The sequence below is a fragment of the Amblyomma americanum genome, chromosome 10, assembly GCF_052857255.1.
Source record: "Amblyomma americanum isolate KBUSLIRL-KWMA chromosome 10, ASM5285725v1, whole genome shotgun sequence".
Taxonomy (NCBI): domain Eukaryota; kingdom Metazoa; phylum Arthropoda; class Arachnida; order Ixodida; family Ixodidae; genus Amblyomma; species Amblyomma americanum.
Window position 1 is genome coordinate 81,665,013 of NC_135506.1, and position 72,089 is coordinate 81,737,101.

A 72,089-nucleotide genomic window follows, 5' to 3' on the forward strand; every position below is an offset into this window, starting at 1 on the left:
TGATGCACTTCTAAAGCTTTCTTTCGTATTAACTTAGAGATGTCGGATTAGAATCTGGGAAAGCTCGCAAAGCATGAAGGCACCTGCACCATGTTACAAAACGACGCCCGGGCTTTGTTAATATTTGGTGGCGTTATTTCTGGAATAACTTCCGAGCTTTAAAAAAGTGATTTTCGTGGTATCCAGGTAAAATACAAACTATAAATCTCGAACTCAAAATCTGGCGTTTTCTTTCGACGCCAGAGACCTACGTAAACGCCTTTAGGTCAAAGGCCTCATGATAAAGGCCTTCTTGGTAAATGCCTTTTGTATAATGTCTATAGGTAGACGGCGTTTAGGCAAAAGGCTTGTGGTAAAGGCATTCAGGTGACGGGCGTAATACCTTTTAAGTGATTCCTGTCGTCCTGATGCATTTTGTGATGCTGGCCCAACTAGGTGGGTAGAATAGCACAACAAAATGACCGGCGTTGCAATGACGCATATACGTCACGACAATTTCCCTTACACGAGATATTCACCTATGTCACAGCACCACCCGTTTTATGTAGTTAGCATAGTTCTTTCGATTGGAATTACGGAACTAGAGGTCACGAAGCTGGGCCTGGTGGTCCCCTAGAGCGCGGAGTTCTTGGCCGCATTGATTGGTCAAGGTTTGAGTATCGTGATATCGTTCGCATTGCCTGTAATCAAAGAATGAGACAAAAACTAGCCGACGACATTTTTTAAGATCTCCCAAAGCGCACGTTATGCGCTCGCATGGCCATATCACCAAGTCCTATAGAGCTTGCTGTGGCAACGGCACCAATCGTGCCGCACTCGGTAATACGGCCATCAAGCGAGGCTGGTGACGTGCCGTCAGAACCACCCCTCTAAATTTTCTGTGTTTTTCAGTGTCTGAAACGACGCCAAACCTCTCATGTGCAAGGGCTTGAGATAATGGTAGACGTGGAACGTAGGGCGTTGCGTTACTTCAGCCAACGACGAAAAGCGGACAAAAAATGGAATGACGATTACGAGAGCCAGTAATACGAACTTTGAGCGCCGCTCTCCACACGCCACCTGCTCCACCTGGCAGATGAAGTGTTACGCTGTTAGCTACCCGCCGAGTTCTTCCCATGGCAGCCACCTTCTGGTTGTCCATATCTCCGCACTAAACGTGGCAGGTTGCGTTTAGCTCTGCTACTACCTGCTAACACGCCCCCTGTCACACGCCTGTGCTCGCCACCTTTCAGGTGGAATGTTACACCGACTACGTCAACGACGAGGACTCCTCAAATAGGCTTCTAAGACCTACGCTCTAAGAACAAATGGAATCAGTGTCAGGTCCGGATTCGCTTCGTCAAAGGCTGAGGATTCATTGTGGGAGGATTGACGTGATTGTCTGAGTAACTTCTGCTCGGTCAGTATGACAGCAGATTTTCTGGGAAAGCGGGATCCGGGATGAGGGGTGACGTTTAACGCACTCTGCAGTCATGGTGTCGCAAGGGCGGATGAAATGAATCTACTGAGATCTACTAGACCAACAGATTGTATGGGCAGAAAACAAGCTGACTAGAAATACCAACGCTCCCAATCCCTACTGAAGAAAGAAGCAAATTCTGACCGATAGACCAAAGGAGGTGACTTAGCGTTCGGTAGACACTGTAACAATACCTCCCAGTAGTTTCTGTCGAGATGATCTATGGCTTAGTGAGGCAGTGTCTTTCGGGGAATTGGGGAGGGGGGGGGAGCACTGCGAAGCCGTAGCGTGCACCCTCGGAAATTAAGTGCGGCGTCTCCAGGGTAGAGACTAGCTTTCTAGTTCCATGACATTACGAGGCCAGACGTTGTAGCTCTGTTGTTCAATTGAGTCACCTCTTCGGAATATTATAGCATTCGACTTGCACGGCGTCGTGAGGCAAAAGGTTGAAGGCTCTATGTCGGTATGACGAGACGTCGCTGCCTGGGTGCTGTTAACCTTCCAGCCTGGACCTTGAGGGAAGCCTAGCTCGAGTGCTGCGGCACCTTCTCCGGATGGTCTACGTCCAGGTCGTCCATATGAATCTAGTGACCACATATGACTGACACTGCAGGGCGCCGTGAATGCTTTAACATAACCTTCGTTCATTCGCTGGGTGCACCCGCTTCGGGTAAAACTCCATGCGCGAAAAGGTGCAAAAATCTCTTAGTTCGTACCACGGATGCCTTGATAAAGACAACCTGTTTGAAATAGAGTTCCGGTTTCTCGGCGCTGAGAAGAAGCGGTCAGGACGGCACCTCCACTTAACGCAGCTCCCTCTCCGAGAGCCAACTGTGTCACGTGATCAGAAGCAATAAAAGTGGCACGGGACGTTCCCTGATCCCGCCATCGACTTCGCACAATATTCTCTAGTTCCGTTTCTATTTATGAGGTGGTAACCGTGGGTAGTTTTCATCTGAGGCGCGCTCCGCCAAAAGTTGGCGCCGAAAACTCCTTCTATAACCTTCTTTCCTTCGATAAACTTCCTGGCGTCAATCGTATGCCATGCAGGTTAAGTGGATTAAAGTGCGAATTAATGACGGAAAAATAAGAGCACCTAGGTGCTGCCTCAAAATATTATTAATACAGGACGCATTGTCACGTGATACTCAGTCGCGTGCTTGCCATTCCAGTTAACACGCTCGATAGGGTTAACCGATGGGAAGCCCTGCGGAGACCTGTCGACCTCCTGCGCTCAAAACGGCAGGAGTGCGAAGAAAGTGGCAAGAGGCGCCCCGGCCAGGCCTGCGCGCGTCCAACCTGGGCTGCTGACACACCGGGCAAGCTGCATCGAAGCAACCCCACCGAACACGATAGCCGCTAGGCCACAGGTCTGGCACTGGTGACAGGGTTTCAGGGGGCCTTTATGCTGAACATATTCGGCGAACTTGCTGTACCGCAACACTGGGGGGCACACGATAGTGGCAACTCCTACTGACTCCACCGCGTGGAAGAAAACGAAAAACATGAGAGCGCTTTTGAGGTCCAGCTTAAAAATATAAGTTGATAGCGCTAATGGATTGATGCCTATGTATGCGGAATTGGTCATTCCATAGATTCATAGTCCCCTGGGAGTTCTCGCACCACCCCTGGCGCAGTGGTACAGTCGATAAGCGATGCGCCACTTCCCTGCGATGGCAGGTGTTGTCACCGATGTGGGCTTGTGAGACCCAGGTTGCTCTTCCCGAGTAACTTCTCGCGACCAATCATTTAATTCAGCTGCCACCTGCCACGCTAGGTAGTTCACTCACAATCCGGCGTGCAGGTTGTGATGGCCCCACAATGTCACGTGACCTAGGACATAGTTTGCCTACCTAGGTTTCCTACGCGCTAGGTTGCTCCGGCCGGGAGGCCTCAAACGGCCGCCGACGCCAACGCCCGACAATTTTTTCCCGACATGGGGGCAATAACATTCTCGCATTAAAAGAGGAGGTCAAGTGAATAAATACAAGCACTGGATCCAATCGACACCGAAAAGGAAAAAAAGGGCCCTTCAAACAGCGTCGAGCCCCACTGAAAAGCAAGGCGATTAGAAGAAGGGGACCTGGCCACTGGGCGGTCTTCTCTGTGCCAGGAGTCCATTGGCGCTAGCGGCCAGCCTCGCCAACTCAATCAGCAGAAACATGTCCAGCAGGTTTGCTCAGAAGCGTCTCCCATTGCTCGGATAACTGATTTCTAATTTTCGGTTGCATGTGGCTGGCCAGACAGCCCCATGCAGAGTGGTAGAGGGTAGCCAGTTCCCCTCACCGCGCACATGTCGATGAGTATTTTGCTGGTCATATCTTGTTATATATGTAATGACAGATATTTGTTTGTGGTTTCGATCAAAAAGGTGACATGGTCTGTTCGTGTTCTGTTTAAAAACTTCCACCGATCCGACGCAAGGAGAAAGAAGTACAGATAAAAGCTGGAGGGGACACACATGCTCCACCATAATGTTATCACGCGATAGCAGCACTAACGGATTATTGCACACGTATGCAGAATTCGTCATTCACAATTGGCCAGCGAGTGAAGACGCGCAATCCGCACGGCAAGAATTGAACACGCTCTACGCCTGGCGTGCGACGCTTGCCCTCTGACTCTCAGCGCAACATGCTGCTGCGTCGGCCCGGCGGAACGCAGAGCCCTCCGCGGAGCCCGGGTTGTTTCACGCACGGCAGTTACGCAGGACCTAGGCGTAATACACAAAAAAGTGCACAACGTCAAGCTGAAATCCTCCTTTGTGCTTCTTGGGAAGCTCCAGACCGACCCCCTAGAAGACCGCTTTGGGTGTTACCGACGACTGACTGGTTCACAATATATCATTTGACCGTAAGGCAAATCTACGAATGTGAGAACAAGTTGCGGCTACAAAGCACACTTCCACAAATGAGCGCAGTATCTGCAATTGACAATGACAAAAATCAAAATTGGCAAGAGCTGCAAACGCAAACAGCCGTGCCAAGCGGATAATTGAACACTGTTGTGACCGAACAGGCGCTGTCAAAACTGACGGATGGCGCCCCAGTCATTGTATATGTGGCTGGTTACTCGGTGCACATCGCCCTGAAGAGGTTGAAATTCGACAAATGCAAAGAGCTCTTGACAAGTGACAACACTGTTGCAGTTTTGCCAGAAAATCACAAGTACAGTGTTGTCAAAGAAATTGACAGGAGAGGGCAGGTTTACCCAGCAATGCCAGATGTGACTGCTGTGGCTCACTATTACGTTGTGGTGGAAGAGCTGTGCAAGCATGTGGAATTTTAAAGGTCCAGAACAAGCGCCACGTGGCTACGGAACTCACACTCCAATTGCTCAGCGATGACGAGTCTTCAAACTTCGACGTCTGTGAAAAGGGACACACGAGTGAGATATGGCTAAAATATGTGTTGTGCTGCAGTAAAAATATTCTTCGCAGAAATTTGTGCCGACGAATAAATGACAAGGTGTCTGACCCGGGCAACAAGACAAACAAGCGGAGAAATAAATAAATGACATGAATGGGAGAAATAAACGAATAAAACACGTATAAGCATTTAGGAAAGGCCTGGCTCTCTGTTGTGTTTTGCTGTCCGATTTTAGAGAAAATACTGCACGCGTAGCCGAAAAAAAAAACGACGAAAAGTAAGCCAGCTGAGCGCACTATTATACGCACTGTACTGAAGTGCACCTTTACTTGCGCCGTCCACAAGCCGAAGACAATCGACCGCGACCCATCACCCGCCTGAACATCACCGGTGTGACCCTCGAGGTGTGAATCGGACCGCTTGTCAAGCATGTGCTGCATTATAAAAACCACGAAGCGCACATGCGGCCGACGCTTCTCCGCCATCACCATCATTATAAACATGCACTGCGCTAGGAAGCAACCAATAAGCTTCTAACGAGCGGATGAATAAGGTTTTTTTCGATGGGACACACAAGCTCCGCCTGAAGGGCATCACGCGATAGCGTTAATGAATTATTGACTCGACTGCCACCTGCATGTCATTTTGGCCATCATCCGTCATGGCCGACGCTACTACAGTCCAGCGTATTGGCACTATGTGCGGCCTGCCGGGATCAATTTTGGCCTTCAAGGCCAAGGCGACGTGGTGCATGTCCGAAATCCAGTTGGCGCCAGGAAAGCGATATGGTTGTGCCCACCGCGCGGTGAAGGCGAGGTTACCCCATGCTCGCAGTCAGGCGGGACCAGAGCAGAGGAAGCGCCGCAGCTGTTACCGGGACTTCCTCCAAGAAGGGCTTCAGCGAAGGACAGGGGCTGCCCAGCAGGCGCGAAATCTAGGTGCTGCTCGGCCCGGGAAAGCGGGATGCGGAGCTCAGCAACATCGCTCCGTGAGGACGCCCTAGTCCCGCAGTACCTCAGCCAGGACATGATCTTCGACGGCGAACGCACAAATTCGCGCTCTCCTTAAAGTGCGCGGTGGCCGGGTTAGCGAGAGACACCCGCTTTGTCAGCAGTACCTTGGCCTCGCCTTCATTTACCGTGGCCGCGGCGTGCAACGGAGGCAGCGTGTCGAGCCCAGGCCCAACCACGGGGAGCCAAAAACCCGGCAGCGGTTGGGTGGGGCCCGAAAAGGGATCAATGTTTTCGAGCTGTGCCGCTATCCCAGAGGGCAGAGCTTCGGTGGAGGAAATCCCTGCGTCGCCGCTGGGGAAAGTTTTACTACTCCCTTCCATAGCTTGCTCGGCGTGTTTTTCATATGGCCCTGAGCCAAGGAGCCGATGTGGTGACAGTATTCCAGAGTACATTCACCAAAACTTTGAGCAACCGTTCGTCGTTTAGCATTCTGGACAGTGTCATGCCATTTCTATTTGCAGATAGCTTACATGTTCTAGTGAAGTTGGAGGCTAGCTTGCGACTGGGGCTCGGACCAATGACAAATGCACCTTCTTTTGCATGGTTTCTGAAACCTGAGACGAGTTCGTACCAATGGTACCTTCAGGTGCATGCTTTAAGACGTGGTTGATGTGTCCATCGAGATGTCGAGGTCTGAGAGCTACAGCGTCCTTCCCTTTCGTCAAAAAATTTTCCTATCCTCAAAACACACATTTCCGCATTTCTCCACGTAAAGTGTCCTCAGAATTTTTTTAGCTCCATGCGGAATTGCGTTTAGTGTGGGTGACCGCCTGTGCTCTAGAAATAAACGCGAGTTTGGGTAATGCACGCGGAGGTGAGTTTCGAATCAAAGAAACTCGTAGGGATAAATGCTATGTAAGCGCTTCTTACTATTGCGCTATCGCTTGCTCGACCATAGAGCGTTTCATGTTTTATCCTGCCTCGGAAAGGGAGAAAGCAATGTGAATTGTGCGGTTTAACATCGCGAAGCGACCCAGAGGCTATTATGATGGCTCCAGCAGTGGAGGCATCCTGATTAATTTATATAACGCGCAGTTCTTCAACGTCCCCTGACGTCGTACAACACACGGGTGACTGTTGCGTTTCGCCTGCATCCAAACTCCGCTTACAGCTTTGAGGCGATATTTGCTGGCAGTGTAGTACGCTGCATATAATGGTGTATGGCCGCTTCTTATCACTTTTAAGGAACGAATTCTGCAGTGGTTGGCACCCGCCGCGTTGGCTGTGGTTGCCGGAGTACCCGGGTTCGAACCCAATCGAGGTGGCCGCGTTTCGATACAGGCCAAACGCAAAAAGTGTTCGTGTGCTGTGCGAGGTGAGTGCACGTTAAAGTGCCCCACATGGTCGAAGTTATTCCGGAGACAGTCACTGACCCCTATCGTGGTGACTCAGTGGTTAGGGCGCTCGGCTACCGATCCCGAGCACCCGGGTTCGAACCTGACCACGGCGGCCACATTTCCATTTAGGCGAAACGGAAAAGGTGGCCGAGTGCGGCGCGATGTCTGTGCATATTAATGATCCCCAGGGGGTCAAAATTATTCCGGAGCCCTCCGCTACGGCACCTTTCCCTATTCTCTCAGTCCCTCCTTTAATGTTTCCCTTACGGCGCGGTTCAGGTGTCCGCTGTTTCGTGAGTCAGATACTGCGCCATCTCCTTTCCTCAAAAACCAATTTTCGATTTTTCAAGAAGGGAATGGCGCCTTTTGTGCTCTACGATGCCAGTGCGCGCTAGATCCCCAGATGGTCGAAATTACTAAATCGAAAGCTTTATTGGCCGCAAACTCGCGATTTCGCCGTGGCGGTAGTCCATCGAGGCACGTGACGTCACAACGCGCGCCTCGCCGCGGAAGGTTACTGTGCTTCGCGCGCTCGCCGCGCCATCTGGCATGGCGTCACACCGCGCCGCTTGCCGCGGACGCCGTTTGGTAGGACGTGACACGGCGTTCCTCGTCGTTGCGCTTGCCTCCGCTCGCTTCGACAGCTGCGTCGCATGCGTGATAAGATGTCACAGGATTCAAAAGGAGAGCTGGCGTGCGCCGCAACCACAGTTGAGGTGACAGTACGGACGGCGACAATTCTCATAAGCTGGAGGAGGCCTGGAATCGACAGCGGAACGAGATGAAGAGGAAATTAATCGCCCAGGAAACAGACAAACAGCGCGCCGAACGACTGGCTAAACGCCGCCGTGAATATCCCGCCGCGAGACAGGCACGTTTAACGTACGGTATCTCGACCGTTAGCAGCAGCGAGAGCAGCCGGAGGAGAGACCTGAGTCCTGCTTCACTGAAGACGGCCCGTGATGAACGATGGAATGCGACCAAGAGACTTCAGCGGCGGGCCCAAGAAACCGAAGAATAACGGGCCGTTAGCCTAGAGAATAGGCGTAAGAGTGACGCGACCCCTTCAATCCTTGGATAGCCTCGGTGCTGAAATCAAACACGGACCTACAGGTCATACTGGACGTTTATGCCTGTGCTTCATACGTTGTGGAATATTTGAACAAGGCCAACCGGGTAGTTTCAAGTTTGCTTTCGCTACATATATCCTGGCATAGCCGAGCTAAGCCACTGCCATTTTTGCAGCGACCTCCGCTACGGCACCTATTTCTTCCTCTCATCTCTCGGTACCTCCTTTATTCCTTCCTCGTGGCACGGTTCAGGTAGCCGCCGAGATGTGGGACACATACTGCGCCATTTCCTTTCCCCAAAAACTAATTTCAGTTTCAAGGAAATGGCACAGTAACTGTCTTATCTCGGTTGACATCCGAACCACGCCGTAAGGGAAGGGATAGAGGAGGGAGTAAAAGAAGAAAGGTAGAAAGAAGGGCCGTGGTGGAGGTCTCCGGAATAGTTTTGGTCGCCTGAGGATCTTCAACGTGCACTGACATCTGACATCGCCTTCATTGAAACGCGGCCGCCGGTGTCGGGTTCCAACCCGGGCACTTCGCATCAATAGCCGAGCGCCCTAACCACTGAGCCACCGCGTCTAGTACCGCCAAGTACCTCAAAGCGAGACTGACGCGTCCACTCATCCAGGCAGCCAGTTATGCGCTCTTTTCTCGAAATCAATATAGAACGCTAACGCCAATGGGCACATTGAACGCAGGGGGGCTATAGCTTCAGTGCCGCGTTTCTGCCACAACGTTGTCAATCCAACCGCATGCAGCCGCACTTATGGCACTACCGCCGCGTAGTTTAAAGCGCGACCGAGGTGTCTACTGTCCCAGGGGGCCAGGAATGCGCCTTTTCTTAGCTTTCGAAGCTCCCGCTGCATCGGCTTCGGCACAGCTGAGGTATGGTGACGTAACGTGGCTATCCTCCATTCAATGCCATATGAAACACGAAGAACAAGCCACAAGCCACGGAAGTATTGTAGTAAAGCTTTCTATTTAAAAGGAAGTGTTACTCCTCGCATACATTCAAGATATCTTTTGAGGAATGGGAAGACGCACTGTCTCACTTCTCGGTGAACGCGTAAACCTCCCGCTAAAGGACGGGAGGAAGGCGGGATTGAGAGAATGATTTTTTAACGCGCACTGACCGCACAGCGCACGGGCGCCTTTCTGCGTTTCGCCCTTATCGAAACGCGCCCACCGTGGCGGGGTGAACGGGTGGTCTAATGAAACAGGAAGCAACAACGTGTCATCAGAAGTAATCGCGCATTCAGTCAAGCTCATGCCAATGCGTCATGTAAATACGGCTGGCAGCTTAGTATCGCTAAGCACGAAATGGGTGAATTCAACCCGACCGCGGCGGCCGCGTTTCGATGGAGGCGAAACACACAATGCGCCCGTGTGTTATGCAATGTCAGTGCACGTCAAAGATCCCCAGGTGGTCAAAATTATTCTGGAGACCTCCACTCGGCATCTCATTCTTCCTTTATTTCACTGCCTCCTTTATCCCTTCGCTCACGGCGCGGTTCTGGTGTCCACCGAGTTATGTGAGACAGCTACTGCGCCATTTGCTTTCCTCAGAACCATTTTTTAGCTTTATTGAAGGTATTCACCTCCGCCACGTACTTGAAAACGTGACAGGTCTCCTGTGACCCATGGATCTAGTTATGCGCCTTTCATTTCCTTAAAATCAATGGTCTACACGCTGTAAACGCCGCCGTCGCCAATGAGCCCAAATAAATGCCTCTAAGGAAAGATTATGGCGCAGTAATTCTCAACCACATCGGTGGCCACCCGAACCCCGCCGTAAGGGAAGAGAGGAAGGTGGGACTGAAAAAGAAAGAAAAATAGGTGCCGTAGTGGAGGACTTCGGAATAATTTCGATCACCTGAGGATGTCAATTGCACTGACATCAACATCAACAATGCGACTGCTCCTCTCAGGGTCCACAACAAACTCATCGACGCGCACATCACGGCTCGTCCGAATGGCAACCACACAAGCAGACAGAAAGGTCCTCAGGAGCGTCAGTATTGAGAGCCCCTCACCTTCTTACTAAAGCTATCACAAGCACCTGGAGAGCATAGTTCAAGGCTACTCCCCTTCTAATAAACATGCACTCGACGTAACACCAAGGATGAAAGAAAGGAAGGGCAGAGTGAATCTCAGAAACACTAAGGCATGCAAGAAGCCGCCCTTCTACGTCGGTCCGCCGGTCCCGAAGGTGCACTAGCCGTAGTGGCTGAAGAGGTGGCAGCTCTCGCAGCCACGCATCCAGCCTCAAAATACATGCCCACAGAAGCAAAAATAGCACACCGAAATTTCGTTTAGGACAGGATTGTCCCGCTTGCGTCCTTGATACTCTAAACCAGACAAGCCTATGTTGACATCGAAGGGTTCATGTTGATACCTGGTCACAACGTATAGATATGGACGTGTTGACACAATTCCGCTCGAGCTTTTCTTCCACTGGGCCCCACTGTACTGCATCGGAGTTGAACCAGTTCGATCCACTCCCAACATACAACGAGATACTACACCTCAGATTAGAGCGGCAGACATTATCCCTCACCTGCCGAAAACCTTAGTCAACACGAGATTTACCTCTGTAGACTACAGACTGTCATCCCATAGCGCTCAAGTATGAAAATACAGAATTTGTTGAGAGAAGGCAGACCTGTTCCATATGGTATGGGCCCTCCAAAGAAACAATGATTGATATAACAGCCTACACGGGATGGGTGAGGGCGGAACTGTCCATGTCGAAAGAAGGACATCAACGTCAGCTTATCGAACGCGCACGAGCAGCAGCAGAAACCACTGCAATGCCGCGTTTCTGCCCCCACGTTGTCAACGCATGCAGCGCACACCTCTGTCATTACCGCCACGTAGCTCAAAGCATGACTGAGGTGTCCACTCACCCAAGGAGCCAGGTATGCGCCTTTCCTTTCCTTAAAATGATTTGAGTCTACTGAACGCTGGCAGCCTATTGCTCCAGGGCGGCGTTTCTGCCTGTACCTTGCCTTTGCAAAGGAAGTGGGGAAAGCAAACAAACGGGTGCTACTCCGATTATTGACGAATACACTGCCTTGCCCGGCAGTACTAAACACTTCCATCCCGCGTTCACTCGCGAGTGCAAACACTGTGGGGAGCCGGCTGACATTTGCCCATCTGCCACATGGTTTCGGCTTGCCAGCGCAACTCAGCTCTCTCCCCCCCTCGCCCAAGACCTACCAGAGAGGAATGGGAGGCGGCGCTGCTTGGTTGCTCGTACCTTCAGGCCCAAAAGGTTTTGGTCAAGAGGGCTAGGCCGGCGGCTTCGACCAATCTGGTCCCGGAAAAAGGGATCCACCGATTGCGGGGCTTTTAAAAGACCCTCACCTCTTTTATTCAATAAAGGCTTTACACCGCCACTACCACAACGTTGACACACGTCTGGGAATATATATTTATTTATGCTATGCTCTGGACAGACCCACAAACATCGAAATAACTTGATCAGGGTGTACCCATTGGAACAGCCATGCACACAGTACCAGAAAGAATGGCTGAGAAACAGACTTGAATAGCGTTGGTCAAATGTTTAGGGAGTCATCGCTCGCCCTACGATAAGCTTGCTGCCCCGGTTAGCTCAGTTACCGACGGATCCCTTGAAGCGGTGGTCCCGGGCTCGAACCCCGGACCAGGACGAATTTTTTTTAACTGCGAAGTTTCTGAGAATGCTATCTAGCTTTCCTTTGTAGCTGCGCTTGGGTGGATGCCAGTGAGTAATTAGGCCCTTATTACAAAGACTTGAATAGTGCAACGTGTCCTGGCTTTGCGCCGTAGTAATAGCATAACGCTGAACAGTAGCTGCGTTTACCACCCTACGGTCCTAAAGAGCGTAGGCGCCGATGTGGACGCCGTGGGGGGTTAGCAGTAATTATACTAATCATAATCATTAATAACTCATCCGCACAGGGCTAATAATGATTTTTAGTTCCAAAGCACTTCTCTCGGGTTTCAGCAATGTCTGCGTGAAGCCACTGAGTAACTGGGTCACTGGTTTAGTGGACTCCTCAAAGGTGGTGGCGGCTGCCTACAAATCAATATATTGAGCGTGTGCAGCCCGCCTAAGAACCGACATTCTAGGCCAGGCCATCTCGTTAAAATGTTCCTGGAGCTGGCGGGCAAAGCTCCCTGTGTAATTCGGAGGGGAGGGGGCGGCGGCGGGGGTCCTCAATGCCCCGCACTCTGTGTGGGGCAACCCGAAGGCCACAACTAAAGGTCGAAAATTGACCGAAATAATAAAGAAGAGAGACTAATCCGGAACCCAGCAACCATCATCATCATCAGCCCGACTACGTCCACTGCACGGCAAGACTCACGCTAACAACGCACCTTGCGTTTCCAACCAGACTGAGCAATAAGCGTCTGCCGGGGTACCTGCCCAGTCCTTACGCTTGTAAAAAAGCAGCTAACCCGAATATGAGTTATACAGACCAGCAGCTCGGTAGCGACCACTATATATTCGCCACCAGCGTCAGTATCGGCAGATCAAAACAAGAAGAGATCGGATCTGCGCGATTCGCGAACTGGGACAAATGGAGGGAATCTCGCTCCTCTTCGAGCAGTCCCATTGCGGACACAGACGACTGGACTCGGGACATCAGGAACAAACTATGATTTAGAACTAGATTTACAAAAGAGGTCAAAACGACGTAAGAGTGTCCCGCGGTCGACGCAATTCTACATCTGTTGGAAGCACGGCGCTCTCTCACCAAGAGATGCAGAAAAGAGGCACATAGTCGCAAGTTACGGCTCCGCATTGAGCATGTCAACGCCTAAGCTGAGAAGTACGCATGCTCCCTTGACCAACAATACTCCAATTCGCTATGCGAATGTCTGCAGCGCACTCACGGGGTGTTTATAACGTGGTTCATGAGATCTCTCATCGCCTCTAGAAACAGAAAATGCGCAACCCATGATCGGATGAACGAGGTCGTCCGCTGCACCCTGGGTACCAACGAGGAAATACTAGAACTGTTGTAGGACAGGTTCTTATGCGCAAGCCCACACATACCCCATCTCGAGCATGCTGGTATGCCCAACGAGGCCCTTGATGACACGGTCACGATGGAAGTAGTCAGGGCGCAACTTGATTCCATGAGAAAAAAAAAACACCCCACCGAGGCCAGATAAGGTGACCACCCGGCACCTATACTGTCTCCCTGATGACCAGATTCCATCATTAGTCCAATATTTCAACGAGCAGCACTGAGATATTGAGGCAGTTTAGCTCTTAACCTTGTCTCAGTGCCAACAGAAGGCTTAAGATTCCGTTGGTTGAAGGGCTTACCCAACAATTCTGCACAGAAACAGTATTGAACTAGAAATACGCAAGCAATTTTTTTATACATCGTTAAGATATCACTATCAATATTTCCGCAGCCCTCCCGTTGAGAGGCGTGCATTTGTTCTTATTAACATTCCTATTAACGTCAAAAGCGTTAATCACTTACTTTCTATGAGTTAATTGCTTGGAGCGAGGGATGATAAAACGACTTTGCTGCACATCTGAAGAATGCGCCGTTACCTGTAATACTAACACGACAGCGTTAAGGAGCTCGCGTCGCAGAAAAGTCGCTGTCTTCGGCGTCTTAGATTACCGGACATTACAGTACCAGGACGTTACCGTACGTGCTGCTTGAGGGCGGCCGCAATCACTTCTGAAATAGCGTTTGCACCTGCTTTACCTAAGACGACTCAGCCTCCTATTTCGCACAAGACGTCATGAAGGTGCGGGTAGCGTGCAATTCACTGCATATCCAAAATTTCTCACCAATTGCAAAAAGGACGGTTTTGCCCGAGCCGCCACGGTGGCTAAGTGGTATATAATGCACGGCTGCTGACCCGAACGACGCGGTTGCGTTTCGATGAAGGTGAAATGCTAGAAGCTCGTTTACTGTACGATGCCAATGCACGTTAAAGAACACCAGCTGGTCGAACTTATCCGGTGCCCTTCACTACTGCGTCCCTCATAGCCTGAGTCGCTTTGGGAGGTTTTATAAACCAAGTTTTTAAAAACCTAACGTCACAAGAGAGAACGCCTCAGCAAAAACTTGTGCTTCGTGTCAAAACTAACACCATACCACCGATAAGTAACTAAGTTTCTTGCCCTAGGGTCCTCAGAAACACACTCGGCATGTCCACGCACTCGCAGACTCTAGCGAACCTTCATGATAATTCCAGCACTCACCTTTGTTTCGTCGCCACCTAGAATCCTCAAAACTGACGGCATCCTTCCCTACTGAGGGTGCTGTGCTGGAAGACAGGTATGGGCGCCTGGTACTCCGATGACATGCAGGGGAACGCGGAACACTGCAGCGGAGAACACCGACCACCTTCTCAGTATGAAGCTCATCAGCTACTGAACCAAGAACAAAAGTAGGAACGCTCGCCAAGAATCGGCGTCGCTCCCGCACGTGTCTCGCGCGTCCCTAGTGTTCGAATAAAGCTCGCGTGAGTGAGTGGTTGATTAGAAGTGGAAAGGGGAAGGCACGAGCTTGTCTACATGTGGCTCAACCACCACGCACACTGCCGGCATGCCGATAGAAGTATGGTGAGGAGAGGGAGAAAGGAGAGGTAAGGGGAGGACATGCTCGCTAGCCCACCTTCTCTTCCTTTAGAATACACCAATGCGTTGCGCGTGGAGGCGGCGGAGCACGTGCACAAGCAAGCGTTAGCCCTCGCGGTGGTGAACAGTTCCCGCAATCTGCTGGCAGCGGCGTCTATCGAGACCAACTGCTTCGAGACTGCGGAGAAGAGGCGAATAGGTTTATCTACTACCGCTATAAAAAATTGGCAAATGAAAATGGATTGGTTTTGAGGAAAGGATATGACGCAGTAATGGTCTGATATATCTCGGTGGGCACCCGCACTGCGCCTTTAATAGAGGGATAAAGGAGGGAGTGACAGACTGAAGGAGGGAAGAGGTGCCGTATCGGATTTCTCCCGAATAATTTCGACCACCTGTGAACCTTCAACCTGCCCTGACATCAGACAGCACACCAGCGCCTTTTGCGTGGTTCAGGTGTCCAACGATATATGAGACAGATACTGCGCCATTTCCTATCCACAAAAACCCATTAAGATATTTATTTCGCCTCCATCGAAACGCGCCCGCCGCGATCGGGTTCGAACCCGGGTACACTGGCTCAGTAGACGAGCGCCCTAGCCACTGGGCTAATGCGGCGCGTAACTCAAAATTAGACGTTCGCGATTTCAAGAGGGTTAAAGGCGTACAGCTAGGCTGCAAAACTGTAAGTGGGTGGTTCACACGGCGGTTAGACGTTCGCGATTTCACGAGGGTTAAAGGCGTACAGCTAGGCTGCAAAACAGTAAGTGGGTGGTTCACATTCTTTAGGATGTAGAGCGATGTGGCTTTAATACGAAAAGAAATGGACTGCGCTGTTATAGAAGGGATAAAGGAGGTACTAAGAAAAGAAAGGATGAAAGAGGTGCCTGTAGTAGTGGTTGGCTCTGGATTAATTTTGGCCACATGGGAATCTAACGTGCACTGACATTACACAGCACACGGGTGCCTTAGCGCTTCGCCTCCATTGAAGCGCGGCCGCCGCGGTCGGGTTTGAACTCGGGTACTCCAGGTTCGAACCCGGAGTTCTTTCCTTCAGGGAGTTTTTCAGGGAGGGCTCGGATCTCATTTCACAGCGTTACCAACCATTTTAAGCAGGAGAGGCGCGTTTATTTCACTCCAGACAAATCTTTCAACTAAGGCGTAGTCTTCAAGCGCGCTCGTTTCTAAACCTTCTCTGCGAGCGCATATAGGTACATCCTAACCAGCATAACCCACAGTGTAAGCGCTCAGGCATTCGAGACACTTGTGATCACATCCTATGAGACTGCAGGAAAGAATCTAAATTAAATATTGGTTTTTGTGGAAAGGAAGTGCCGCAGTAGCTGTCATGTATCTCGGTGAACACCCGAACCACACAGTAAGGAAGGCGATAAATGGGGGAGTGAAAAGGAAGAGGTGCCGTGTTGGAGGTCTCCGGAATAATATACACCATCTAGGGATCTTTAACGCGCACTGACATCGCACAACACACGGGAGGGTTCTGGGTTTTTTTTAATAAAGTTCCTTCTCTAGAGCAATGGGAGGCCGTGCTGACCAGCTTGGACTCAAGGACGCAAGTCTGGGTCATAGAGTGGGCCGACTAGGTCGCCAACAGCCATGGGGTAACGGCCAAATAGCATCTCTCTCCTGCAACCAGCTCTTTTCGACAGAACATGTATCTCCTGTAGCCGGCTCTTTTCGGGGAAATAATTGTTTTGAATTAAGTATATTACAGCAAAAGCGATTACAGGCTTGTTACGTTATATAAACCTGACAGGGTGCTTTCCTCGCTGCTGGCCTAAAGGCCTAGCCAGTAAAACATTCAATACCGGGAAATGAAAGACGCGGTGAGTTTATCACATCTTAGTGGACACCTCAAATATGCCGTGAGTTAAGGGAGTTAGAGGTTGTCTCTGGAATAGCGTTGCTTTTACTGCGAATGTTCAAAAGTTTATGAACACAATCTTTTCTTGAGCCTTGTTTGCATGAATGTAACAGAAGTCGCCTCGAGTCGCCTTACTCAGGGGGAGTACAAAACGTGGATGAAGAGAGTAAAGGGGGAGTCAGGCCTTTCTTTCAAAAAACCTGCTCTTTCCCTCAAAAGAAGAGCTAGAGTGAACTTCTGTCGCATTCATGTAAACGCGAGTGTATATTAAAAGATTTCACTATAACAATCAATATATCCCCGGACCTATCGTCGACAGGCGTGCATTTTTCCTTATTAACGTTTTTGCTGTCGCCAAACCGTTTCCATTGGTATTTATCGCAGTCGTAACTGCTGGATGCAAGGCATCGAAAACTTCGAAAGAAATATCCTGTTACACATCGTAAAAATGGACCATTACGCTCAGTATTTCCATAACAATAAAAATTTTGTTCCAAGAATGCTGGACATGTGCTTCTATGGTCAAGTCGATACCTTGGTCGGGTTTTGAGGTACTTGGCGGTGGTGCCCACAAGCAGAAAGCCGTGATTTCGCACGATTTTTCGTGCTCATGAATGCTAAATAGCCAGCCATTATTTTTCGCTTCATACGTTCGTTGGTTTCGCCTATCGAACAACTCCGATGGATACCGTTGAATTGCACCTTGTACAGCTGTCGCTTATCATAACCATACATTCAGCTTCATTCAGTAAGGTGCCTCTCTGGACCCTAATGTCGTGTAAAACCAGGGCATTACCATACATGCTGTTTGAAGACGGCAACAACCACTTTTGAAGCGGCGTTTGCACCTGCTCTACCTAGGACGACCTCCCTCTTATTTCGCACATGACGGGATCAAGTTTCGGGTAGCGTTCCATTTACTGTGAATGTTCAAAACTTCCGCTGAGATTGCAAGAGGAACGCATTTGCATGAGACGCCGTGATGGCTCAGTGGTTTTAATGCCAGGCTGCTAAACAAAAGACTTTAGTTCGATCCTGGCCTTAGGCGGTCGCATTGAGATTGAGGCGAAATGCTGGAGGCTCGTGTACAGTGCGATGTCGCCGCATGCTAAGAACTCTAGTCGGTCAAGATTTCCGCAGCCCTCTAATACGGCGTCCCTTAAAGCCTGAGTCACTTCGGGACACCAAACCCCATAAAATCGGGCTTTTAAAAGCTCACGTCACCATAAAGAAGGCCCCCCGGAAAAGTCAAGCGCTTCCTGTGGATCTCTTGCACCTCAGTAACAGCATACAACCGAACAGTAACTACGTTTCATGCCCTAGAGTCCTCAGAAACGTTCACGCACTGTCAAACTCAAGAGAAGTTTCATGCTAATTCCAGCAGCCACCTTTCAGTGGCCGTCACCGAGACTACTCTGGGTGCTGGGCTGGAAGACGTGAATGTGGGTACCTCTGTTGTCCCCCGATGAGATGAAGTCGAACGCCGAACACTGCAGCGCAGAACATCGACTACCTTATTAGTTTGAAGCTCATCGACGACTGAACCACGAACAAAAGAACCAACGCTCGCCAAGGACCGGCGTTGCTCCCGCATGTGCCTCGCGCTTTCCCCGTGTTCGAATCTTCGTCGCGAGTTAGTGGTTGAGTAGAAGTGGAAAGGGGAAGGCACGAGCTTGTCTAGTCTACTGGTGGATCAACCACCACACCCACTGCCGGCGTGCCGATAGAAGTAGGGAGGGGGGCGGGAGAAACGAGAAGACAGGGGAGTAGAGCGACACCGCTTGAGGGGGCCGGTGTGAGCGGGCGCCTTTTGCGATACGCTTACGGCTTCCTGAGCGGGCGCACAATGCGCGTACCTGTAGGGGGTAAACTCGCCAAGCCTCGCCCGGTGGTCATGGGCGTGCCGCAGGGCTCCGTCTTGTCACCATTTCTGTTTAATGTGGCCATGTCGGTTGTGCCGGCCTCCCTCCCGACTAGCGGCCGTCACCATGTGTACACGTCCAGATATGCAGACGACATAGCTATATGGTGCCGGGGACCACCCGGCGAAGCGCTTCGCGTTCGTAGGTGCCTTCAGGAAGCTCTGACCGCAATCGATGCCAGCTTGCGCGGCCTTGGCCTGTCGCTGAGCGCGGACAAATCGGTGGCCATGGCCTGCGTTTCGCGCACGCGCGCGCAACTTGCGCCACTGTCAATAAACTGGACTCCGATTCCTTGGCGTAAATCGGTGCGGTACCTTGGCCGGGACACCGACTGGCGCCTTTTCTTCCACCCCGCGGCGATCAAAGTCCGTCTGCAGATGAAGAGGATCACCGCCGCCGAGCACAAGCTCACCGCTCGAGGCCAGGGCTCCTCCCAGGAAGCTGCGCTGCGTCTATAGAATGCCGCAGCTTTGGGGGCGGTGCTCTATGCGCTGCCCCTCGTCACGGTGCGCAAGCCGTGCTGGAAGAAACTCGAGCTCCAGCACCGCAAGTCCCTGTGCGTGTGTCTAGGCTTGCCCAAAAACTCGCAGTGCGCCGCAATGTTGGCCGAGGCAAGAGCGTGGCCGCTTTAGCTCCAGGCAGCGCGCAGGGCACTGAATCACATCGACCGTCTTCACCGCGCACCGGACGGCACCTCGCTGCTGCAGCATATGCGCTCGCACCGGCGCTCACGAATGGGCTTGGCGCTGCTCGAGTATGAGCAACTGACACAAGGCCCACCCCCTACGGATCCTGCGCGTTCTGACCTGCGGCCTCGGAGGTACAGCGAGAGATCGTCGGCTTCGCGGGAAAGCGGAGCACACCCCTCTGTGCTGTGCAGCTGCTGGCCAGAGCCGTCATGCCCGAGGAGCTCCAGGACCATTTCCTCGTGTACACCGACGGGTCAGTGGCCCGCGACAGCTGCTCCCTTGCTGCGGCGGCTACCATCCCCGCCCTGCGACTGCACAGCCAGCAACACGCAACCTTCCTGGGCTCCTCCACAACGGCGGAGTTGATGGGGATCCAGCTCGGGCTGGACCTGCTGTTCACCTTGGGCCCTCCGCCGCCCAGGAGTGCTCTGCTGTGCGACTCCCGCACCGCACTCATCCGCCTGCAATCTAAAAGCCGCGGTACCCCTCTAGTGCGGGAAATTCGCTCGCGCATCGAGCGCCTCGCGCAGAGAGGATGGGCCGTGTGTACACAGTGGGTGCCCGGTCACTACGGCATCACTGGCAGCGAGAGAAGCTGACGCCTTTGCGACCGCTCCGCATCAACTACCTTCCAGCGATCAGCCCGATGCGCTGGAAGACGTGCGTGCGACCATCCACGACTACCTCCGAAAGCAGCACCCCGACACACGCAACGCAGGAGGTGACCGCATTGAAAGTATCACCGGCTTTCGCGCACTTATCCTCCGAGCGCGCATTGGCTGCGTGCGGCCCGGGGAACGACGGGAGTGTCATGGAATCGCGACGAGTGATGTGTGTGACGGCTGCAGTGCAGTGGAAACACTAGAACACCTGCTCCTTCACTGTGCCGCGTTCGCCGATGCTCGTAGCGATATGCTTGCGGCCTATAGGGCGCTGGGTATACTACGACTCCCTCAAGACGCTATTGTGGCCGCAGGGCAGTGAGCGCACTCGTGAGCGAACCTTGCTGAGCCTCTGTGCATTCCTCGAATTCACAGGCTTGACGACCCGTCTGATCTCCGCCAGGTAGTTACACGCAATGACCGAACGCTCCGCGAGTTTTACCTTGAACTATTAATAACTGGACGCCCCACTCCAGTTGTAGCCAACACAGTGATGTGCGCGTTTGTTTTAATTCCTCCGACATGGACTAATCACGCGCACAACAAGGACGCATTTCTTATTGTGTAAATAGTTTGTTTATATTACTTCTCCCCCTATCCTCTCTTCCTGTCCCCTCTCCTCTTTCATTTCTCTATTCTGCCTGCTATCCTTTATTTACGCTGCCCCAGCTCAGGTGCTTCAGTATCGATGGCAGATGCCGGGCTGCTAAAATCTTTTCCTTCCGTTTTACTAATATTTTAAGAAAAAACCACTACCACTACCACGAAACTGCTCGGCTGCTAACCCGAAAAACGCGGATTCGATTACGGCCGCGTCGATCGAATTTCGATGGAGCCGAAAAGCCAGAGGCCCATGCACTTTACGAGGTCAGTGCACGTTATTGAACTCCAGGCGGTCAAAATTTCCGGAACGCTCTACTACGGCGTTCCTCATAGCCTAAGTCGCTTTGGGACGTTGAACGCTATAAACCCAAGCTACTTCCGGGCGTCACCAGTAGAAATGGTTCACCAATAGACGACCAGTACTTTGTGTCGATCTCTTGCAGCTCAGTAACACCATACCGGCTAACAGCAACTACGTTTCCGGACCAAGGACCTCAGAAACACAATCGGAACTGGACATGCACTCTAAAAATGAAGCGAAGCTTCGTGCTAATTCCAGCACTCACCTTTCCGCGGCTGTCATCGAGACTACCCTGGGTGCTGTGCTGGAAGACATGAATGTGGGTACCCCCGTTGTCCATCGATGAGATGAAGTCGGATGCAGAACACTGCAGCGAACAACATCGACCACCATAATAGTTTGAAGCCCATCGACAACTGAACCATGAACAAATCCAATGCTCGCCAAGAACCGGCGTCTATCTCGCACATGCCTCGCGCTTGCCCCATGTTCGAATAGTGGTCGCGAGCCCACCTCCTCTTCCTTTATAATACACGAATGCGGTGCACGTGCAGGTGGAAGAGCACGAGCACAGACCAGCATTTGCACACACACGGGCGCCTTAGCGTCTCGCGTCCATCGAAACGCAGCTGCTGCAGCGGCTGGGTTTCGATGGAGGCGAAACGCTAAGTTGCCCGTGTGCTCTGCGATGTCAGCGCACATTAAAGATCCCCAGGTGGTGAAAATTCCGGAGCCCTCCACTACACCACCTCTTTTTTCCTTTCTTTTGCTCGCTTCCTTTATTCCTTCACATACAACGCGGATCAGGTGTCAGCCTAATAATGAGAGAGATATTGCGTACTTTCTTTCCCCAAAAACCAGCCGCGGTGGCCGAGTGGTAAGGGCGCTCGGCTACTGATCCGGAGTTCCCGGTTTCGAATCCGACCGCTGCGGCTGCGTTTTATGGAGGAAAAACGCTAAGGCGCCCGTGCCCTATGCGATGTCAGTGCACGTTAGATCCCCAGGTAGTCGAAATTATTCCGGAGCCCTCCACTACGGCCCCTCTTTTTATTGCGAAAGCAATACTGCTCGAGGTTTCCGCTCTTGGCCGTCGTCCCGGAGAATACACCATTGACCTTTGGCGTGACATATGTGTGACGTAATACCAGCTGTGGAAAAGCGGGGCCCCAACTCGGCTCGTCGCGACCGTCCCAGCGAATCCTCCATGCTGCAGCTGCGCACCGCTGCCGCGAGGGGCGCTCGGCTGTACGTGACGTCATGCCAGCTGTGGAAAAGTGGCCCCCCCAACTCGGCTCGTCGCCGTCGTCCCAGCGACTCCTCCACGGTATGTCGGATGATGCGTATAAGGTGAAGCTGCAACAATGTGCTGCAGCTAAGAAGCCGCTGCGTGCGGAAGAAACGGATGAAGAGCGGGAACAATGTTTAGCTAAACGGCGTGCATTTGTAGTCGTTATGGGGAGCGCGAGAGAGACGCAACAGCGACAGAACGAAGCCAGGAAGAGACACCGCGCTCAAGAGACGCCAGAAGAACGCGCCGCAAGACTCGAGAAGCGTCGTAACGAAGATGCGGCTAGAAGTGCCACATCCCGTAGTGACTCTTCAACTGCGGAAGAGACCGCTCTGAATTTTCGAGAGCGTCGGAATGAGACGCAGCGTACACGACGTGCCAAGGAAACGAAGCTTTCGCAATTCAACTAGGTTTAACCAGAGCTAAACCACAGCCAGTTTTTTTTCTTTCTTCTTTCACTCACTGCTTTATCTCTTCCCTTACGGTGCGGTTCAGTTGTCCAACGATATATGAGACATATATTGTGCCATTTCCTTTCCCCCAAAACCAAATAATATTAGTATTATTATTTTCTGTCGCGGGGACGAGAGGGTCCAGCAACACGCCAGCAGTCGCCTTTCTCGAGACCAGAGAGAGAGGAAACTTTATTGCCACAAAAGAAGGGTTCCTGGACTCTCAGCAGAAGGGCCAGGTGCCATTGAAAATTCGTTTTGCGGGAAAGGAAATGGCGCAGTATCTGTCTCGCATATCGGCGGGCACCTGAACTGCGCCGTAAGGGAAGAGATTAAAGGAGGGAGTGAAAGAAGAAAGGAAGAAAGAGGTGCTGTATCGGAGGGCTCAGAAATAATCGCTACCACCTGGGGATCTTTAATGTGCACTGACATCGCACTGCACATCGGCGCCTAGGCGTTTCGCCACCATCGAAACGTGGCGGCCGCGGTCGGCTTCGAATCCGGGAACTAGAGAGCAGTATCCGAGCGCCTTAACCACTGAGCCACCGCGGTGGGGCAAAGGTGTCCCGTTAGCTGACAACTGGCGGCGACGTCTTCGTCCAACACCCTCTCAATGCTAAGGCCTCTCCACCGGCCGCGTGACGTCACGCCAAGGGACCGTGCAGGCCCCGCGCTCCGCGATTTCAGCGCGCCGCGCCCGTCTGCACTATTCGGGTACTGCCGTACGTAGCTGCCTTATAAGTGATTCCTTCATTTTCATTTTTGTCGTTGCTGCAGAAAAGAAATTCGCTAGTTTGTGCGCGCCTTAGGCTATCATTTTATCTGCTTTATATATTTTTTTTATTGCAGAACACCTTATTGTCAAGAAAGTTCGAGCTGCTAATACAGTTTTTTATAATAAACAATTTAGCATACGGCCGCCAATTTCGCATTATTGGTCATTATAATAAAAAATTGATTAGTTAATTTCAATTAATCATCTAATTATTAGGTTCTATCACGTACATGATGTCTGCCGTGCGGTAAAATCCATCCGCACAGACCGCACATGCGTATATCTAGTTGTTAAAGTAGAAGTTCGTGAACATTGAAAAAAAAAACACCGTCTACTGCGCATTGTGTTAGTTTTATTCTGTATTGTGTTTTGCTTAAAGCTTTCACACACAGCAATAATGACACCCACAATAATGTTGCGCTGTTGAGTATTTGTACAGCTAATCTGACCCTTACAATAAAAAACGACGAGACACCAGCAATGAAGTGTGCGCAAAGCATTTTTATTGCTTGGGAATAAAACTTACTTCTTCTTAAGCGTTGCTGCTTTCCGGGCTGCGGCCTTCTGCTGCGCATTGTCTTGTATGGCATCATTTCTTAGTTTGCAAAAGTTGTTTAGAACAACGTTGGTTGCAACGCGTACTACCAAGCGCAGGAGAGTTTGTGCAGTGTGGCCATTTTCACATGTCTCAATGTCGTGTTCGTCCAGGAGGGAAATCGTCTGTGAAATCACGACACCACGTTGATTTCTACAGGAGAGAAAATCTTCCGCGGTTGCTCCAAAAGACAACTTCTCTGCAACTAGTTTAGTCATCAGTACCATGTGAACTGTGCATGGCTGGGGAAACTTCAGCCCTCCTCTCGACAGGTTAGCTATCATGGCAGTATTTTCCGCTTCGATCTCTCGATTTTCAATCACCAATGTGCTGAAGCAAGCAGAACATGAAAGCTTCTTTAAAGCAGCATGAGCAGCGTATCCTGCAATGTAGACAATAGCATCCATGTCAGAGTGGGCGTGTGTAATATCGTCGTCGCTGACAGCCACAGAAAAGTTGCATGGGACAAGATCCTCACTTACGTCTTCAAACTCTGTTTCCTCGCGTGGAAATGTCAAAAGTTTTTGAAGACGAAGCTTCTTCTCACATTCGTAGAGCTGACGCACGGAAATGTGGTACTGTGATCCTGCCAGCTGGCGGTAACGGCCGAACCGGTCTTCTAGCGCATCCGTCTGAAATTTGCCCAGCAGTACGTACTTGAAGTGAAGTTCTTCTAAGCAGTAGCGCGAGAGTTCTACCAGAGAATAGCATGTCAGTCGCAAAGCACTGTGAGTCTCTTTCGTCAGCGAGCCACTGGTGATGTTTATTCTTGCCCAAGCGTCCAACCAGTCCACAACGCCGCTCAGGAAAGCTAACTGTGTGTCATCAACAGACCTTACAGGGTCTTGCATGCTGTCCCTTAGCCTCTGGCCTTTGCAAGGGGTCTTAACATTGACTATTTGCCACCATGTGAGGATAACGTCAATGAAAAGAGCAGTCGACTCAGCTTGAGGAATCTTGAACGCGGAACCATGTGTCCTGAGGGCATTTGAAACAAACTGATTAATGACGTCGAGAGCGAGCTTTACATTTTGCCGCTCCATTGAGGTTGGATTCACGGCTTTTGCGTTCAGTCTGTAAGCAGCCTTCACAAGCGACGTCTTCTCTGAAGAATAAAGCTGCCGCACAGCTGCGAAAGAAGCAGCTTTCATACGAGGAGGCCCTTCGGGCATTGCTCCACTCAAGTCCATTTCAGGGAAATAGAGGCATGTTCCAGGGTTTTTCTGGTTAATCCAATTGTTCCTAATGCACTTCAAGAGATGCACAGGATCGACCACGTAGAAAAGAGGGCGAGCGTTATCGGCTGGATGGGGATAGACAATGCTCACCTGAGGACTTGTAGCAAATAACGACATCATCTTGCGGTTCAGAGCATTGTTGTCCGTTATCACAGCGATAATTTTGAGCCCCATTTTCTCAACATTAATGATTATGTTCTTAGCATGCTCGTGCAAAATTTCTGCGCTCAGTTTGCTCACAGGTAATATGTGAATGACGTCCTTGTTTGCAGAAAGGAGTGATTGTACCATGAACACATGGGCTGTTGTTGCTGGTTCCGTTGAATGAACCGACGATCCTACTATTGTGCCCCCTTTGTAGTCGAAGTATGGTTTTATGTGGATCTCATCGATCATCAGGGTCACTGTCTTCTCGTGGTCTTTCATTGATTTGACTCGTTCTCGGATGTAGGAGAGACAGTGCGGTTGATTTTGCTCCACAAGAGGGTCAGCTTTGTAATTTGAGCAAACACGGCGCAGTGTGGAAGGATGGGGCAGAATGATTCTTGATGCAGCTCTTGTGAAGTGATATGCGTGAGGAGAAATTGAATTCAAAATACTGGCGAATACCAGCAGCTCTGCGCTATACACATGCTGTTTCGCGAGGAGAAGCTCTATCTGCTCAACCAGAAATTTCAGCAAAGAAGACTGTTCTTTCGTCGTATCACTGTCCTCAATGAGGTCTGCAAGCAGTGAACCGACAAACTGCAATACTTTAGTATGTTTCGACTCTTTCGTCACCTCAGGTATATTATGCAAGCCTATCTCGAGTTCTTCTAGCAGCAAGGACAGGCTGGAGGTGTCGCATACTTGAGCTGGCAGAATCCTGCCTGAAGGAAGCGACAGAAGCTTCACTCCATTCAAGAAAACAGAAAGTGACAGATCAGGGAGAACTACCAAGGCGCATTTCACATTAGGTGAAGGATCATTCTCGATGAGAAGGAACCTAACGCACTGCTCATCGACAGAAACGGTCCAGAATTTCGTGTTGCAGATTCCAGGCAACTTAGATTTGAACTCCTCGTAAGATGAAACTTTGTTTCTTTTCTGTTCAAGCTCATTAGACTGAAGTGACTTCCTCATAGCCTCCTGCAAAGCAGCGTTTTCCCTTCTTGCTTTTTTCGTCTCTGGCGATTCACTCCGTCCAGGCGTTGAGGACAAGTATTTTGGGCAGTTTGGAAAAACAGAAGGCGCAGCATCAATCTTCAACTGTAGCCTGTCACGCTTCACCTCTATTATTTTCCCTGTCAGTTCATCTTGGTGTGACAACGTCGTAATGAAGTCGCCTGCGTGGAAGTGCAGTTCACACACCTGCACGAGAAAATGAAGCAAGGCCATTCGCCATGACTCTCCATTGCCTAAAACACTAAGTAAAAAGAGTCTGAATAGTGAACAGCTTTTACATATTTACACAGCTTTTACACAAGCCTTATGCACATCCACAGAACTAAATGCTTCCTGGACAATTCATACATAAGTGTAAGAAGTGATATCATTGCCTACAAAGACAGCATGCCTTTCCGGGAGCGACAGCTCACAACTAAGATAATTACCAGCGCCTATTAAGCAATATTTCAGAGTCTTACCCTCGAATGCTCTGTAGGTGTGAAATCCTTCCGTGGAATGGCTCGCAACCAGGCTTTTCTTCGTACTTCGTCTCTTGGGAAGCAATAAACACGTACTTTGGGACCATTCTGGTAGTTCCCGCGGCACCCGGGAACACAGCACCGGCCCATGTTTCACGAAGTTGCACTCGCTACACGGCAGGCAATCAGTTTCCCATTCGTGCGCTAGCACAGGTACGCACGCCACACAAGAAACGGCCACACGAAACAGACACAGCCGTGCGAGGAGCGAACGGAAATGCACCCAACGCCAGGCTGAAAGACTCAAGCAGCAGCTAGACGCTCACTGCAAGACTGCGTTCGTGTCTGTGCTTGCCCGGGCAAGCGCGAGCACATCGAGGGAGACAACCGAGCGGAGCGGAGCCGCGCTTGGTGAGCAGCCTGACCGGACACTTGGCGTGACGTAGCGCGTGTGGAAAGGAGGGCCTGGAGAGGCCTGAAGAAAGTATTTAGAGGGTGTTGCTTCGTCGCACTCGATCGTTCCCGCCTAGACGGCGGGGTCTGAGCTGTGCAGCACTGCTTCCCAGGCTTCGGCTAAAGGGCTTCTATAAGAGTTTCCGGAGGAGGATCATCCGGGCAGTCCCATAGCGTATGATCGAGGGCGTCAGTGCTACCGCAGTGCATGCAGGTGGGGTCTATGAGGTTGGGAGAGATGTGGGCGTAAATTTACTGTTTCGGGTAAGAATGGTTTTTAAGTCTTCTCTAAGCCACCTCTTGGTGTAGGGAGAAACTTGTCCAACTCTAGGCCAATTCTTTCGGGGAGGAGGAGGAGGTGGAAATTTCTTAAGCTACAGCCAGTATAGCCCCGCTGGAATTATATTCAGCGACTTAAAATTGACGTTTCCCAATTTTGCGAGTATAATACATCGCTACGCATCCTAAAGAATGCAAACCATACACTTAACAGTGGATTGATTTGTGCACCCGCTAACTCTGAGAATCCGGGGAAAGAGGCAGCTCGAGATGTAGTCCGAGGTTTCGTTGAGCGGCTAGGGGGCTGGACCGCTCCTTCGCATTTTTTGAGGGAGGTCTTGACCTCATTTCACGGTAGTGCGAACTATTTTAGGGTGGAGAAGAGCGTGTATCCCCCCCCGCCCCCCAGAAAACCTTTAGAACTGAGGAAACAATGTGGTTCGTTTTCAAGACCTATCGGTCGTTTCTAAACCCTTCGCTGCTAGCGCATATGTTTTTCTCGCAACCATAATCCCCTTGGAAGCGCTCTGGTTATTCGAGCTACTTATGATGACATCCTGTGAGACTGCAAGAAAGAACCGCCTCCGCCGGATTACTAGTGCGCAGAGCGGCCGTGCTGGCCAGCTCAGATCTGACACAAGGCTGGCTGACTGATTGGGCCGACCAGCTCGCCAACAGCCATAGGCTAAGGGCCATGCGACATTACTCATGTAACCAGCTCTTTACAACGAAATAAATATTTTTCGATACAGTCCAGTACTGCGATACCGATTAAAGCTTTACCACGTGATATACTATAAACAATACAGGGCGCCTTCCTTGGTGCTGGAAAAGGAGCCTAACCAGTAACACCCCGAGTACTGAGAAATGAAAGGCGTAGCGACTGTCTCACATATTAGTGGACACCTATACTACGCCGTGAGCTGAGGAATGGAGGAGAAAGTCTAGAAAAGAGGTGTTCCATTGGAGGTCTCCGGAATAATTCTGACCACCTGAGAGTCTTTTTTGAGGATCCCAGGTTGTCGAAAGGACTCCGAAGCCCTTCACTAGCCCTTCACTACGGCACCTTCATTTGTCTCACTCTGACCTTCTTCCCTTCCATCGCGGCGCTGTTCAGGTGTCCACCAAGAAGTGAGACAGACTGTGCCTATCTCTTGCTGCAATTTTTAAAACTTTCTTTTCCTCCTGTTGATTTGAGGAAAGAAAATTGGAGGACCCTTAATAATAATAATAATAATAATTGGTTTTTTGGGGAAAGGAAATGGCGCAGTATCTGTCTCATATATCGTTGGACACCTGAACCGCGCCGCAAGGGAAGGGATAAAGGAGGGAGTGAAGGAAGAAAGGAAGGAAGAGGTGCCGTAGTGGAGGGCTCCGGAATAATTATGACCACCTGGGGATCTTTAACGTGCACTGACGTCGCACAGCACACGGGCGCCTTAGCGTTTTCCTCCATAAAAACGCAGCCGCCGCGGTCGGGTTCGAACCCGGGAACTCCGAAGCTTCGCCTTTAAGAGTGGAACACGGCAGCTTGTTTCAGCACTGCCAGGGAGTCCACGGAACGCCACCGCCAGTTCGGCGCGACGCCTTGCCCGTTAGAGAAATCGCTCTGCTATGTACTGTGAAACGGATGCGTGTAGCGGCAAACCACGTAGAAGCGCTGACAGGCGCCTTGCCTGCCAAACGCCTTTAACGTTCACTGACGTCGCACATCAATCGGGCGCCTTTTGCCCTTCGCCTCCATCGAAACGCGGCCGCAGTGGTCGAGTTCTAACCCGGATACTCAGGCTCAGTAGACAAGCGTCTTAACAACTGAGCCACTGCAGCGGGTCCGTAGCGAAACCCTCGTTGGTTTCTGCAGAGAATCTCGGGCTGATGTTCTCTCTACTTGCAATCGGTGCCTGCCCTCGATTTCATTTTGCCGTGCTTGGCACATAGACACACAGCACTGAAACCCGGGTATTGCAGCTAGGTGTCCAACGATATATGAGGCAGATACTGTGCCATTTCCTTTCACCAAAACCCAATTAATATTATTATTATTATTATTATTATTATTATTATTATTATTAATATTATTATTATTATTATTATTATTACTACTAGAAGTACTTTCGCGCAAAAATCCCTTTTGAAAATTGGTTTTTGGGGAAAGGAAATGGCGCAGTATCTGTCTTCCCATCTCGGCCAACACCAGAACCGCGCTGTAAGGGAAGGGATAAAGGATAGGCTGAAAAAAGAAATGAAGAGGTGCCATCTTGGAGGGTTGCGGAATAATTTCGGCCACCTGAAGATCTTTAACTCGGGTTTGAACGCGACCGCGGCGGCTGCGTTTTTATGAAGGAAAACCGCTAAGGCGCCCATGTGCTTTGCGATGTCAGTGCTCGTTAAAGATGTCCAGGTGGTCGAAATTATTCCGGAGCCCTGCACTACGGCACCTCTTTCTTCATTTCTTCTTTCACTCACTCCTTATTCCTTCCCTTACGGCACTGTTAAGGTGTCCAACGATATATGATACAGATACTGCGCCATTTCCTTTCCTTCAAAAACCAATAAAAAAATAAAATATCTTTTCCCTGCACTGAGATCGCACAGAACGCAAGCGCCTTTGCTTTTCTCCTCCTATAGGAAAACACGACCGGCGCGGTTGTGTTCGAACCCGGGTACTCAACATCAGTAGCCGAGCGCCTTAACCACTGAGCCACCGCCCTAACTACTGAGCCACCGCTGCGGGTCTAAAATACTCTTTAGTACACCTGAACCCTGCCGTAAGGGGATGGACAAAGGAAGAAAGAGGGGCTCCGGAATAATTTCGACCACCTGGGGATCTTTAACCTGCACTGACATCGCCCGGGCCCGTCAGAAAATTGGTATTAAAAAGCGAGAATACTTTTAATACCGAATACCTGACAGTACACGTTAAAGATCCCCAGATCCCCAGGTGGTCGAAATTATTCCGGAGCCCTCCACTACGGCACCTCTTCTTTCCTTTCTTCTTCTTTCTCTCCCTCCTTTATCTCTTCCCTTACTGCACGGTTCAGGTGTCCACCGAGGTGTGAGACACTGCACCATTTCCTTTCTCAAAACCAATTTTCATTTTTATTTCCACGGATATCAGGTGGGTCACCTCATAATGTCAACAGAACGCACATTTAAGAGCCGTCTTAATTGTGCTACGTGTCTATTCCATACGCCGCACTAACACTACTGACTTTTTCTACGAGTCTGGCAATGGAGCCTTGCGAGGATAACACGAGCGCTGTCTACGGCCAGGCAAAACGCTTAGGCATGTTTGATTCTGCTGGCACTGCCAATGTAATAAATATTAGGACTCAGTGTTCTGTCCACGCTTTCCCCTTGCTGCCGTCTGAAAGCTCAAAGCGCTGCGGTCGGCTCCGGGCGCTGTTGTAGTTGACTCGTCAGGTGACCGCTTGTCATTCGTGGTAGCATAGGAGTCTGCGCCGCATCGTAGCTCACATAAAAGCCTTCCGCTACTTTTCACTTGAGCGGTTGCTTTTGTAGCTCACAAAAAAACAAAGTGCTCGGCTGGCGCGGCGAGTCGGCGACAAAGCTACACACTTTGCACGTGCTCACGTTCAAATCGGGTTCGTGGGGCCATTGGATCTAGAAAAGGTTTATTATCGGCTTGAGCTATAAACTGGCAGCGATCTCTTCGGCTCTTGTCAGCACCTGTACGTGGGTTTCCAGGTCGGAGCTGAGCAACAAGGTCTACCACCGGCTCGGGGGCGCGAACCGCTTGAAGCGATATTGGTGAGGGATATCTCGGACAGTCCCAGAAGATATGATCTACGGTGGCTTTGCTGCCGCATTTGCTGCACTCCGGCTTAAATCTATCCGGGTACACATGACTTAGGACAGCTGGATTTAGGGAGAGCTTTATGGCAGACCATACAAGACGAGGTATGACGATCCTTAACAACGTCGTGGGGCTAGCTCAGTTTCTTTCTCATCTTTCCTCGACCACGGCCCTCTTTATCGGTCTTCAATCTTCAGAAATGAAATGAAAATCATGCGACATATGGAATTAAAAATTATGCATATTTCGCGCTGCTCGTACAGATTCGTAAAAAACACACGCGTTGAAATGCAATAAAAAACACTTTTTAATGCTTGGGAAGAAATGCTTGGTAAATGAGTCTTTTGCCTCACGTTGGCTCCACCTAGTACTGTGAGGGGAAAGGGCCAATAGGGTCCTACCCCAATCACCTTTCTGTAAAAATTTAATTGCTTATAAATGTTTTTCACCGCCACCACCACGTTGGCGGTCGTCTGACGAGGTTTATGCAACACTTGCGGATCTCTACTTTCCAGCATGACATTTTAGTGGAATCTTATAGCAGCAATCCGAACATTAAAATCACCTTGCGTCGTAAATCTGCTAATGCTGGGATCAGGGGAATTCTGGAGAAGGCTAGTTGGTGCTTACTTTCTACGACACAGATTGACACAGCGCAACGGAACGAGGACGAGAAGAAACACGAAACTCAGGAATCCATCCGCTTTATTGGCCACCCATCTCGCTGACACGCTCCGCGTCGCCTCTGCGCGGAGTCGCAATTTCGTCCAGGAACAGGTATCGCCTGATGACGCTCCAGGCGAACTCTCCCAACGTGTCCAGCTGCGGGCGGCCGTCCTCGCGAGGAAAGCAGACCACGCTCTTCTGGACCACGCCGGCCACCCGCATGAAATCGTCCAAGCCACGAAGGCCCGCGGCAGCAGCCCGAATCATCCAGGTCGCCTCGGCGTCGCTCACTGAAGCCAGCTCGGCGACGCGCCCTGGCAATGCGACGTGGCCACGAACTCGTTCCAAGGCCTCGGCAGCGTACCTGCGGTCATCGTAGACGTCAGTGCTACAGAGTGCTCTTCCACCATTTCCCGAATGGCTAGTCAGAACTGAGAGCGCCAGATTAGTATGGCACTTCTTTGAGTTACGTTTGGTGCCATTTGGAGATTTAATCTCAAGAATCTGCTGGTCGCTACGCGTTGGACACTGACAACAGTAACTGCTTTCCGTGCTAAGATGCTCTTCTGTGCGGTCGCCGTCAATGACAATTCGAAATTGCATTGAAGAATTATTTTGCCAATAGAAGCTCTCATCTCTCAATGTGGTGCTTCATTGCATGGACCTTTGGAGGCGTGAACGTATGCCAATATCAATAGTGTATCAAAATTCATCATCATATTCAGCATAAGCACGCCCACTGCAGGGCACAGGTCTCTCGCATGTCTCTCAAATTAAACTTGTTTTTTGCCAGCTGCGGCCTCCGTTTCCCCGCTAACTTCTTAATCTCATCCGCCCAATTAACTTTTTGCCGCCCCCTACTACGCATGCGTTCTCTTGGAATTTACTTCGTTACGCTTAAGGACCAGCGCTTATCTTGACTAAACATTACATGCCGCGCCCAAGCCAATTTCTTCCTCTTGACTTCGACTAAGATGTCATTAACCCGCGTTTGTTCCCTCAACTGCTACGCCCGCTTCCGGTCTCTTAACATCACACGTACCATTTTTAATGTGATCCCTTTTCTTTAGCCTTCATGTTTCTGCCTCGTAGGTGAGTGCCGGTAAGATACATCTGTTGTATACTTTTCACTTGAGGAATACTGCTAAACTGCCATTCATGATCTGAGAGTACCTGTCATATGGGCTCCACGGCATTCTTATTCTAGTTACTTCCCTCTCATGGTCAAGATTGGCGGTCACTTTACCTACCCTAAGGAACGCATTCCCTGACCACTTCCAGCAACTCGCAGCCAATTGTGAACTGCTGTTCCCTTGCTAGGCTGTTGGACATTATTTTGGTTTTCTTGCATGGTAATTTTTATACCCACCGTAGTGCTCTGCCTGTCTAACTCATCGACCATGCTTTAAAAAATTAGGGAGATGCAAAGACGGAATACACCTTCCATTTGTAAAGTGCATTGGAAGCCCCGTAACGAGGTCCAATGTCCTCACCCTTGCTTCATATATCTGTTGAAGCCGCAAATAATTCCGCGTTAAGCATTGACAACAGCAGATGCTTTGATGTTGCTCTGTGCGGCACTTGCATCTGATAGTCAATGCGACTGATTACGTCCCTTTAGAGAGCCACATACGTGCGTTGCGCTTACCGGTCGCGTCGCTCGCCGATCACAAATTGAGCAGCTCGGGTGACCAAAGCGGAGTTCCGGCGAGCCATGTCTTGCAGAGCGAACAGGTCCTTGCGGAATTCTCTGTCTATGGTGGCCACCACAGCGACGCTAGTTGAAGGCACACCGACAACCACTTACTACTACAATTTTCAAAGCGAAAGCTTTGCTCCCCACCGTAGCTTCTTCGCTGAGTGCGCAATACGCGCAGTGTACAAGCGTTTGAGCTTGTACTGAAGAGAAACCGCGTGAAAGCTATGACGTAATTCAGCCGCCGCCACCGCCGAAACCGAGCGTTCGCCTCTTTCTATAGGCCATCGTCGTTCAATGTCTTCATTTGCGTTGGCGTCGACAACGTTCTAGGCTGATAATTTTGAGGAAAGTAAAAGAGCATAACTGGCTCCATCGAAACGCGGCTGCCACGGCTGAATTCGAAAAATATGAAAATTGGTTTTTGGGGAATGGAAATGGTGCAGTATTAAAATGAAATTTGGTTTTTGGGGAAAGGAAATAATAATAATTGGTTTTTGAGGAAAGGAAATGGCGCAGTATCTGTCTCATATATCGTTGGACACCTGAACCGCGCCGTGAGGGAAGGGATAAAGGAGGGAGTGAAAGAAGAAAGGAAGAATAGGTGCCGTAGTGGAGGGCTCCGGAATAATTTCGACCACCTGGGGATCTTTAACGTGCACTGACATCGCACAGCACACGGGCGCCTTAGCGTTTTTCCTCCATAAAAACGCAGCCGCCGCGGTCGGGTTCGAACCCGGGAACTCCGGATCAGTAGTCGAGCGCCCTAATAACGCAGTATCTATCTCACATATCGGCGGACACCTGATTGTGCCGTAAGGGAAGGGATAACGGAGGGAGTGAAATAAGAAAGGAAGAAAGAGGTGCGGTAGCGGAGGACTCTGGAATAATTTCGACCACCTGGCGATCTTTAACATCCACTGACAATATACAGCATACGGGTACCTTAGGAACTCCGGATCAGCAGCCTAGCGCGCTAACCACTCAGGCACCACGGCAGGTATGCGCAGTATCTGTCTCATATCGGCGGGCACCTGAACCACGCCGTCAGGAAACGGAGGAGAAAACCTTAGTTGTTGCACTGTATTAAATTGGGAATGGGAGGTGGGGATAGTTGTTGCGCTTGGTGGCAGTTCCTATTCCGGGACCCCATTGGCCGCGCTGCTGCCCGTGCTGTCTGGTCCAGGGCTCACTGGGCCTCCAGGTACGAGCTGGGCAGGGTCGCCTCGCAGCCCTCCCTTGTTGACTGACTTATCACAGTTGTATGTGCACTGTACTGGCAGGCCCATAAATGTGGTCAGCATACTGCCCGCAGAATTTTCACCTGCCCGTGAATGTAGGGTCCATGTGTTCTGTTATGACGGTATTTAAGAAAGGCCTGGTTTGTAGCAGTGTTTGTAGGGGTGTGCTATAAGCAGACAAAACCGTAGGCACCTGTACATCACGCAAAACACTCATGAGACATGGAATATTGAGTGACCCGAAAGGCGCGGGTTTGATTCCGACTTCGGCGGTCGAATTGCGTTGGAGGCGAAATTCTAGAGGCCTGTCAGCTGGCGATTTCAGTGCACGGTAAAGAACCCCAGGTGGTGCAAAATATCTGGAGCCCTTCACTCAGTAGCCTCCGGCCGACTGCTTCTTTTTGGTGTAGGCTTTTATGGGGTGGCGGATATTTGAGTTGCGTTCCCCTGTGATAGTTTAGTTCCTAGGACGCAGAGCTTCGTAGACCACGAGTCGGAACGGAAACCGGTGGTCTCAACGCCTGATCGGTAGGCCTCGGGAATGAACGACTAATCTAAGAGCCACCTTGCATCACTGCCACCTAGAACACTGTTTTGTTCTCGTGACTGAAGGAAGAATGGAAATTCTGCCATGCCCACTGGCTCGTGCTGAGAAACAATCGCTGGCACGCGCAAACAGAGAGGATTTGAGAGAGACGCGTGAAGCCGGAACACTCTGACGTAGTTGTTGTTGTTAGCCTATCAGAAGATGGCACAACATTCTGACCAAGGCTTCAGTTCATATACCCCTTGCTTCGTCTTCTTTTCCTCCTAGCCGGAATTTTTACTCATTCGACTTTTTTAAATGAAAACTGGTTTTCAGGAAAGGAAATGACGCAGTAACTGTCTCACTTAACTCGGTGGACACCCGAACCGCACTATAAGGGAAGGTGGTGGGCGGTTACAACTTTACTGCCACAAAATGAAAGGGATTAGTTGGGGCGAGTGGGGGCGACCTCTTGAGCTCGTGTCGGTATGGGCAGAGTGTCGTCGGAGGGGGTTTGCTGGTGCATTTCCATAATATATGGTCTTGGATGTCGTGTGCCCCGTCACCGCAGTACGGGCATGCGGGGTCATATTCACTGTTCGTGATTAATCATAATCACTAGAGGCTAAGAACTGGCTTTGTTTGTAGGCGTCTGATTGCCGTGGCTTGCGCCCTGTCCAAGTCGGGGTGAGGGGCGCATCTAAGCTCACGATAAAAAAAATATGAAAAATTGTTTTTTGAGGAAAGGAGTCGGCGCAATATCTGTCTCAAATATCGGCGGATGCTTGAACAGCGCCGTAAGAGAAGGGATAAAGGGATAAGAAAGTAATCTCACAGCACACGGGGGCCTAAGCGTTTCGCCTCCATCGAAACGCAGCCGCCGCGATTGGGTTCGAACCCGGGAGCAGCTCCGGATCAGTAGCCGAGCGCCCTAACTACTGAGCCACTTGCGGCGGAGGCTAGCTCGCGATAAAAGTTTGTAATCTCCGCGTACGAGCGAGGCGCCTAGGCGGGGGCGTCCGTTCCCGAGAGGTCTCCTGTCCCCCGGTTGGTTGAAACCTCAGGCTAGATGGTCGGCCCCCTCTTTTCCGCAGTTAACAGCGTCAGCCAGAACCCATACCACATTGATGTGATCGAGAGTTCGGTTGCGCAGAATTCGCATTGCGAGCGCGCTTACAGCTTTTTGCTGAATATTTTGAATGAATCCGCGATGGACAGTGCGTTAGCTACTTTCTCTGCCTCGCGTATTGAGCTAGCGTGAAAGGTTGTAGTGTTAACGCGGGCTGACTTGGAGTGGCCATACATGAAATGTATGCTTTTTATGTGTTGAGCTGCATCCACGTACACTGCCTCGTGGTTCGTTCTTGTGCTGTTTCTCAAAAGCCGGCGCCCTTGCTTTCCTGTGGGCGTCGTGTCTGCCTGACAGCATGTTCGTGGCTACTGGCTTCACAGCTAGTCTACTAGTAATGTCGACTGATAAATGTGATCTTGCACATATCTTCTTTACGGGATGGATGTGGAGTTTGTAGAGAATTACGCGTCCCTCAGCAGTGAGCGACAAGCGGGTCACTTGTGCTGTCTTATGGGCTTCGATTAGCTCAACTAGCGTGTTAAAAAATCCCAACTACAGCAATCAATCTCAGTTGTCGTATGCCGGCAGGCCAACGGCCGAATTGTATGCTGTTTTAATAATGCCATTAAGTACCTATTCGTCCCTGCGACGCAGACGATAGTACGGGAAGGCGTACGTAGGTGATTCAAGTTGTCATGCATGATTGCATGATCCTGCACTGGTCGGCTTCTGTCATGCCCCTGCGACATCGTGACAATGCGCCTCACCAGCCGCCTATCTGGTGCGCCGTGCCGCGCAGCCCGCAGATCGCTTCCGTGTTGTGAATGGGCAACTCAAAGGGTTCCCAAGGGTCGTGAGCTGCCTGTGAGGCTGAGATCGACTGCTGCATTTGGGCGGGTCTAAGTGACAGGAGTTGCTTTCTGGCGGGGGTGTTTAGTTGTACGTGGGATGTATAGGCTGCCGGCACTGCGAGAGCGGGAATGATGCGCGTGTTGCTAACGGCTACAGTCAAAAGGTGGTGTTCTGATTGTAGTGGTCATGACTGCTCTTCAGTGCAGCTGTGTTTCGAAGGTAGTATGTTTCTGTTCTGATTTAGCCGGTGAACACGCAAGGCCGTTCCCCTGAGCGAAAAAGTGTACAGTGTCCATACTGTGTGGATGCCCATCTTTGCATGGGTATATCCTGGGAGGGGTTTACGTACTTAGAGCGCCTTAACCACTTATCCACCACACGTGCCGCGTCTGCATCAGTGCCGCGTTTCTGCTAGAACTTTGCGAATACCAACCCATGCAGCGGACACCTGTCACTACTGCCGCGCAGCTTAATGCGTGACTGAGGTGTCCACGTCATATTCTCATTACCTTTGACCTTAACCTTTTGCATTGACCTTTGACCTCTGGCTCATTTGAAGGTCAAAACCGCAAGCACCGCGAAATCATTATGAGGCAGCGTAGTGAAGCTTTCGCTTCAAAATTAACGGAGACAATGCTGCCAACGTCAATGAAAGGCGGCGGGCTATATTGCTACAGTGGCACGTTTTTGCCACTAAGTTGTCACGCCAACGCATGCAGCGCACATACCCCACCACCGCCACGTTGCGCGAAGCGCGATTTCTGTGTCATTTCCTTGTCATTTTCTTAGATAACCAGGAGTTATGAAAATTTTAATCATCAAATGAAGAATCCAAACACGTGTTGCTGACGACTACAATCAGAAGGTGGGGTTCTGATTGTAGTCTTCGTGAAAGTTGTTCTGTGCAGCTGTGTTTGGGAGGGAGTGGGTTGCTGTTAGATGGTGTTGTGCCCCTTAATGCGTGCGTAGTTTTGTAGAGTGTGACCAGTGCGGCACATGGCAGCAGCGCAAGAGGAACAGAAGTGATGTCGCTCAAGCGATTGTGCTTAAAAAGCGCACTTCGCCGATGCGTGAATAATATGTGAACTCTTGGCCGTCAACACGATGGCGACGCTTGTTGCTTTGGTAAAAGTGCCGGTACGTTCGCGATAGCTGTGGTGGTAGTGTCGGTATGCATGCGTGTATAGTTGTGGATTGTAGGGGCGTAGCTTCTGTGTGTGTCTAGCCCATGCCTGCAGAATGTTCATCTCTGGCAAATGGGTTGAAAGGGCACATTTCGCCGATGCATGAAGAACATCACGAGTGCCGTCATCAACACAAGTGCCCTCATGGTTGCGACAGCTGGAATGGTGGAGTTACGGCAGGTGATTACGGTGGCTGTGTTTGTGCGGATTCCTTTGGCGCAATTTGCATTGTGGCCGTCATTGCGTACCTTCGTGTTCTTGTTAGAAAGTTTGCGTTGCGCGCATATGTGCGCGCAAAAGGTTTTCAGGTGTGTAGTTGCCCCGGCAGCTCTAAAGCATGTAGCGCTGATTGTACTCTTTGCAGGTCACGGTGGCTGTCCAGTGGCTGGAGTTTGCTGGAAGCTGCCGTGTAGAGAAGGCGTACAGGGTGGGCCCTTGCGCGGTAACAGCCACCAGGAAGAAGAACAGGACTGATGACGCCCGGGCAGAAATGCTTCACTTTCAAGCAGCAAATCCGAAATGGTGCCAGGAGCCAGGTGAGTCAGCCTGCAGAAAATGCAAACTTGCGATTCAGGGAAAGACAGATACTGACGCTATATCATCATAATTCGCCGTGTGCACGAGTTTGACCAGGAGCCTATGACGTCACTTAGCCGCCGCAGAAACCGATCGCTCGCTTCTGCCTAGTCACGTGACAATCTTGACATCACTCAACCGCAGCTACGCCGGAGCCGGGCACTCGCTCTCTTCATATAGCCTCCGCGGCCTCTCAGCCGGTGCCAACGAATTGCAACAGCTCTCGACAATTCAACGGCAGCTGTCGTCATGGGTGATCCAAGCGAGACGCAACAAGGTCTAGACAAGCTTTACACGGATAACTTTCAAGCTTTCGCTTTGGTTACTTCGATGTAGCCGGATTGAACCTTTGCCTATTTTTTTACGGTGAGCCAGTCACACAGGCGTTATCAGAAGCAATCAGGCAAGAAAATAAAAGGAACGCGCGAAGGGCGAACGTATCTCGCCGTATGGATAATGCGCAACGTCTCCTTTGGTCTTAAGCCATCAAGTTTTTAAAATAACACGCAGGGACGTTGAAATGGACCCCACGATTTCAGTCCGCTCGTTAGAAGCGCAGCAAATAAGAGGAACGAAAAACGTCGCCCAAGCTCAAGCACGCTCATGCATGTCGAAACCTGCCGGTCTAAATCAAGATCTTGATACCATTTCACCAAGACTGGCGAGAGGCCACGACAACCGTTGTCCCATAGAAGCCGCGGCGCACTGCACTGTCATCCGCGTCAGCACCCAAGGGAAATTTTCTATCGCTGATAAGTCCGACGCCACAGAACGCCTTAAAGAAAAAAAGCCCTTTCGGCGACAATAACGCGCATGCGCAAGCGGCAGAAAGTGACGACATACGTGACGATTCCAGTCAGACCCCAGGCTCTCTTCGGCGCGAGTGGTCGCGCTATCCGTGCGCTTCGCAAACCGCACGTCTGTTAAGGCCGTCATTCTCCTCTGAGCCTCCGTGAGATGAGCACGCGTGTGCGCTTGGTCTTCGGCGCTAGCCACCGCTACAGGGCCGCCGTCACGTCACCATCTGGGGCGCCGGCGGCGTGTAATTTTTCGCCTGGCGGGGCATAAACCTCACTGACATCACCGACATCGCTTGTCTGGATCATCGCCCGCCTTCCCATGGCACTCGGATATGTTTCCTACGACGTTCCTACAAGTTCTTCGCCTCATATCGGAGCTGCTGCAGTCGCGGTCGTCTGCGGTCGCCCTGGACTGCTTTGAGTGCGGAGGGTCTGCTCTATCTTGGCGGGTTGTTGTGGGCGGCCAGCTGCGTTTCCATGAACAGTGGAGCTTCGCGACTGCACGGACCGAAAACTCCCTTCCTCGTGCTTGTGCTCCGCGGTCACCGCTGCATACGGCCGCGGTATTTTGTGCCATTTGCTGGATCCGTCACATTGGATTGCAGTTGGATTAACTTATCGAGCATGGTCACCGCTCTGCACGCTGCGCCGCGCTCTCCGCACCGCTCCTCCCCAACAACCAAGTCGCCAGTCAAGCCAGAACCCGCTGCTCCTGGTTGATGTGGAGTTGGGTGGCATTCCACGAGAACTTACTTTCGCCTTACTAGCGGCAGTGCTTCTGGACGTAACGTTGTGCCTTTTGCCTGTGGGTTGGCGTCGTCTTAACCGCCGCAACTGCGGTGCCTACGAGCCGTTACACTCACGACTGACCGCCGACGCCAAGGAACATACCTCCGAGCCAGGTCGCCGGCATCGAAGGTGAGTGCGAGGCAAAGCCTCGCGGCGAGGGTGACATGTGTCCGTGAAACCTGCTCTGTGCTGCTAGAGCAAATTCAAGGCTCACTTGCACTGTTTCCGCAAGCATTGGAATAATGACACAACCCACGCAGCATTTCAGAGGTTTCATGTTCCGTCACCATCGGGTTTTTTGTGCGTGACGGAAGCGTAGTGAGCTAGGACTCGCGGTGTATGCAGCTTTAGGCGTATAGGCTGGTCAGCTGTAGAGGGTTTAGATATGCGAGCCCACTGTCGCTTGCGTCACGTAACAAAAACCCGTTCCTAACGTCGTTGCGACAAAGCCACTATGTTCCCTTGAGCGACATGTGGTTTGTGGCCGTATACGGCGCTCGGAAATTCTCGCCAGCCTCATCCAGCAACTCTGAAGAACGGACGCTGCCTTCGGTCTGCGGCACATCGTGTTTCCGCTGCAGCCAAGCTAGGTTCCATTTTACTTTTTTTTTTCATCGCCGCGGCTTAAGGCATACGTCGCGTTCACTTTTCTGCCACGGTGAGTATCCGAGACTTCGGTATGTTTGCGTGTCTGTCGCCTTTCCTTTTTCTTTGCAGATATGCCCACTTCTGGGGTTTCCCTTGCGCACACGAAAAGCACGGAGCCGATTCGGCAAGTGCAGGCTCGGATCTTTGGTCTTGGTTCGGCATCCATGCACCGCCTTGCACATGCTGCTGCCTCCTGTCAAAAACGCTGTGCTGTCAAAAGCTTCGACTTCACTACACTGCGTCGCAGCGTAATGTTTTCTGCGTTTTCGATAAGCAGGACCGCGACTTATTAAAACGAGAAAACTGAAATGGCTGCAGACAAAAGCGGTACGGCTGTATCGACACCTAGTGCCGCTGTAAGGTACGATGCAACACATTTGCTATCGATAGTTCTCCTTATATAAAAAAGTTCTGTGTTTGGTCATGTGTGTCTGGTTTTCGATAGTACAGCCAATGTTCAAAGCGACCGTTAGACGCTTCCGAATGTTCGACGTTCACGGTTGCCTTTGAAGAAGCTTCCTTTTATCTTTGCAGATATGCCCACTTAGGGTCTTCCTTGCGCGCGGAAAGCACGGAGCCGACTCAGCAAGTGCAAGCTAGGATCACTGGTTCTGTGCGGTGCAGGAATTCCGAGCCAAGATCTTCTTGCCTTGCACGTGCTGCTGCCTCCTGCCAAGAATGCTGTGCTGTTGACAGCTTCGAGTTCACTACACTGCATCGCAGCGTAATGTTTTCTGCGTTTTCGATAACCAGGACCGCGACTTATTGAAGCGAGAAAACTGAAATGGCTGCAGACAAAAGCGGTACGGCTGTATCGACACCTAGTGCCGCTGTAAGGTACGATGCAACACATTTGCTATCGATAGTTCTCCTTATATAAAAAAGTTCTGTGTTTGGTCATGTGTGTCTGCTTTTCGATAGTACAGCCAATGTTCAAAGCGACCGTTAGACGCTTCCGAATGTTCGACATTCACGGTTGCCTTTGAAGAAGCTTCCTTTTATCTTTGCAGATATGCCCACTTAGGGTCTCCCTTGCGCGCGGAAAGCACGGAGCCGACTCAGCAAGTGCAAGCTAGGATCACTGGTTCTGTGCGGTGCAGGAATTCCGAGCCAAGATCTTGCCTTGCACATGCTGTTGCCTCCTGCCAAGAACGCTGTGCTGTTGACAGCTTCGAGTTCACTACACTGCATCGCAGCGTAAGGTTTTCTGCGTTTTCGATAAGCAGGACCGCGACTTATTGAAGCGAGAAAACATGGCTGCGAAAGCGCGGTACCCCCCCCCCCCCCCTAAGCCTGTGTCGACACCTGGTGCCGCTGTAGGGCGTCGGAGGACGCAGTACATTTGCTCTGGAAAGTACGGCCAGTGCGCAGCGTGACCTCCGGGCGCCTCCGAATGTTCATGACATCCACAGTTGCCTTTGGTGAACGTTCCTTATTATCTCTGCAGATATGCAGACGGAAAGCATGCAGCCGACTCAGACAGTGCAAGCCAGGATCACTGTTCTTCGTTCGGCATCCATGCACCACCAACATATTACCGTGTTGCCTCGCATATGCTGCTGCCAAAAACTGTACTTTAAACTACGTTTTTTACTTTTTCTATCAGGAGAACTGTGGCGTACACAAACGATATAAACCCGCCCTGGTGGCTTTCGCGTTCAGCTGCTGATCCCAAGGTCGCGGGTTCGATCCCGACCATGGCGCCCGTATTTACATGGAAGCTAAACACAAAAACGCCCCATGTTCTGTGCAGCGTCATCGCAACCACAGCCCTCCACTACGGCCTCCAAACTGCAAAATGACAAGTGCAAGCTAGGATCTCTGGTCTTGCGCAGTGCATGGATGCCGAGCCAAGATCTTCTTGCCTTGCGCATGCTGTTGCCTCCTGCCAAAAACTCATGATGAAAGTGCCGCCTTCACAGTTTTCTCCCTGTGAGGTGTCCTGACGCCAGCAATGTGGTGGTGAGTCCAAGCTCGCACGGCATGCCTCACATTTATTCGCGACAGTACATGAAGTGTGCAACGTGTCTGTCGAACACCTCTGTAGCATGCGCATGACATCCATTCTTTCTATTTTCAGATACGCCGACTTCTTCCGTGTACCATTCCAGATATTCTCTACTTGCCTAGCGTATGTTGCCGCCGAGCTCCACAAGAGCTCTACGATGAAATCCTTATAAGTCTAACAGCTGAGGGCCCACATAACACTTGTACTGTTCATACTTCATTCGGGTATAAATTGGCTGTTTCGCACTGGACTCTGTCTCTTGCTTAGTCATGTTGCTACCAGTTACCTTTGCATACTTTCAAGGGAGCCTCTTGACCAGGCAAGGTAGACGCGAGTCCGGCTCTTTTGCTGTGTGCAAGGCTGTTCCTTCTTTATAATACTGCAGTCTTTTTTGTACACTTTGAGTTTTCTTTCTCTGCCTTTATTCTTTCCTTGCGCATTTCACCAGTACATTTACAATTCAGCAGTGCAACGTGGCAAGCGACCTTCGTCGTCGCCTTCCCAAGAACAAAACTGCTCCTTCCCATCAACACGAAGGCCCCCAGTCAGCGCGGCTGGTACGGCGCCAACACGGTGACCTGTTGCTCTCCGACCGTTGTCGCCGCTTCAAGGGTTCCAGTGTGCCAGCTCCGAGTTGCTGCCGACGTGGAGTATGGAGCTGCCGCCATCAACGACTGCAGGCTGTGCGTCGAGGAAGACTTGAGTGTCTGCCTCAAGTGAGCGAAGTCCTGGACTTAGGTATTCTGTGCTAGGCCAAAGTAATTTGCTATTCATAGGACTCATCCTCTGCTCTGTTTGAGATTAATGTTTCACTCTGTTTTTGTTCTGTTTATTTTTGCAGACTACTGCCGTGTCTTCGTCTCCTGGAGGCTCCTTGAAGCTGGCTCGTCAGGATCGAGGCCTCAACTTTCCTGTTCATGAGTGCGTTTTTTCACACCTTCTTTTACTTAAACATTTTTTTTTTTTGCGGAGTAAGCCGGCTGCAGCGGACTTTGATTTACTTCCGTGTCTTATAATTAACGTTCTACAGCGACAGGCTGTAGGTGTCTGAGGTGGTGTCATCTTCCGCGCACGCCCCTAAAGGGCTGTAATTATCAGCCTTCACTGGCGCCACACTGAACCGAAAGGTCAAGTTGAGGTGCAACATGATCACCTCCCCCCCCCCCCCCCCAGACACACACACAACCAGCGCATGCACGCGAGCACACATGCAGAAGCACACACGCATATTCTGTCATACCCCTTAGTATCACGGTGAACGTCCAATGAGTCGCTTGTCGACGTGTCGATGAAAATCTCCTTGCCGCAAGGGTAAACATCCTGCGGCTTGCTTTTCAATGTTTTGAGGCCGAATAAATTTTGTGGGCCCAGCAACGCTGTTTGGATGCAGTCAGAGTAGGCGCACGAATTTCGTGTTTGTGCCATTTTGTTTACATCGCCCTTTGTGTCTGCAGGTGCGCTGGCACTGGTTTCACCGCTCTACACCCATTTGGACATGTGCATGGCGGCATGGCAGGAGCAGCAATATCGGCAGTACACACCACGACCCCGTGTGTTGAGCAGCTCCAAGCCGTGGAACTAGCAAACGCCAACAATAGTGGAGCTACGAGGGGACCGCAAGATCATACAATGGCTTACCCAGTGATGGAGACTATGCGACAAGTGTTGATATAATTAGTAGAGCGTGAATTCGCGTAGGAGACGAAAGCCACCGGTCAGGTGAACACACCTTGGGAGGCAGACAAAAGTCAAGCGATAACGAGCGAACAGCAGCAGCAGACGTTGCGCTTGGCATATGTGCACAACGTACTAGTCTTCGTCGTCTCCTTCCCGAGACACACCTGCTGGACGTGGACACCAACCCTGCTGCTCGTTCCCGTCAACGCCTGTGCCCCCAGTCAACGGTACGTCTACACGGTGACCTGCTGCTCCCGGACCAGTGTGCCAGCTCGGAGCTTCTGCCGACGAGGCGTATGGAGCTGCCGCCATCAACTTGAGCGTTTGCCCCAAGTGAGAAAATGACTTTTGGACATTGGTTTTCTGCGTTACGCCTTACTGATTAAGCTTTTGATATAAATCGTCCTCTCGGTTCTGTTTGTCACGAATGTTTCATGAATTTCAAGTTGTATAAAATCTTTGAAACCGCCTTTCATATATTTTCTGTAGTTCTCACTGTGTTTTCTAGTTTTCTTAGACTTGCTCGTTTATTGTTTTTGTTCTCTCCTCTCGCTCACTCTCACTCACTGTCGCCTCTCACTCACCATCTCCTCTCACTTTCACTCACTCTCCTCTTACTCACTCTCTTCTCACTCACTCTCCTCTTACTCACTCGCTCAATCTCTCACTCGCAGTCCGTCATACACGGTAAACACCACAGTATCACCTTAGCGTCGCGGTAAACGTCCAGTAGCGTGTCGCCCGCGCACGCCACAAGGGTAAAACATCCGGGGGCTTTCGTTTCAATGTTTTACAGCCGAATAAATTTTCTGGGTCTAGCACCGTTGATTGGATGCTGTCAGCGTGGGCGCACGAATTTAGTGTTTGTGCAGTTTTGTTTGCATCGCTCTTTGTTGCTCCCCCTTGAAGTTGGCTCGTCAGGATCGAGGTCTCACTTTCGCGTTCCTGAGTGCGTTTGTTCAAACATCCTCTCTTACTTTTGTTTTGCTCTCCTAAAAATTACTTTTGAGCTATTGCTACATTTCATTGATATTTTATTTTATTTCGAAGTAAGCCCGCTGCAGCGGGCTTTGATTTACTTACGTGTCTTATAATTTACATTTTACAGCGACAGGGTGCAGATGTCCTCCTGTGAGGCCGTGTTATCGTCGTCTTCGCACGCCCCCCCCCCCCCAGCCCTGTAATATTGGCCGTCAGAGCCATCACAGTGAACCGAATGGTCATGATGAAGTGCAACATGCACACTTGTGCACCATAAAACACCAGCCCTAGGCTAGACAGACGCCTATCATCACCCCCTCCACACGCACACGCGAACACACACACACTCTCACACACTCTTACCCTCTATCGCTCAGTCACACTCCTCTCACTCACTCACTCACTCACACTCCGTCGTATGGTTTAGCATCACTGTAAACCATCCAATAACTTGTCGACCGCGCACGCCACAAGGTTAAACATCAGGGGAATTTTTTTTTAATTGTTTGCGGCCGAGTAAATTTTGGAGGCCTAGCAACGTTGGTTGGATGCTGTCAAGATTGGGCGCACGAATTTCGTATTTGTGAAATTTTGTTTACACCACCCTTTATTTCTGCAGGTGCGGTGGCTCTGGCTTTGCTGCTCTACACTCTGTTGGATGCGTTATTTTGTGGACGGCGGCATGGCAGCAGCACCATCGGCAGTATACACCACGAGCCCGAGTATTGTGAGCAGCCCCAAGTCGTCGTGGAGCTTCCTAACAGCACCGACAGTACTTGAACTACGAGGGAACCCCAAAAGCAGACGAGGGTTTGCGTGACACCGTGACAAGTGTTGAAAGAGTCAGTGGAGCACTAAGTCCAGTAGGACAGGAAAGCCACCGGTCAGGCGAAACAAAACTCAAGCGAGAACGAGCGAAGCGGAGTAGCAGAGAATTGACACACCGAGACCAAATGACACGCTCCCGTCGACGACAGCGGCTTCCACTCCAAAAAAATAATAATCGAACAGCGTCACTAATAAGAGGCGAGATTTTGTGCACCTGTCGAAGGGAGAATACAAAATCATATTCCGACCGACAAGGCACGGCTTTAGGGTGGGGTATGTCAAGGCCAGCGACAACATGCAACCCTGGTGAAGGAATGGTACATCGGAGACATGCTCATCGCGGTGAAAGCTGTCTCAAATACAGTAACAGTCCGGACACGAGATAGAGCGAAGGCGGAAGAACTAAAGATGAGGAAGCTGTGCCTAGGAGACAATTTTGATTTCAGCGCCTACTTGCTCGACGGGACAAGGAACTGTCGGGGGTTGGTACACGGACTCATTCATGGCCGGCACGCCGCAAGACACTGTAATGAAAAACACCCAAGTGGCGACGCCGGGAATTCTGCGGTCTACGCAAGAATGCTCGAGATTTTGGTGTCAGCGCCCATCGCGTTCGACTGGTAGCTCGAGGCAGTGTTGAGTGTTGTACAGAGTGCACCTTGACCAGCTAACGAAGTAAGCTTGCCTCAAGTTCCTCTGCAGGTACACCGGCGTGGAGCTACAACCCACTCCGCAGTACGCGGTACACAAATGTGCGAACAAGTCAAGGGTCACAATGACGGCCAGCCCAGGTTCAAATGGCCCTGTGATGCTTACTCCAAGGGCGAAATAGGATGCAACAGACGGCTCAAGAGGACGTCTCAACAAGTTAGCTATCAACCACGGAAGGCCGCGGTGGTTCAACATCGAGGATGCCGAAACCAGAGAAAGGAACGGATTTCCGGAACCGCCGCACTTCAAGGAAGCAGACTTTCCGGGTCTACCGGGTGCGAGCTACGCCGGCCACGGTGGGGGCAACGCCTGGAATCGGGGCAACGCTCCTGACGCAAGTTCAAGAAGGTGAGTCGGTCTAGGAGCGAGTCTCCCTGCTATCACACTGCTCTAGACTATTCGATGCAGACTAAGATGCACAGGGAACTCACAGAGGAGAACAAAGGAATAGCTTAGATACAACGATACAGCAATATCTTCGATACAAACACAGGAGAATCACACGGGGCAGAATGGCCCAGGTCGAGACCAAACACGCAGGTGAAAGTAGCCATGTAGCCGGAGATTTAGGGAAGCTAGAGCTCTACACAATACACGATGATAGCGTTGCAAGAAACTAACACTGCACCAAAGGCGACATTGTTAGCAGGCGAGAGGTTTCAAAAGCTGGCCCACTATGTGAGAAGGGCACAAGCATTAGAGCACGTTTTAATGGAGGCCATACCTAAGAAACGCAGGTACGAGAGCGTATTCGTACTTTACATATACATTCACCACGGCGGAAGAAGACACTTCAGCGAAATATCATTATAGCGGTTGTCGGCCTGGCAGAAGACAAAATACCTCATGATTGTACGAGATTTAAATGCTCCGCACATGGAATGAAATTACAAGCTTTTGGTACGAAGGAAGGAAACGATCATAGGCGGAGCAGAGCTAGGGGTGGAATACCAGCGGGAAACAGTGACATCAAGGAAACAGCGTGTCAAGAAACGCTAGCACTGATATTTCTTCACAGAGAATATCACAACTTACGAATGATACAAAACTATCACGGTTTAGCAGAATCCAGAGAAAGGCGACAGTCATGGGGACAAACACCAAACCAAAAGGAAAAGAAAACATGCGTCGGAAGGGCGCATAAGGAAAAGCCTTCGGCGTGATTACCTCGACAGGGAAGTTCATGCAGATGGAGGGCGCCTATGAGGATCGCAGCGAAACCTTGCCTGTTGGTACAGCACCACTGGTAAACCTGGGGCATCCGGCGGAAGCCAGGAGCGACAAGCAAAACGAGGAGCACTTTCGCACTAAAACTGATACCCACGAAGAAGAACCAAGAAGGGAAAAAGCGCGGCATGATCGTCAGAGTTTCGTTCCTCGAGAAGAAACAGCTGGATTGCATGTGGACACGTCCATGGACACACAGAACTAACAACGCTATCATTCAGCACACCATCATTTAGGACCTCGAATACGGGGTTGAGGAAAATGTCATGGTAGACACACTTTGAGATTTTACGAACCGGCTGGCGTTTGCTGGTCGAACCATTCAGCACGCCACAATCTTACGGGGATGAAGGCGTTGTTGAGAGCTCAGAAAAAGGACACGCCTCTGGCAGAAAACCTCAATATAGAGAAGGCCATTCCACCAGGGTCATAAAATATGGCTCGCTAGATGCATGAGTGGGCGCGATGGATGCGTTACCTGGAGCTGCAAAAAGAACCCTTTATTACCCAATATTAATAGCCCTCTAGTCTAGAGCAGTGGGAGGCCCTCCTGACCGACTCCATCCACCCCGGTCTTCACGCTGGGGACGAAGACCAAGGCGGCGAAGGAGACCAAGGCGGCGAAGGAGGCCAACGCCCCTCCCCCCTCCTCTTCTCCCTCCCAAGCTCTATGCCCCTAAATCCTTACTATCGCATCCTCTTCGCTGCGGCGTTCGGCGTGTTTCGTCGAAAAATGTGCTCCACCGTTTCCATCTCCTTACAGTATCCGATTCTGGAATAAAAAATATCTCATGTGCCTTCTAGCGCGGCCTCTCGCAGTAGCTCTGAATAAACATTTGCGCCTCAACCTTGTGTGTGCTTCTTGTCACCACTGTGTGCTCGCCGGCTCCAGCTGGCTTGAGCGCATTGTGGTTGACGCGACGGTAGCGCTCCTCAGTTCTTCCTGACGCTGCATCCACAATAACTAAGGGGCTCAATCAGCTTCGTAGCAAAGCCGTTCCACAATTCAGACATCCAACTGATATAACGGGTGTTTCAGCGAACACGTTCAACATTTTTCAGAAATGGCCTTTTTGGGCTAAAAATAAGACTTTTGCGGCATGGCATTACCAGTGTTGGCGGACACCAGAAAACAGGTGAATCGTCTTCGTAGTAACTAAATGTTAACTTTGTAACTCCAATTAGCTTAGCCTTGGAAGAAACTATAGGCCCACGTAAAAACCAGATTTATGCGCTAAAAGACAAGGAGGGCAATCTCATTAGCAATCGATAAGATACTCAAAGTAGCCTAACAGTTCTACACGCGAATGTGTAAAACATGCAGGTAAAGCCTGCGAAATCGTTTTGCCCTAGCATTTGAATGGCGATGTAATAAAAATTTTAGTAGTCACCTTTTTAACTACTAAACTTAGGTGCCTAGTTGCACTTAGACTTGTAGCCGGTTGTTAATAACAGCCATATCAGTTTATAGAATTTCGAAAACGTGATCACCCCCACCGCTGTAGCTTGACAAAATTTAACTGCACTGTGCGAAAATACATGCGCTCTCGAAAGCATGCAGGCAAAGCAACCCCTCCAGTGCACGTACCTAATCGAAAAAGCCTAATTTTGGCGATCCCCAGCGCCAAGTGCAATCGAGTTTTTGAAATTCTAAAAAGTAATGTGGCTATATTACAGCTAGGTGCCTAACTCTACTAGTTAAATAGGGAACTTAAAAATTAGTTAACCAGGTTACTAAAGACGTTTCACCGGTTTTCTGGTGTCCGCCAACACTGGTAATCTATGCCGCAAAAGCCATATTTTCACCCCAAAAAGCCTATTTTTGAAAACTTTCGAAAGTGTTTGCTGAAACACAAGTATGTCCAAGAAGAGGATCTTTCAAAAGGTAAGTGGATTCAGCAACTTTCGGTTTGGTAGTGCTTTGCCCTGAACAGAGGGCCAATTTACGAATCCTGAATACCTTCCTATGTAATCGAGAGAACAGGAAAGGGACGTGGAACAGCCCCAATAGTGAGACTTAAAATGAAGTAGCTTCATACTATGTGCTCACCCTAACATCGTGCAGGATTTGGAGGCCCTCGGAAAGGTACGTTGTAACGACCACAGAATGGGAAGGTCTCCAATAAGCTTAGAATGGAAGAAACTATAGCACAGGTTAAAACCTGATGTGTACGTTATAAGACAAGGAGGGCAATCTGATAAGCAATCAATAAGATACTTAAAGTAGACGAAGAGTTCTACACCCGAATGTGAGAAACATGCAGGTAAAGCCTGCGAAATCGTTTCCAGTAAAGCGGCGTCGGCGGTTTGGGTTCTCTGCAGTGCTCAGCGAGGAGCAGAGAGAGGCCCCGCTAATCACATCACATACGACGGCACTACTTTTCCAGCGAATAAACTTGTGTTTCTTGGAAGAAAACCAACGCCATTAAAGATGTATCTCACAGAAGTTTCGGGGTATCAGACGACGCACAGCAACATGCACGCGAAGGCAACTTAGTTGCGGTCAATCGACGATTACGTCACCATTTTAAATGCTAGTGCGAAATACTCCGGATGGTTTACCTAGAAGCTCCGTAGATTCGAACTCTTGCGCCAGAAGGTCCGCTCGAGAGCGCTGCGCCGCCTCCTTCCTCAAATCGGTCGAAAGCACGCACCGCCAGGCGCCGCCGGAGCGGTCGCTGATTGGCCGAAAGGTACAACGGGCAAGTAATTGTAATGCACGCGTGCTCTAATTCCTCCGTGTGCGGTAACCCTCCCCCGTGGTCTGACCCGTGCAGAGGACGTTGCGCTTCGGAGGATACGGGTCGGGGTTGCCCTAACTCCAGCTGTGACACGCAAGTTGCCGCATTTCAAAGATTTGTATCCCCGCCTCGGGTGTCCGGTCTGCAAGGACAGAGACTGTGAAGCGGATATCCACCACTTGTTGTGGGACTGCCCGGCGCTGAAGCCGACAAGAATTCGGCACCTGGCGGCAGTGGGACTCTCACAGGAGAATCCGGATTGCTATTTTGCCTGGACACAGGGTCCATATCAAATCAAATCGAATCAAATTTTATTTCTGCCTTGGAAGGGTACAGACAGCGGAGGCGCTGAAAAAGCTGTAAGATACAGCTTGACAAAGCCGCAGCCCCCTTTAGCTTGGCAGCGGCTTGACAGCCAGGCTTTATAGAACAAAGGCAGTTGGTACAACATTATACAATATTGAATCGACATTCGCACTCGAAAAACACAGATCGATAGCAGAGAAAAAGAATAAACATATTCTACATGTGAACGTACATAGCACGCAAAGATTTTTTTGACGAACTAAATAGGTCAAAATTATTATATGCATATGTATTTAACAGGGAAGGAAGCGTGAATTGAAGGCGTTCTCTACATGAATTTATTCGAGGAGTCGGCACCACCCGAGTCTCCGCATACCTTGACGTGTAGCTGGCTTCTCGGGCGTGTAATTCAGCAAGGTTTCGTATGTAGTTTACATTCCTACGTGTTTCAAGTTTAAACCGGATACTGCGACGATATTTATATTTTTACACCACTTTCTAAAAAAGAGATCTGCGCTTCGAGAGTCCCAGGGGACATTGCAAATAAGGCGAAGGAACTTTTTCTGTAGAAATGGCAGTAGTTTAAATAGGAGTAGAAAAGAGAATTATAGAGGAGTAGCTTTATTTTTCTTGGAATAACATATCTCAGCAGACTTATGACCCCGGTCAGTTGAGCCAGCTTCGTTGCTATATGGTCCACACGGTTATCCCAAGTCATATTGGAAGAAAAAACTGCTCCTAGATAATTTAAATTTTTCAACCAAATCTATACACCGCGAGCTTAGTTTAATCTCGATGGAGGAAGGAAGGACTTTATTTTTAGGACGAAAAATAACAGCCTGTGTTTTCTTATCATTTATACGCATACATTTGGATTCAGACCATTTTTGTAATTCAATCATGGTTTCATTGCATTCCTGAACAAGGAGATGAAGATCATTTCCAGTAAAAAATATGCTTGTGTCACCAGCGTAAATAATAAATTTCGCAGCGGAGTGAATGTTAGAGATATCATTTAGATACATATCAAAGAGTAATGATCCCAATACACTGCTTTGTGGGACACCAGAAGTAACACGTTTTAGTTCAGATATATCCTCGTTCACTTCTTGATTTGATCAAATCAGCCCACCTTTTTTCATTTATTTAAGCAACTTACTCATCTCTCTGAGATCGGCGGCGGGTACCAGCCGTGGCCGGAGAGGGACTTCATCGAGAGGACGTCAGGAACTCCCATCCTCCCTCTTTTTTGTCGCCTTCTTGACCAGTCCGCCGCACGGCCAAGCCAGACGGTAAGGGGTTGCAGATCCAGCAACCAGCAGCCAGCAATTTTGGGAGAACCCAATAAACGATTGGGGGGGGGGGGAGGGCGAAGCCTGCTGTTCCGTGTTGTGTTCATTTCGCTTTTCCGCTGCGCAGCCCTGAGAACGGCCGCGCGTGGTGTGCGACACCGGGAGCTTGGAGTTCGCGGCCGAGAACTCAAAGGCGGCTCAGCGGCCTAGTAAGAACCCCCACATGAGAGAGGCTGTAGAGCTCAGCAATAGGCGAGAAGCAGCTGGTTGTGACCTTGAGCGTACCAGAAGCTTAGAAGAACGCTAACGTTATTTTAATTCATAAGAAAGGAGCCGTCAAGGACATATTACGGACCGATCAGCTTACTGCCCGTTGCATGAAAGGCAATTTACTAAGGTAATCGGTAATGAAGTCACGGAAAATGCTTAATGAGCCAAATGATCAGGCAGGCTTCGTAAAACATACTCAACAATAGACCATATTCACGCTATAGCAGTGAGGTGATAGAGAAATGCGCAGAATATAACCTACCCTTATGTAACTTTCATTGATTACGAGAAAGCATTCGATTGAGTGGAATCTTCAGCAGTCATGCAAGAAATGCGTAATCAGGTGGTAGAAGAGTCTGTTGTGAAAATACTGGAAGATGTCTATAGCAACTGCAGAACTACCATAGTCCTCCATAACGTCAGCAATGAAATTACGATAAGGAAGGGCGTCAGTCAGGAAGACATGAATGATGTCATTGCTTGCTATAGTATTGTAAGGGGGGGGGGGGCGAGCTTGGAAGCGAATGCCGAAACGGGTAACCGACGTCCCTTAAGGAGGGCACGGGAAGGGGTGCCCAGACAGTACTCATTGCTTGCAGGAGTCAGACTGGCTCCTCCTCTCCTTGAAAAGCGGGGGAGCGTTTATTATCTTTCCCTTTTCCCTTTTTTCCCGTGCAGCTGGGTGCCGCTGAGAAAGCCCCAGCGGTATCCTTCGCCTCTGCTGCCCTGGGGAATCGTCACACCACTCCCTCTGTTGTAAAGCCCTGCTGCGCGGCACTGGGGACGAGCGGTGCCTAGTTTACGCCTTTATAGTCCGAAGTAGATAACCGGCTTCTGGACCCGGGAAGACCGGCGAAGCTGGGGGTGCAAAGGGTCCGCACTTAAATGCTGTTGCCGGGCCGAGGCTGTTGTAGACGGCTCGGTGCTTAATGAGCATCGAGGTGGAGAAGGCTGTTTCGTGTCGATTGGCGCTGCTAGTGCCGGAAGAGGCTCCTCTTCGTCTGAGGGAACGCCGGGCGTCCTTCGCGGTCACCCGCGATCCGTGTGCCTGTTCCACAGTGTTCTGTCTTCGAGTTTTATTTCAAGCGACGAAGAACTTGTGGGATGGCGAACCGTTCCGGCAATCCAAGCTATTTCTTGTTGGAAGTTTCGAACAAAGACGGGCTCGCACGAACGGAAACAGCTTTTGCGTGCGTTTCTGTCGCAGCGCATCTTTTGCTTAGGCCGAGGTGCATTCGTTGAAGGGGCGTTTGCAGCTGCCCGCCCATGAGGAGCTCAGCGGGAGGAGATCCAGTGCGGCGTTGTTCTCTAGGAAAGCAGGATCCTGTCGACGTTAGCTATGAAATCTCAAGGAGCTGCATTCTTGACTTCCCCTTGTCACTGCCACAGCGGTGATTGTCCACTGTGCAAAACGTTCTGGTTTGGGAGTGCTGATAAAGCTCTTTGATTCTGGCGTGCCACAGGTGGCAAGTATCCCCACAGCATGTCATCGGTTGTTCTGTTGGCGGTCGTGCTCGTCGTAGTAACTGCAGCTGGTGCCATCGGTGTCCGTCCAAGTATATTGTGGATTTCGCAATGTTTTGTGTTTTCTATATTCCTGTAAAAGATCGGCTGTTGGTGTTGCTGGGTGTCATGTTTTTAAAACTTTACAGGTTGCCCGATCCCCGGCTGCGGTTAGTGCTGCAGTATTCTTGTGTTGGTACAATTTTTAAGGTAGTGTTTGTATGTATTAATACTATAATTGAATGCGGTGCAGCAGCGCGTAGAACCTTGCGGTCAATTGTGCTGATCAATCTTTTCGTGTTCGTTGCCGATTTTCATTTTGTGGTTGCGGATGTATACCATTAACGGTACTTGTTATGTTCGTGAGCATGCTTGCATTGACAGTGTCAGCGTTGTCATGTTCACCACTTGAATTGTGTCTAATTCTTACTGTGTTCGTAGCCCTCGCCCACATTGTTGTTCTCGCTGTGCTGGCTGTGTTGCGTTCGCTGAATTTGTTGCTGTGGAGGCTGATGTCGATGTGTAGCGTTGGCAAGATGGGGGACGCCGCCGGCATGAAAAACAGCAGCAGCGCAAGAAGCTCCTGGCACATGGCCGATTTCTGGCACCATGAAGAACAAGAAGAGCGTCGCTGTGGGCACCAAAGGTGGCTGTCGGTGGCAGAAAGACTGGCTCAATTCTGCAGAATCCGGGCAGGGGCTTTGAACAAGAGGCTCTGCTCCAGGTAAGGGTTAATTAAGTCGGTTTGTGAGCTAGCTGCGCTCAGGGGCTTGACTGCCTGCAGAAATAAGAGATACAGACTTTCTAAATGTTTTTCATTCACCAATAGTTTACACAGCTTCCTAGACGCACTTCCATAACACACTCATGGAACATATCGAACCCGGAAACGTGCGTTAAGATAGTCCGCATTTATCCAGTTGTTTTATTCTGACCTCCATGTTAGTAGAACGCGCGGGCGACCGCGTGCCAACTGTCGACACCGCCGCGATACGAAATGCATGGCAACCACTGGCGCAGCAGACGCAGCATACGCAGGCGACGCACCAGTGCAGAGCCATGAAGTTGACGACCGCGACGCATGCCACGGCGCATGCGCGCGCTTGTGATAAGCGGAAGAAAGCGTCCGGCATCAACATGAGCACCGCGACCGCGGATGTCGGAGCTGCAGCAGGGCGGGTAATTTCTGCCAGCGCCAAAGCTAAAGCCAAAGGCAAATCCGAGCGCCACACCAGAGTCCTCTACTACGGCGACTCTTTCGCTTCTTAATTCCGAGCATGTTGAGGTGTCCGCCTATAGAATAATACACACCTGCTGCGCCTCTCCTATTTCTTTCTCCATGTCAGCAGGGCAAGCCGTCTCGACACTCATTGAGGACATCACGCTGCTATCTCAGGATTTACTCACAGCTGATTTTTGATGGCTGCACAGACAATTTAGCCTGCCGATGGTTCATACGGTCTAAAAAGCGTCAATGAAAATTTCAGTAGTTAAGTGCAACCCTGTGACGAAAGCGGTGGAACAGACAATACGAGCCACATCTGGTATCACCGTGGCCTGCATCAGCTCACTTCATGTCTAACCAATCGGCGTGGACCCAAGTGGGCGATTACAGACTATGGGCCATGCTTGCGGCCCTAGTCCTCAGCGGGTTGGTAGCAGACTAGCGGATTGTGCTGCACGCGCACCGTGATCCTGCAGAGCACATCTTTACACTCCAAACTCGAATATAGTATGCCGATGAAAACGAATGCCCCGTAAATGTTATCGCATTTTAGTGATGAGCAAATATGATGATGGCGGTCTAGTGGCAGCTCCAGTGTGACATCTACAAGACTTCCGCAACAAGGGACCAACGGCAGAGCACAAATAGAACGAAAATGAACCGTTGCGTTGAACCCAGCCTTGATAGAATGGATACAAGCTTCTCCTGGCCTGGTGACTGGCTTTTATGGCGGCAAAATGCTAGAGAGAATGATGTTTCACTCTGCCTTGTGTAAAAAGGTAAGGAATTTGGGCAATGATCAGTCATGGTTATGGTTTGCCTCGTCACCGCCTCTATCTGCTGCACGACAGCCGCATTCAGGCCGGCCGTGTCATAGCGACTGCGCTCCGCCCATTTGAAGCACAAGACCGCCGATTTCTCTGCACAGATGGCGTTAGAGTGAATAAGCCTCGTTAGGAGTCACAAACACGTCTCCGTGCGCTGGCCTTCGTCAGCGGTGGCGGTAGGCCAGTGCATCATGGGCATGAGGCATTCTATGCAAGTGCCTTGAGCGGCTGTCAACTCCTTTGTGACGTCATCCTCAGGGCCTCCATAACCATTAGGCAGCTACCAACCGCTGAGCACCAATAAAATGAAAACGACTTTAAACGCTACAAAATACTCTGTCAAGGCCATTACACCCTTTTTCATTGCTCCTCCACCCCTTTAGGCAGCGAAGTTCCTGAATGACCTCTCGTCGCGCTCCGACAAAACGAAGTCGTCTCAAGCTCACTACTAGCTTAGCGTTGAAGCACACTCACTCAAGCCAGAAGCATGGAGTTCAGGCATGCCGAATCCAGGTTGCCTAAGATGCGGCGCCGCACCAAGGCAGAGGTCTCTGTGGCCAATGACTGGAGGTGGAACCCGTCCCAACCACCCTGTCGGCTTCTAACATGAGCAGTGAAGCCACCTGCCCGTACGAAGGCCCTCGATTGGGCGCTGGTGCACGTGGCACGCGGTCAGGTCTCATCGCTGTCGTCTTCTGCAAAGAAAAAAGGTGTAATTCATTACCACATTCAAATAGACCGACAAGCCACTCCAGCCAACACGAAAACATAATCATAGAGAACCAGTGGCCACCACTGCGGAGAACATTACTTGTGGGTAGCGTGCTTCAAACGTAACAGGGATCTCGGGCCCCTCACCAGTATTGATAAAGGATCAGAGAGCACCCCGCGCTAGAATGTCGGGGGCTGGATGAATCAGAAGCAGACTATTTTTTTCAGTGTTGGTATTTCCCTTTCTACCTGTATCTAGTCACTAGAGAGCCCTCTTCGATGGAGCCAGACTTTATCAGCGGCAAGTTGTCTGGCCTAACACGCTTTACGCTCCATTAGACTTTGACAACTTCAGGTGCAGGCAATCCGTAAACCAGCGGCACTTATGAAAAGATCGGCGCAATCTCATCCTTTTATCACTCACCATTGGATTGTGGGCATTCAGGTCGGCAGCGTCCACACCATGGCTCTTTTCCTTAGGCCTTGGGTGAGGAGGGTGCACAGGTAACCAGGCAGGGCCGCAGGTGGAGCAGCGATAGAGCGGCTGAAGCGCGTATGCTTTACGGAACAATAAGTCTCCTTGGCCAGCGCTGCCTGCGTCCGGAACCTAGGCCTAATGAGGGGCAGAGAATTTAATGCGGATGCCTCGATGCCCTGGCACTGCACAGTCGTCGTTTTTGTTATCCTCAGGTTGGTAATGGCGCGTACCCACTGTATCTATCCTCCAGTGCCCAACATGCTCGCCCTATGGTGCCTGGCTTTAGAAGTAGTCATCTCTGTCAACGTCTCGGGTGGTTACACGTGTAGTCATAGCCGTTCAAATGGATGTGGCTGTCTTGGCACGGACTTGTCTTTGTGAGCTACTACTTAGCTGTAGCTGTCTTTGGTTAGTGATATGTGCAGGAATGGTCGTGTGGTAGGCGTGTTGTCATTAATGCTCCTTTGGATACTGATGGGCCCGTCGCGGTGGCTCAGTGGTTAGGGCGCTCGACTACTGATCCGGAGTTCCCGGGTTCGAACGTTTGAACCCGACCGTGGCGGCCGCGTTTTTATGGAGGGAAGACGCTAAGGCGCCCGTGTGCTGTGCGATGTCAGTGCACGTTAAAGATCTCCAGGCGGTCGAAATTATTCCCGAGCCCTCCACTACGGCAGCTCTTTCTTCCTTTCTCCTTTCACTCCCTCCTTTATTCCTTTCCTTACGACGCAGTTCTGGTGTCCAACGATATATGAGACGCATACGGCGCCATTTCTTTTCCCCTAAAACCAATTATTATTATTATTATGAATACTGCTTTGATTTTACGAGTTTCCTTGGTGGGTATTTTGTGCCTGGTGTTATTTATTGCCTGGTGCATTTTCTAGTTGTTCCTATGATTTATGGCGACACAGCAGACCATAATAACCACCAGCAATGATGGTTGCCAGGTAATCGTCAGTGTTCAGTATCGAAGATGTGTGTCAGGAACCTTTTTTGCGTCCTTTGTTTAGTCTAGTCGTCGTGGCAGTATGCATTAGTGTGGCTGTGATTGTACGGGTTGTAGTGGCATGTGTAGCTGGGTGTGTGTCTGGTGGTGTCTGTGTTGTGTCCGGTTGTTCGCGTGGTGTAGGCGTTGACTCTTGCCACTCCTGCGCATGGCAAAAGGCAAGCAGAACAGCGGTGATGTCTCACGGGTAATTGTGTTGAAAAGGCGTTCGCCTGTGCATGAGGAACAACATCAGTGTCGACATGAGCGCAACACTGAGGCAACTACACAGCTGTCGACGCGTCGCCGCTAGGATTCAGTAACTATAGCGTGTCGTCACTTGTGACAGCCGTCATAAAGGAATTATTCTTGTTCTGCTCGTCATAAGATTGTTTTCGCTTTTTAACTATTCAGGCTGATGCAGTATATGAGGTAGCTACAGCTGGACTCGTTGCGTAGTTACTGTAACCATGAAAGCGTAAACTTTTCGAATCAGCACAACGGCAAACGGCCTAAGAAGAGAACAGAGAGAAGTGTAGAAACGGACACTACACGGCGCCGATATTGTCTTATTGTGCTTGTGGTGTCAGTGTATAGGGTCCCAAATGCGGATGTTACTCGATGCGTGAAGAATAAAAGAAATGCGCAGCCGTGAATTGCAGTTCAGCTGAGCACCTTGGTGTTTTTGACTAATTTATTTATTTTATTTATTTACAAATACTGCAGGCCCTATTCGGGCCCAAGCAGGAGTGGGTACATACAACAATTTAAATTACCATTGCCAATTAGCAATTAAGAACACAATAAACATGTACATACATCATTGTAACACAATACGTAACAGAAATAAACATGAACGTACAACAGTGCAATACGTAAACAAAATAACAATGAAAAAGCGTAACGCAAAAGAAACTGCTCTCATTGCGGCAATTTTAGAGGTCAAAGAAAAGGTTATTTGAAAGCTGAACGAACGATTCTATTGTATTAGCGTTAACTACTTCTTCGGGTAATTTATTCCATAGTGAAATTGCATGGGGAAAAAGAGAATATTGATGGATGTTAAGGTTACTTAATGGTTGCTTAATTGTTTTGTTGTGGTTTGTACGAGCAGAGCGCATGGGGGGCTCGGGTAAATAACATTCACGCGCTATTTTGTAGTGACCATGGTACAGCTGATATAAAAATTTGATGCGAGATACAATTCTGCGATGAACTAGTTTTTTCAATTTCGCCCTGTCGCGAAGAACGGACACGCTTGAAAAACGCGAGTATGTGGAGTATATAAACCGCAAAGCTAAATTTTGCACTCTTTCTATTTTCTTGATTAAATATTTTTGATGAGGGCTCCAGATTAAATCCGCATATTCTAATTTTGGTCTGACAAGAGCTTTGTATGCTGTTAACTTAACGGTTGATAAAGTACGGCGCAATTTCCGTTTCAAAAATGCCAGCTTTTTTAGGGCGTTGCTGCAAACGTTTTCTATATGGGGTTCCCAACTTAAATTGCTTGTGAGTGTAACACCTAAATACTTCACTCGCTGGGTTTTATGTATATAAGAATTATTAATAATATAAGCAAAATCTAAGGGTTCTTTCTTGTTGGTAAATGTAATAGCTGCCGTCTTCAAAGTGTTTAGCTTCAGTCCCCATGTTTCACACCATACGCTAATTGAGTGCAACGCGTCATTAAGTCTTACTTGGTCGGAGTGATGATTTACATTAGTATAAATAACACAATCGTCCGCAAACAACCGGATCTTCACAGGCGATTGAACAGATAAATAGATGTCATTGATATAAACTAAGAACAACAAGGGACCGAGAACTGACCCCTGTGGCACCCCTGAGTGCACTTTCAGTGTGCCAGAAACGCAGTCTTTAACAGCAACGTATTGTTTTCTTGAGGACAAATAAGATTCTATCCAACGGATGATATTGCGTTCAATGCCCATTGAGAGCAGTTTAGTTACTAAATCGGCATGCGGAACTACATCGAACGCTTTGGAAAAGTCCAGAAACACTGCATCGATTTGACCCCTCATATTCAGCTCATTCATAAAATCATCCGTTATCTCAGCTAACTGTGTTATTGTGGATAAACCAGCCCTAAATCCATGTTGATTTGCATGAAGTAAATGGTTATTCTCTAAATGTGTTATAATCGCTTTAAATAAAATATGTTCTAGCAGTTTACAAGTTGTGGATGTTAAGGAAACTGGTCTGTAATTATTTAGTTCTAGAGGGGATCCAGATTTGTGAATCGGAACTATCCTTGCAAGGCGCCAGTCATCTGGTATCACACAGGATTCTAACGATGTTTTATATATTACATATAAGTACTCTGCTACCCAGATTGCGTATCTGTTAAGGAAAACATTAGATATTTTGTCCGGACCTGATGACTTTTTTATGTCTAGATTACGTAAAAGACTAAGGATGCCGTTTTTGCTTAAATCTACTTCGGACATCGGATTACGAAGCGTGTAGGGTTGCAAGTGCGCGTGCGATGCGTTTATGGTAAACACCGATTGAAAAAAGGCGTTAAATTCATTAGCAATGGTCAAAGGATCGTCAATGCCTGTGCCAGATGTTCTGATCTCTGTGATGCCGCTTTTATCTTTAGATAAATATTGCCAGAATTTCCTTGGTTGCTCTGACATGAAAGAAGTCAATGTGGAAGAAAAGAACTGATCTCTTGCAGCGCGCACTTTATCTTTGAAAGTGCGTACTAGACTTGCAAGTTGTTTCCTGTCACCCCGTTTTCGAGAGCGTTTTATTTTGCGTTTCTGATGTATCAGATTACGATCCATCCACGGGTACTCCCTGTTGATGCGCTTTTTCTTCAAAGGCACGTAGGTGCTTTCACAGTGCATGACTATGTCTTTAAACTTTGTCCACAGCACATTAACGTCATTTGTCTCATTAAAGGAAGGGAATAAAGATTCCATACAACTAATAATTCCGTCATCATCAGCATGCGTATAGTCTCTTACAAATGTGTCAGAAGGTTTAACATACGATCGCAAGCCCGAAATAGGACACTCAAGAACAAGTAACTGATGATCAGATATACCGTCCTTGACACTGACTGAGCAGTCTGGAAGCGAGCTACTTGCAAACGCAAGGTCAAGTACAGCAGAGCTGGAAATTCTTGTAGCATCCAAAACCAACTGGGTTAACGAAAACGTAAATGCAGTTAGTAGTAATGACTCAGCATTTTTGGAATCTTTGCCGTCATGTGAAAGGCTGCACCAGTTAATTCCTGGAAGGTTAAAATCTCCTGTTATAAGGATGTTGGAACGCGAATTTGTATTTTGCAGCAGATAATCATATAAGGAATCTAAGTATTCCTGAGGAGCATTCGGAGGCCGATAGACCCCTCCTAGTAATATAGTTTTTCCAAAAAACTTTATTTTGCACCATATGCTTTCATGATCACTGATGCCGTTTAAGCGTGTGAATTTAATGTTATTCTTTATTGCAATTGCAACTCCGCCACCCCTTGATCCTCTGTCCTTACGGATAAGCGTGTACGAAGGAGGCATTATTTCTGAATTTTGCACATCGGAATGCAGCCAGGTTTCAGTTACCACTAGGACGTGTGGATGATAGGTCAGAATTATATCTTCAAGGCTCTGGATCTTATTCAGTACACTGCGTGCGTTCAACGAAACAAGCCGCAGCGTCTTGACGGATTCCCGTCATTTGTTATCTAGCTTACGCGTGTTCGCACGTGTGCTGATGAATCTGTAGTAGCTAGATCTGGCTTCGTGCTGTGGTTATCTGTGTAGTCATGGCAGCCACATCTACGGGGCTGTGTGTTGGTTAGGTGCCATGGTGTTTAGTCTGTGGAGTGCTGATGTGTGCTGGCGTGCACGTGCTGCAAGTGTGTATTGTGCCACCAGTTCAGCACGTGGCAGCCGGCATGAGGAATAGAAGTAGTATGAACAAGTGTTACGCTCCTTCAACTGTGAACGAAAGCCCAATCCCGTGAGGTGGTTGTGTGTGTAGTCGTCATGGCAGCCACATCTGCGGGGCTGTGTGTTGGTTGGGTACCATGGTGTTTAGTCTGTGGAGTGCTGATGTGTGCTGGCGTGCACGTGCTGCAAGTGTGTATTGTGCCACCAGTTCAGCACGTGGCAGCCGGCATGAGGAATAGAAGTAGTATGAACAAGTGCATCGCTCCTTCAACTGTGAACGAAAGCCCAATCACGTGGGGTGGTTGTGTGTGTAGTCGTCATGGCAGCCACATCTGCGGGGCTGTGTGTTGGTTGGGTACCATGGTGTTCAGTCTGTGGAGTGCTGATGTGTACTGGCGTGCACGTGCTGCAAGTGTGTATTGTGCCACCAGTTCAGCACGTGGCAGCCGGCATGAGGAATGGAAGTAGTATGAACAAGTGCATCGCTCCTTCAACTGTGAACGAAAGCCCAATCACGTGGGGTGGTTGTGTGTGTAGTCGTCATGGCAGCCACATCTGCGGGGCTGTGTGTTGGTTGGGTACCATGGTGTTTAGTCTGTGGAGTGCTGATGTGTGCTGGCGTGCACGTGCTGCAAGTGTGTATTGTGCCACCAGTTCAGCACGTGGCAGCCGGCATGAGGAATAGAAGTAGTATGAACAAGTGTTACGCTCCTTCAACTGTGAACGAAAGCCCAATCCCGTGAGGTGGTTGTGTGTGTAGTCGTCATGGCAGCCACATCTGCGGGGCTGTGTGTTGGTTGGGTACCATGGTGTTTAGTCTGGGAGTGCTGATGTGTGCTGGCGTGCACGTGCTGCAAGTGTGTATTGTGCCACCAGTTCAGCACGTGGCAGCCGGCATGAGGAATAGAAGTAGTATGAACAAGTGCATCGCTCCTTCAACTGTGAACGAAAGCCCAATCACATGGGGTGGTTGTGTGTGTAGTCGTCATGGCAGCCACATCTGCGGGGCTGTGTGTTGGTTGGGTACCATGGTGTTCAGTCTGTGGAGTGCTGATGTGTACTGGTGTGCACGTGCTGCAAGTGTGTATTGTGCCACCAGTTCAGCACGTGGCAGCCGGCATGAGGAATGGAAGTAGTATGAACAAGTGCATCGCTCCTTCAACTGTGAACGAAAGCCCAATCACGTGGGGTGGTTGTGTGTGTAGTCGTCATGGCAGCCACATCTGCGGGGCTGTGTGTTGGTTGGGTACCATGGTGTTTAGTCTGTGGAGTGCTGATGTGTGCTGGCGTGCACGTGCTGCAAGTGTGTATTGTGCCACCAGTTCAGCACGTGGCAGCCGGCATGAGGAATGGAAGTAGTATGAACAAGTGTTACGCTCCTTCAACTGTGAACGAAAGCCCAATCACGTGGGGTGGTTGTGTGTGTAGTCGTCATGGCAGCCACATCTGCGGGGCTGTGTGTTGGTTGGGTACCATGGTGTTTAGTCTGTGGAGTGCTGATGTGTGCTGGCGTGCACGTGCTGCAAGTGTGTATTTTGCCACCAGTTCAGCACGTGGCAGCCGGCATGAGGAATAGAAGTAGTATGAACAAGTGCATCGCTCATTCAACTGTGAACGAAAGCCCAATCACGTGGGGTGGTTGTGTGTGTAGTCGTCATGGCAGCCACATCTGCGGGGCTGTGTGTTGGTTGGGTACCATGGTGTTCAGTCTGTGGAGTGCTGATGTGTGCTGGCGTGCACGTGCTGCAAGTGTGTATTGTGCCACCAGTTCAGCATGTGGCAGCCGGCATGAGGAATAGAAGTAGTATGAACAAGTGTTACGCTCCTTCAACTGTGAACGAAAGCCCAATCACGTGGGGTGGTTGTGTGTGTAGTCGTCATGGCAGCCACATCTGCGGGGCTGTGTGTTGGTTGGGTACCATGGTGTTCAGTCTGTGGAGTGCTGATGTGTACTGGCGTGCACGTGCTGCAAGTGTGTATTGTGCCACCAGTTCAGCACGTGGCAGCCGGCATGAGGAATAGAAGTAGTATGAACAAGTGTTACGCTCCTTCAACTGTGAACGAAAGCCCAATCACGTGGGGTGGTTGTGTGTGTAGTCGTCATGGCAGCCACATCTGCGGGGCTGTGTGTTGGTTGGGTACCATGGTGTTTAGTCTGTGGAGTGCTGATGTGTGCTGGCGTGCACGTGCTGCAAGTGTGTATTGTGCCACCAGTTCAGCACGTGGCAGCCGGCATGAGGAATAGAAGTAGTATGAACAAGTGTTACGCTCCTTCAACTGTGAACGAAAGCCCAATCACGTGGGGTGGTTGTGTGTGTAGTCGTCATGGCAGCCACATCTGCGGGGCTGTGTGTTGGTTGGGTACCATGGTGTTCAGTCTGTGGAGTGCTGATGTGTACTGGCGTGCACGTGCTGCAAGTGTGTATTGTGCCACCAGTTCAGCACGTGGCAGCCGGCATGAGGAATGGAAGTAGTATGAACAAGTGCATCGCTCCTTCAACTGTGAACGAAAACGCGATCACGTGGGGTGGTTATGTGTGTAGTCGTCATGGCAGCCACATCAACGGGGCCTGTGTATTGGTTGGGTGCCTTGGTGCCTATAGTGCGTTGTCTGTCGGGCTGCTGTGTCCTGGCGTGCGTGTGGTGTAATTGCGTATGAGGTTGCCATTTCAGCACATGGCAGCCGGCATGAGGAATAGAAGTAGTAAGTATTACGCTCCTTCAACTGTGAACAAAAGATTGATCACGTGGTGTGGTTGTGTGTGTAGTCGTCATGGCAGCCATATTAAAGGGGCCCGTGTGGGTTGAATAGTGCATGGTCTGTCCGTTGCTTCTGTGTCCTGGCGTCCGTGTGGTGAGTTTTCTGGGTCACGAGTGCAGCCCATGACAGCCGGAATGAGGAATACATGTAGTGCTCCCAAGTATCCTTCTACTGTGCCTCGGGAACCGAAGTACCACCATGAACTCCACGCATAGGAAGCTCCACGGCTGCCATGTTTGAAAGCGCAGTACGGAATTTGCCTTGTGGCCTGCCAGCGACTCGGTGGCAGTGAGCCAGGGTTTAGAACCTGCAAGAAATTAGCGGCATCTGTGAAAATAAGATTGGAAGAGTGCGGTTCTGATTTATCCACGTATTCAAAGGTACCAAACAGGGATCTTGGCAAAAACTTTAAAACGTTTACATTTATTCTAGTTTAAAAAATATAAGCGTTGCCGTTCAATGACTAACCAAATAAGCGCGATGTGCTGACCTGTTCGTCTTGATTGCCTGCAACCCTGGACAAGCTGAATGTTAAAATGCCTAGCAAGAAAAAATGCATGACAGCAACGAGCTGGAGCGCTCCTTGGACAAACGAAAATGATTATAGTCAGATACTGGTGTACAAGTGATACGCAGGACGCTGCACCAAACAGCTATCTTTGCAGGGAATCAAAAAACGCAGTGGCTATTTCCCCGTGAAAGCACCCCCTTCAAGCCATAATTACGTCGGTCGATTCTCATGACCCTGATAGCGTGACGAAGCAGGTAGTGAACGAGGATAAATAGAAGGTATAGACCCCACTCTCCACTGTGGTGCCGCTTCCTGCATTGTCACGGCAGCAGGGTAAGATCAACCTACGCCACTGGCTGGAAGTTGTTCGTCTGACCGGGAAAAGCTGTTGCGTTTATGAGTTGTAGCGACTAAAGCGAAAAATCAAAGCAGGGTAAGATATCGACTAGTTAATGAATTCCGCATGACTAACATTTGGTTTGAATAACGCGCTATACACACTAACAAAACGACAACTGGAACGGAGGACACAGGACAAGCGCTTGTCCTGTGTCCTCCGTTCCAGTTGTCGTTTTGTTAGTGTGTAGCGCGTTATTCAAACCAAATGTACAACCAACTCGCCCACATTGCGGCCTTGATGACTCACATATCGCACGTGAATCCTCTGGAATCAGCGCAGGCAGCGATGGTTCTTGGCCAGAGCCACAGCAGCGATCAGTTGCCGCAATGAACAACACCGCCGTGGTGCCCTGGCCGCGCTTGGGATGCTTCGCGTGCCGCAGGTCACCGTTGCCCTTGTGCCATCAGCTTGTAAATGTGGCGGTCGTTGTATAAGATATCTTCGCTGTTAGAGTGGAGTTTGTAGGTTCGTCTCTTCTAGATGGCTGGGATGTGCTTGCACAGTAAATTGAAGAATTCGTGTGTGACATTGCTGCAGCCAGGCTGGTGCTGGCACTGCATATGGGTGTCGTGCTGGCGGCGCAGTGCGTCCAGAGACTTCAATGAGGCGTCGAGGCCGCAGACGCCGGAGGCATGAGGAAGAGCACGAGCGTCGCCAGGCGAACAGCGAGGTAGACGTCGATTGTCACCGGCATGAACAAAAGGAGTGCCGCTGCGGTCACCAAGGAAGTCTCTCTGGTGCTCAGTAGCGTATTTTGCGTGACGGCCTGCAAAAAAAGAAGCATCGCACACATTCGTGGAGTCTGTTTATGAACGCGTGAAATTTTTTCGCCCTTCATACGTTAAAAAAACTGCGTAATAACTTTGATGACAATGGTGACAGGCCGGTAGCTTCAACTTCGCACTCTACATATGGGCAGACTAAGCGAATATGGTCAGCGAAAGGTTTATGTCGACGGAGCGAATATAATCAAGGAAAGGTGCTCCCTCAAACTGTGATGGTCTTTTTATCTAAAGGCACCAGGACCATGCCTGTCACATCACTGCAACTTCCGTTAATGTAAACATCACGATACTAACAGTTGCAAAGCAGAATATGGACATGCTTATCTTGTTGGTCAACTGCATAGCATACGTTGCCCATTTAAGTCATGCTCAGAATGTCCCATAACATCGACGCTGGGTGGAACTGCAGCTGTGGTTTTTTGTAGTCACGAAAAAGCTTCTTTTTTTTTTCAAAAGGCAAACGTGACGCTGCTTTTGCTTTACATTAAAGTCTATTCGTAAATTTCTTTCATTTATTTTCAATCACTTTGAAGCTAAATCGTTTCTTCTGAATTCCATGTAACGAATATGTCATGTTACTTGAGTGGTTGGAAATGAATGATTGATTTGCTAAGACCATTAGCTTCTATTTTACGCCTCTAGGAAAGCGTATGCAGTACTCACCTTCGCTGCGCCTCGAAGGTCGCCATTAGCATTGGCCTCAGGTGATGACAATGATAAAGGCCTTGAGTAAAGGCCTTTGAACGCAGAGATCTCCGTCGGACTTGCCGCCTTGCACTCGTCTTGGCCTGCCACTCTTGAGTATTTCATGCAAACCGAAGAATTGTGGCTTCATCTTGGCCGTAGATGTTGATAATCTGGCATACAGTTGTGGTTGCGTTTTGCCTCATGCATGGTGTGGGCTGTTTCACCTGCAGTGCTGTGTTGCTTGTGCAGGGTGTCCATATACTACGCGTCCTTAGCGTGCGACACTTCATCGTGATCTCGATCATTCTGTGAGTATGAAGATGGCTTCTGCATTTGCGTAGTTTTCGTTTCCTTTGGTTAGTGTATTTTCGGGTAATCTCTGTGGGTGGCAGGGGGGGAGTTTCCCGGACAGCAACTGCCTTTTGCATGTGGAGCAGGAATGATGGCAGGTGAGCTTGTGCGGTTGACGGCCGCGGCAGAGGGCACTTAACACACAGAGGGCACTTAAGACTGCCTACGTGCTTCGAATGTGAAAGCATTGTCTCATCCTGAGCTCTGTTACGAGGTTCATTAAAGATTTCTTTGTTCATAACGAGATATACTCATTAGCACAATATCGTAAAGAAACTCATACGCTCGATTCAAGTTTGTTCGCCAAAATTCGATGTTTTCTGGCCTATGGTTTGAGTGCTCGCCTTGATACGGTTTAATCCTCTACATCTTTGGGTGGAGTTTTTTCTTCTTTGCTGCAGACCTCACTACTTATGGTCTATGCTGATGTCATGAGAGCTCATGCTGACGTCACTGAGGAATTTCGTACCATGGTTGGGCGACTCACTGCTGACGGCGGCATTTGTGCTAATGGGACATATAATTATTTCTCATTAAAAGCCAATCAATTGCGTGCGGCCTGCTCCAGGGGAACAGCCTCCCCTGCCGTAGTTCTGCCTGACAGGATGTTAGAATGGTGGTGTCGTTACGGGCGTGGTTGTGCCAGCTATGAAGGATATACCTGTGTCTGTACGGGTTGTATATCTTGGTCGGTGCCTAGCGGCTGGCGTTAGCTTTTGTACAGTGGTGGCGCTGGAAACGGTGTCGTTAATTGTGTAGTGAATGGGCTGTAGGTCTGTTTTCGGGACGGGTATCATTATTCGTGTAATGAAAGGGCTGTAGGTCTGTTGGGTTTCTTCGCAGATTTTTCTCCTTTTCGTTGGTGTTCACGTTCTAGTTGTCGTTTAGGCGCCTATGATTGGAAGTCTGATGGTTGGCTGTTGGCAAAAGGAACTGGAGTGGTGCCGCACGGGTGAATGTGTTGAAAAGGCGTGTAGTGAATGGACTGTAGGTACGTTTTTGGGACGGGTACCATTATTCGTGTAGTGAATCTGCTGTAGGTCTGTTAGGGTTCTTCATAGATTTTTCTCCTTTTCGTTGGCGTTCACGTTAGGTTGCTTAGGCACCTATGTTTGGTAGTCAGGTGTTTGGCTGTTGGCAACAGGGACTGGAGTGGTGCCGCACGGGTGAATTTGTTGAAAAGGCATCTGCCCGAGCATGAAGAACAACAGAAGTGCCGACTGAAGTACCACGCACAGGAATTACATGGCCGCCGTGTTGCGAGGCGTAGAACTTTGCTTGCCTCCTCAGCTTATGTAAATCGTTCCGTATCTGCGTGAAGAAGTGCGTCGGAGGCACACGGAGAGACGGCGCCGGCGAGGCAGTCTTCAAGCCGTGACCAGAAGAGGTAGCTAGTATGTGGGCACTAATGGCACAACCTGCAAGAAATGGGAGAGGTGGGGAGCGGCGTTCATTTAAAAACTATGCAAAATCCACAAAATAAAAATGTACAGTCCACAGAAGTGTTAACCGTAAACCTAAATGATCTGCACTTCAATTGAACCGTAGAGAAAAATCGCTAAAAAGCACACGACAAAGTATCTCTGCCGATTATTCTAAACATGTCAAAGGACTTTCTTGTGCCCACAGAAATTTACAATGTTTTGTTTTTGCTCTGATACATCTGAAAGGCCAAAAAATAAGGAAGGAGACAGAAGGAACTGTCCATCACGCATGTCTGGAAAGAACTTTTTTCTGGACTATCAGGTAGAAAGCACTGGAGTGGTTGAACTGCTTAAAAGTGCAGATAACCGCACGATTACAAAACTTTCGCTTTCAGATCCAGTGTCTCTAGTCACCGTCGACCGAACTGATTGTGAAGCTGACAGCGTTGGAACGAAAATCGTAGATTTCTTGAGTGTCCTGCTGGCTTCCTCACTTCAACGAACTGCCTTCGTGAATTGCGGGTGGCCTTCTCTCGGGTTCACATGCTGGCCAGTTAGAATGCAATGAGCAGTGGCGGAAGAATGATATGAACCACGCTTCCACATTTGTCGCATCGCGTAACGGAAATAAACGTTTGCTGTCTCGACGTGCAAGGGCAACAGTAAATGTAAATATCACTTGCATATTTGTTACAATTACTTTAGTTACTTTAAATTACTTCAATTACTTTTCTCTAGGTAACAGCTGATTGACCGCCGAACAGTGGTGGATATTCTGTCTGCGACGGTAAGGAATTCGACGGTCTGTACACAGGATTCTGCGCAATCATGTGATTAAGGGCCTGCTACAGACTGCCGCACACTGCTACGTGCATCACCACCAACTCAATCGGCCCTAAATGCCACGAATCCTACCCAAAGTGTAGGCACATTTATGTGCGCAGTCACATTTATGTCAAGCCCCTCTCAGTGATTGCTCTGTTTACCTCGGGTCAGCCCGAGGTCTGACCGGCCTGACGCGTGAAGGACTCCGGGAATTTTGACCACTGTCAGCAGTCGATGTGATTGTTCCTGCTGATGATGGTACGCGTACGCATGGTGTTTTGTCTGGCTGTGCGCGCTCTGTCGGTGTATATAGGGTGGCCGGTACGACGAATGGCAACCGGCAACAGGTCCACAAGTGGTGTCGCCTAGAGCAACACGTTAAAAAGGGGTGCAACTGAGTGTTACAAGCTGAACGAGCTCCGCCTTGAACGCAACTTATAGGCACAGGTTATACGGCAATGATTGATTTAGTTTATGGCGCTTTCGCGTCCCAAATCGTCTTAGGCTATGAGTGACGCCGTAGTGAAGGGCTCCGGAAAATGAGCCACGACGAAAAATCTGCACGAAGTTGGCGGTGTACGCTCAGGAGAGCAGGAGAATAGAAGAGAGTGGTCCCCATTTATCCCAGTATTAATAACGTAAAACAATGATTTTGTCAAGGTTTTCTCCTCCGATTGAACGGCACACAACGTTTAGCAGATGTGCGGAAAGTAATCATTTATTGATGCCCACATGCACGCCGCATCCTGCTTTATTTTCAAGACTTTGAAACTGAGAAACTGACTGGAAAGACAAGGTTTAGGGTTATGGTGGTTTAAAGTCCCAAAGCGAATCAGGCTATGAGGGACGCCGTAGTGAAGGGTTCCGGAGGAAAGAAAATTAAGGCGGATGGCTATCAACAATTATCTGGGAAAGCACATATCTTTCGGAGTTGTGGTAGTAATAGTAACTGGCGGTCAATCATTGGCTCAGCGACAGCTCCGGCCACATTGCGGCAACTACTATTTACTACTAGCTTTTAAAGCATTAATAAAATGACTTTTTCCTGGGAGGTATTTAGAGGGAAACTGAAGACAGTGGCACGCAATTATTCTCCTTAGAGATAATTTATTACTTTTGCTGTTTTTGGTTATGCTGACGTTTCAACAAACCGCACATAAAGGATAATTA